Genomic DNA, 72,089 nt, shown 5'->3' with positions numbered 1-72,089 from the left:
CCGGACACAATGGGTCTGCCAGGGGGGTTTGTCAGGGACTTGTGCACTTTAGGTAAATGATAAAAAATGGGTGTACGTGGATGTGAATTAAATAAAAACTTAAACTCTGTTTTAGAAATAATATCCATAGTGAGTGCTGAAAAAAGAAGCTCTTTGAGACTGTCCTGATACCCTATGACTGGATCAGATTCCAGGGTGATATAGGAGGCCTGGTCACCCAGGAGTCTGCGAGCCTCCTGGAGGTAGGCAGAAGTGTCCTGGATGACCACTCCCCCCCCCCTTGTCTGCCTGTCTAATTACAATTGAGGGATTATCCTTAAGTTGTTTTAGTGCGTCCAGTTCACCCTGGCTTAGATTTTTATTGATCTTAGGTTTTTTAGAGCATAATGCTTCAAAGTCCTGCAGTACCAAACTGTAGAAGGCCTCAATGAATCCTCCCTTAGACTGGTAGGGAAAGAATATGGATTTGGGCTTAAAAGGTGAGTATATGATATTTAACTCTTCTTCTATTGTGCTATCAATTGGAGTGGGATGTATGGATAGCTCCAAAGGATCCATACACTCCTGTGATGCATTCAAAATACCTTCTGATTCCCCTAACAGTGAAGTTAGATCCTCTAGATGGGCCAGATCCTGTACATTAATTCGATCAGTCTCCATATTATGTTTGATGTTAGTTTCCTGTATATTAAAGTGTCTTTTTAAGGTTAGTTTCCTAATAAAACTATTAAGGTCCATAAACAACTGGAAGGCATTAGGGCCTGTATTCGGAGCGAATGACAGTCCCCTCTCCAACAGAGATATATCATAAATGGATAATAATTTTGTAGATAGGTTGAATATTGAACTATTACCCTCACTGGGGATCACTAGTCGTCTTCTGTTCTCCTTCTTCCTCTGTTGGACTCTCCCCGCTCTAACTCCTCTGCTCCTCTTTTTCCCAGACTCTGGGATTTGTTGGGAGCCTCGCGGTCCCATAACGGATACTGTTTTTCCTTGTCTCTTTCTCTCTCCTTCTCTCTGGACTTCTTTTCTTGTCTCGGTGCTTTGTCTAAAAAATGATGAGGAGATGTATTAATTATTTTGACTTCTTTAGGTCTAATATCCTTTCCTATGTCAGGGTTTGGAGGGAGATGGGATTGTCCATTTGATGGTACACTGTTAGCCTCCTCTGCCGGCAGTGGCTCTACCTCAAGGGCCGAAAAGCGACTGCCGGGAGCTGAGGCCATCCTGGAACCCTCTGTGGTGTAGGGGGAATTGGTCCTATTGTCCCTAGGGGCATGATGCTGCCCCTCCCTGCCTCTAGGGGTATGGGGGTGATAACCCCCCCCCTCCACCACGTCTGGAGCCTGAATGGAATCGCCCACCTCGCCTATTGTGGCTGTAATTACGTTTCCAGACCCTGACTTTGTCTGTCGCATAATCCTCTTTATCTCTACTCAATTTAAGATCCTTCCTTTCCGTAACTTCCTTCTCAAAAGTGAGAACTCTTTTCTCAGTGATTTCATTAAACTCTTTGAAGTCCCTCGTATCTGCAAATGGTTTCAAGACCTCTTGGATGCTATCAATTTCTAATTCGAGTTCTTTCACTTTATTATCCCTAAATTGTATCAAGAGTCTCATTAAGGAGAAGGAACAATTGTCCATAGTGTCATTCCATTCCTTAGTGAATTCTATATTAGTCTCGAAAGTGGGAGCTTTTGTTATTCTCAGTCCCCTAGGAATTATTTTCCTATCTATGTAGTCCTGAAGGGAATATGCGTCCCACCAGTGGCGCATCTCATCCTTCATGAGTTTTTCTAGTTTATAAAAATTCTCCTTTATATTAACATCATTGTCTACAATCATCTCATTTGTTACCTCTGGACATGAGACTAAACCACTACGCCTCATATTCCTCTCTTTTGCAGTTTGCGTCATGGTTCTAACTATAGTCCTAGGTTCTGGCCCTAGATTTCAAAATAAACTCTTTAAATTACTGTGCAATACAATATAATTATTTTAGGCTGCCACTAAACGGTTTGAGTCAAAAGACCACATACAAAAAACAAAAAAGTGTGGCGCCAAAAAATAATATTACTGTGATAGAATGAATAAATGAAACTATAATTATTAAATGAAGAATTGTGTAAAGTGACAAATATATTAAAATTGTGTATATCTCTTAAACTAGTGTGACCTTAATAAATTCTATTATAACACAACCAATAAAAATATCATAACAGTGCATAAACGTGCTAAAAAAAAAGAAACAGAAAAATCAATAAAAATCCAACCAGTCCTTCAATAATTAGTCCATAATGATGAGGTTTCCGATAATGATGAAAGGGGTCTTTAGGCTGCTCTCACACAGGGTAAACCAACTCCACAGATATCTATAGACAGAAAAAGAGAGAGAGCGCACGCCCCATAGCATAATACTGCATAAAATTTATTAAAACAGGGGAAGGGGGTGGGGGGTGGGGGGGGTAGGAATCGCACTCACAAGATGCAAATAGTTAAAAGGCAGTTTGTGAATATATCACCACCATCCGGTTCTGGATACTGGAACACGTCTCCGTGGACTCCTTCAGGGCTGCCAGACACGATCACCAGGAACCAGATGTATAAGGCTCCGTTCGCTGTCTGTGTGTAGTCCAAAATCCAGCTCTCACTTCCAATGGCCGCCGATTGTATTCCCGCGCTTGGTGTAGGCTTCTGCGCGTGCGCGGCGTCGTCGTGATGACGTAATCGCGCTCTCAGTACCCTGACGCGTTTCGTCACCTGACCGGTAACTTTCTCAAAGGGCTGATGCTGAATGGAATCAAGTCCTGCCCTTATATAACCAGTCCGTTGCCAGGCAACCCGTAATCGGGTGATTGATTCAACCTGAATAACACTAATGGGGCTAATACATGTCATAGGTGCTAATAACATAGAGGACTAGTTTTCTAAGGGCTGATAAGGACTAATGCACTTAAGGAATGAACATGAAGTGGATATATATATATATATATATATGAAAATCCTTATGGACGATGATATAGGAACAAGAAGGATATCATAACATTAATACTAACACTAACAATAAAATTCAAGCGATTTGATACCATATAAATTATTCAATCATTGTACTGCAATGTATAATTTCAAACTCTATTCTTAAACTGTACTTAATGATTTCCCAATAGGAAAATCCACCAAATAAATGTATCTGCAAAATATATACAAAATTTATTTTCACACTCTCCATAAGTGTGGATAACTATGCCATACATTGCACTACATGATCAACACATAAAAACAAGATCATATTAATCTAAACAATAAATTCAGATCTAGAACAACAGATCTCAATCATGATTAAAACAGCATTATCCATAAATTCCAATTCCATATCCATACAGTATATAGAAAAAGATTTAGAACCCATATGCAATATAAAGCATGAGTGTACACAGAGAAAAAGATGTATGTGGAGAAGTTCATAGATTCCCTTTTGGGTTAATAAATTGTATCTATATATCTTCTTGATGTGTCTGAATACTGAAAATACATACAGATTATATATATTTTCCTCGGTGTTCAATTTATTACACTCTATACCTCAAATACTATAGGATATAGGAATTGGATTCACTTGTTACCACAGAAACAAGAAAAGAGTGACCTGTAATAGTCACACTCAAACCCCTGTATTAATACAATGGGTTAACAGAGAAAAGAAGAGAGGAAGGGCAAGGTATAGAATTGTAATGGTTTTGGACTAAACTTGTATTTTATACATAGTGACGCCTACAATAAAGGGAATTTCTAAATATAAATGATTAAAATTGTAATATTGGATAAAAGAACCAAAAAAAATATTAAAAATAAAATAAGAAGGGAATAATAAATACCTCTTCAAATATTGTAGGAGGTGAAAATGGGATAAGTGGGGATAAAAATGGAAGAAAATTTCTGGGAATGGGGGAATGTGGAGTGATTGGGGAGATTGGAGAGGAAAGGAGGCTTGAGGAAAGGGAATAGTGGGATAGGAAGGGAGGGAGGGAAGATGTACTAAATGAGGGAGTGTGGAAAAAAGAGGACCGCAGGCGAGAACTATTTCTAAGTTCCCTTTGAGGAGAGCGAGGAGAGTCCAAGAGGTCAGGAGATCAGACCAGTGTACTAGCATCCAGACACTCATTGAGTCCACCGGGGGTAAGAGTCCCCAACTGGTGGATCCAATAAGTCTCCTGTCTGCACAAGATCTTATACCGATCGCCCCCCAGAGCACAGGGAGATATAAATTCCAGGCCCATGATTGACATACATTTTGGGTCCTGGTTGTGTGTGATTTTGTAGTGTCGGGAAATACTATTGGTGTTTAGTCCCTTAATGACACTCCTTCTGTGCTCTAGGAAACGGGTGCAGAGGGATCTGGTGGTGCGTCCCACATAACGTAGGCCGCAACCACACTGGATGCAGTACACCACAAATGAACTAAGACAATTGATGTGGTTCCTGACCTGATAGATAATATCTCTGTTGGAGGAGCTGAAACTGGACCGGGCTTTCAAATGCCTACAGGTGATACACCTGCCTCGTCCACATTTATGGTTACCTAGGGGGCCTTTTAAAGTTGTTTTTTCAGAGTTATTTACTGTTTTTAATTTAGATGGAGCTATAATACTCTTCATGCTTCTGGCCTTCCTGTAGACAATTGATGCACGATCCGAAAGAATGCCTTTCAAATGGGGGTCACATCTGAGAACTCCCCAGTGATTGCTCATGATTTTTTGAATTGCTTTATGAGACTGATTGTAGGTAGTAATAAACCTTACACTGGATGTAACAGTTTCGTCTCTAATCACTGGTGAGTTATAGCTCAGACGAGAAGTGACCTGTCTATTATTGGATGTTTTTAACATAGTTGATCTATCCATGGAGCTGACTTTCTTAAAGGACTCATTAATTAGTTGGTCATCATAACCCTTCTGTTTAAATTTCAAACTGAGTTCTCTTGACTGCTGAACAAAATCAATCTCTCTTGAACAGTTTCTCCTGATACGGTGAAACTGTCCAAGAGGAATATTATGTAGCCACTGTTTGTGATGATTGCTGGACGCATGTACATAGTTGTTAACTGAGACTTCTTTGAAATGTGTGGCTGTAATAATATCTAAATTATCATCAAATGTGAGTAATAAATCCAAAAAGACTATGGAAGTGGCATCTATATTAAATGTGAATTTTAATCCTAAAGGGTTTTCATCAAATGATTTAAGAATATCCTGTAGTTCTGCCTCCTCTCCGTCCCATATAAAAATCATATCATCTATGAAACGGCCACAGTACACGAGGCCCGCTCCAAGTTTGGAATTTTGCCACACAAATCTCTCCTCCCAATAACCCATGAAGAGATTTGCGTAGCTAGGAGCGAACCTCGTGCCCATAGCCGTTCCACAGATTTGTAGATGAAAAATCTCTTCAAACAGAAAATAGTTGTGATTCAAAATAAATTTCACACACTCCAAAATAAATAACTTGTGTTTTTTAGGCATGCACAAGTCCCTGTCAAACCAATACGTCAATGCTTCAATACCCCTGGCATGGTCAATACAGGTATATAAAGAGGCCACATCACATGTGGCCCATAGATAGGTGGACTTCCATTTGATGCCAGAGGTGGCCTCGATGACATGGAGCGTGTCCCTAATATGTGACCTAAGTTTAATAACAAAAGGTTGAAGATGGTAATCCACATACTGGGACAGGCTCGACGTCATCGACTCCACCCCGGACACAATGGGTCTGCCAGGGGGGTTTGTCAGGGACTTGTGCACTTTAGGTAAATGATAAAAAATGGGTGTACGTGGATGTGAATTAAATAAAAACTTAAACTCTGTTTTAGAAATAATATCCATAGTGAGTGCTGAAAAAAGAAGCTCTTTGAGACTGTCCTGATACCCTATGACTGGATCAGATTCCAGGGTGATATAGGAGGCCTGGTCACCCAGGAGTCTGCGAGCCTCCTGGAGGTAGGCAGAAGTGTCCTGGATGACCACTCCCCCCCCCCTTGTCTGCCTGTCTAATTACAATTGAGGGATTATCCTTAAGTTGTTTTAGTGCGTCCAGTTCACCCTGGCTTAGATTTTTATTGATCTTAGGTTTTTTAGAGCATAATGCTTCAAAGTCCTGCAGTACCAAACTGTAGAAGGCCTCAATGAATCCTCCCTTAGACTGGTAGGGAAAGAATATGGATTTGGGCTTAAAAGGTGAGTATATGATATTTAACTCTTCTTCTATTGTGCTATCAATTGGAGTGGGATGTATGGATAGCTCCAAAGGATCCATACACTCCTGTGATGCATTCAAAATACCTTCTGATTCCCCTAACAGTGAAGTTAGATCCTCTAGATGGGCCAGATCCTGTACATTAATTCGATCAGTCTCCATATTATGTTTGATGTTAGTTTCCTGTATATTAAAGTGTCTTTTTAAGGTTAGTTTCCTAATAAAACTATTAAGGTCCATAAACAACTGGAAGGCATTAGGGCCTGTATTCGGAGCGAATGACAGTCCCCTCTCCAACAGAGATATATCATAAATGGATAATAATTTTGTAGATAGGTTGAATATTGAACTATTACCCTCACTGGGGATCACTAGTCGTCTTCTGTTCTCCTTCTTCCTCTGTTGGACTCTCCCCGCTCTAACTCCTCTGCTCCTCTTTTTCCCAGACTCTGGGATTTGTTGGGAGCCTCGCGGTCCCATAACGGATACTGTTTTTCCTTGTCTCTTTCTCTCTCCTTCTCTCTGGACTTCTTTTCTTGTCTCGGTGCTTTGTCTAAAAAATGATGAGGAGATGTATTAATTATTTTGACTTCTTTAGGTCTAATATCCTTTCCTATGTCAGGGTTTGGAGGGAGATGGGATTGTCCATTTGATGGTACACTGTTAGCCTCCTCTGCCGGCAGTGGCTCTACCTCAAGGGCCGAAAAGCGACTGCCGGGAGCTGAGGCCATCCTGGAACCCTCTGTGGTGTAGGGGGAATTGGTCCTATTGTCCCTAGGGGCATGATGCTGCCCCTCCCTGCCTCTAGGGGTATGGGGGTGATAACCCCCCCCTCCACCACGTCTGGAGCCTGAATGGAATCGCCCACCTCGCCTATTGTGGCTGTAATTACGTTTCCAGACCCTGACTTTGTCTGTCGCATAATCCTCTTTATCTCTACTCAATTTAAGATCCTTCCTTTCCGTAACTTCCTTCTCAAAAGTGAGAACTCTTTTCTCAGTGATTTCATTAAACTCTTTGAAGTCCCTCGTATCTGCAAATGGTTTCAAGACCTCTTGGATGCTATCAATTTCTAATTCGAGTTCTTTCACTTTATTATCCCTAAATTGTATCAAGAGTCTCATTAAGGAGAAGGAACAATTGTCCATAGTGTCATTCCATTCCTTAGTGAATTCTATATTAGTCTCGAAAGTGGGAGCTTTTGTTATTCTCAGTCCCCTAGGAATTATTTTCCTATCTATGTAGTCCTGAAGGGAATATGCGTCCCACCAGTGGCGCATCTCATCCTTCATGAGTTTTTCTAGTTTATAAAAATTCTCCTTTATATTAACATCATTGTCTACAATCATCTCATTTGTTACCTCTGGACATGAGACTAAACCACTACGCCTCATATTCCTCTCTTTTGCAGTTTGCGTCATGGTTCTAACTATAGTCCTAGGTTCTGGCCCTAGATTTCAAAATAAACTCTTTAAATTACTGTGCAATACAATATAATTATTTTAGGCTGCCACTAAACGGTTTGAGTCAAAAGACCACATACAAAAAACAAAAAAGTGTGGCGCCAAAAAATAATATTACTGTGATAGAATGAATAAATGAAACTATAATTATTAAATGAAGAATTGTGTAAAGTGACAAATATATTAAAATTGTGTATATCTCTTAAACTAGTGTGACCTTAATAAATTCTATTATAACACAACCAATAAAAATATCATAACAGTGCATAAACGTGCTAAAAAAAAGAAACAGAAAAATCAATAAAAATCCAACCAGTCCTTCAATAATTAGTCCATAATGATGAGGTTTCCGATAATGATGAAAGGGGTCTTTAGGCTGCTCTCACACAGGGTAAACCAACTCCACAGATATCTATAGACAGAAAAAGAGAGAGAGCGCACGCCCCATAGCATAATACTGCATAAAATTTATTAAAACAGGGGAAGGGGGTGGGGGGTGGGGGGGGTAGGAATCGCACTCACAAGATGCAAATAGTTAAAAGGCAGTTTGTGAATATATCACCACCATCCGGTTCTGGATACTGGAACACGTCTCCGTGGACTCCTTCAGGGCTGCCAGACACGATCACCAGGAACCAGATGTATAATGCTCCGTTCGCTGTCTGTGTGTAGTCCAAAATCCAGCTCTCACTTCCAATGGCCGCCGATTGTATTCCCGCAGACAAGCCCTCCTCCTTCTGTCTGTTACCCGCCCTTTTCAGCAGCACATGGGGGGACCTGAGCAGGCTTACTTACTCCCTCCCCCCACCGTGTGTGTGTGTGTGTGTATATATGTGTGTGTGTATGTATGTGTGTGTGTGTGTGTGTATATATATATGTATGTGTGTGTGTGTGTGTGTGTGTGTATATATATGTGTGTGTGTGTATATATATGTGTGTGAATATATATATATATATATATGTGTGTGTGTGTGTGTATGTGTGTGTATATGTGTGTGTATATGTGTGTGTGTGTGTGTGTGTGTGTGTGTGTGTGTGTGTGTGTGTGTGTGTGTGTGTGTGTGTGTGTGTGTGTATAGGGACTGCAGTGTGTGTGTGTTGGTTGTGATTGTGTGTGGGTGTTGTGATTGTGTTGTGTGTGTTGGTTGTGATTATGTGAGTGTTGGTTGTGTGTGTTGTGACTGCGACTGTGTGTGTGTTGTGATTGAGTGTGTGCTGTGTTGGTTGTGATTGAGTGGGTATTGTGTGTGTGTGTGCTGTGCCTATTGGTTGTCTGTCTGTGTGTGTGTTGTGATTGAGTGTGTGTTGGTTGTGATTGAGTTTTGGTTGTGTGTGTTGTGATTGTGTGTGTGGGTGTTGTGATTGAATGCTGCGGTGCACAAACTAAGGCAGGGGTGGGGGGGCCGGGCGCATGATTATTTAGGCAGGGCGCTTGCGGCAAAACCAGGGTGCGCAGGCAAAAAAGATGTGCGCGGGCGGCCAAACAGAATAGTGCAGGTGGCGGCCACGTGATACGGAGGTATGGGGGAGGAGCACGCCCCAGCGCTGTGATGTCAAACGCCCCTCCCTCCGGTGTCTGCCCTACAATAGCGCTGTGTTCCTGCTCTCCTCTGCTGGCAACCTGCTTTGCTGCGATCCTCTGCAAGTGAAAGGGTAGGCTGCCACTATATCAATCATACTATGAATGTACAGAAATAATTTTAAAAAAGTGTAAACACTTCCCCGCTCGTGCTTGCAAAATTATGCGTGGACGCAGCCTAATTTTGCAACAGCGAGCTGTTGAAGTATGTAAGTATTTAGGCTGCGCTTATAGTGCCGGCGACGCAACGTCGCCCGAAAACAAATGCATTGTCGTCGACACGTGTGCTTATAGTAAGCGTGACGTGGCGACGCGATTTTTTTAAGCCGGCAATATTTGATTTTTCAGGGGCGGTCGCCTCATGTGACAGCCCCTGAACAAATCAATGGCCTGGTCGCCCACTTCGCCGCAAAGCGAAATACATCTTTCACTAGCGTTGCCGTCACGGGCACTATATGCGCGGCCTTCGACATATTTGTATTTACATTGTATACTCTTTAATAAACTCTTTATGCCAATGCCCAGTCGCGGACTCTTTGATTACATCAGGCACGGGGGCCCAAGAAATGTCATGGATAAAAAGGGGGGCTCGGCATAAAAAGTTTGCTCACCCCTGAACTAGGCCATGAGCTCATCCTCATCGGCTTCTCTCGTGTAGGACTGGGTTAGCAGTTCCACCAACTCGCGAGCAGAGACTTCTGTGTCCCGATGCGTTCGTTCCAATTGGGCAGCCGGGGGTCGGAGACACTCAACCAGCCTCTGTCGCTTAACGGCTTCCGAACACGACCACTCGTCTAGTACTTGGAGAGCATGTTCCCTCCAAGTATCAAACCCTTCTTCTCGTAAGGGCGTTGGCACAATCCCGGAGAAGGTCTTGAGCTTTCGGTAATTCTGAGCCTGAGAGGACATTGTTAGGCGTCAACTAGTTGGGGTAGCGTTACACCCAAGCCGGAGCCGCCTGTTGATAGTTGACTGTGATAGTCTTTCCTCAGGGTGGAAGTACAGGGTGGTTGTGGAGTTTCGGTTCTGGGGGGTATCTCTAGTGAGGCACTGGAAGTAAATGCCACCCGGGGTATGGGTGAATTTACTACCGAAGTATTGCTCCTCCACGGGGTGTAAGAGTTACTTAAGAGCTCGGCCCGGTAGGGTATCCAGCGACGGGTCCGGGAGTAGAGGTCAAGGGTAGGGTGGCCAGAGCTGAGTATATTACTGGGCAGCCCGTGGCTGGAGCGTCTGGTAAATACAGAGCCTTTGGAGCCCCTTCTTCACAAAGGTCATGGTTGGCAACCACTAGAAATATGGTCCGCCGATGCGTAGTGTCATACTTGCTCCCCAAAACCCGTGCTTTGGCTAGACCAAGGAGTTGGCGGAGGTATTGGCAAAGTTTGTGCACGGGGGTAGTGCTGGGAATATCTCCCACTGCGAGCACGTGGCGGGAGCTCACGTGCAGTCCCAATGCCCAGTCGCGGACCTCTTGTTTACAAACATGGCGTTCAGGTCTCAATAATTTAACTGCTGCATAGGGCACCCCATGTCTGAGAATCTCAGCAGCGCCTCCAAATGTAGCGCACTTTCCCCCACCCCCTTGGAGAATGTGTGGCTACGGTGTGTGTGGTGCAATACCTGTGGCTCACAATATCCGTGGCTTGCAGCCATGCTTTTAAGTAGACATGTTAAAAGTAGAATGTTAGAGATTAAGTTTAAAAAGGAAGTTGGGACTCTATTGAATTGCTGATCATCTTTTTCTTCTCTTCTCAGGTAAAACCATATTTCAAATTGTCTCTGTCTTCAAATCATCCCCTGCTGTGTCTACTTAAGTTCTATTTAGGTAAAACCATATTTCGAATTGTCTCTGTCTTCAAATCATCCCCTGCTGTGTCTTAATTCAATTCAACTTCCACACTTGTGCAAGACAACACCCATCTTAGAAAAACCATCTGCTTTAACGTCCCTCACATGTGCTTATTAAGTTGCTTGGGCTAGCCAGGTGACTTTTTAAAAGTATATGCAAACACACAGCAGCCTTTGCTGTTTGCAGCCATGCTTTAAAGTAGACATGTTTAAAGTAGAATGTTAGAGATGAAGTTAAAAAAGGAAATTCAAAAAGAAGTGGAAAAGTGGACAACACCTACTGGTTCTGATTCCTGCATTTGACCTACGCAGGAAAGGAGGATATCATCTATCCCAGACTGCACATCTCAGCACTTAACTATTGCTGTGATGCCGCCTTTACTTTTTATATTTGCTGTAACCTCACTTATTTTCAAATTATGCACTTCCTTCCACCAGCCCCATCATGTCTCTAACTCTATTCATATATCTCCATCTCTCCTTTCTTCCCCACTTCTTAGTTCACATGAACTCCTTTCTTACCTGCGCCCTCTGACACCCCACAGCTATACACCCTGCTCTAAAACACACCCCTACAAATCTTCCTCACACATTCTCTTTCTATCCGTGCTTCTCCTCCTTGCTTCAGGGGATATCTCACCCAATCCTGGTCCCTGCCTTATTTCTACATGCTCTCGTCCTCGCCTCCCACATGCAACTTCTACTCCTTCTGGTGTCAACCCCTCCAACCTCATACCCATCCCCTGCCACCCTCCCTCCTCTCTCCCTTTCTCCTGTGCCCTTTGGAATGCTCACTCCCTTTCTAACAAGTTCCTCTCTGTGCTTAACTTCTTTCTCTCTCAGTCTCTGCTCCTATTTGCTAGAACTGAGACCTGGCTCACTCAGTCTGACTTTGCTCTGGAAGCTGCCCTCTCCTATGGTGGACTTTCCTTCTCCCACACTCTGCTCCCCTGATGGCAGGGGTGGAGCCGTGGGGCTCCTGCTCTTTTCTCTCTGCCATTACCGAACCCTTCCTATTTCCCCCTCTCTTGCTTTTCCCTCCTTTGAGGTTCACACAGTCCAGATCTTCTCTCCTCTCTCTGTCCATGTGGCGGTCATCTTTCGCCCACCTACTTCTACTCATCCCCCTTCTGCCTTTCTCTCTCACTTTGAATCCTGGCTCTCTTTATTTCTCTCCTCAGACTCCCCTGTTCTTCAATGTGACTTCAATTGCCACATTGATGACCCCTCTCTTCCTTGGGCCTCCCGCTTTCTCTCTCTAATCTCTTCTTTTGGCCTTCAACAGTGGACTGAAGCCAGCACCCACAAGGATGGCCACTACCTAAACCTGGATTTCACTAAAAACTTTTCTCTCACTGATTTCTCCATTTCTCATTTTCTCTCTCTCGCTTCTCCCCCTCTCCATCTAGCCCTCGTTTTTGCAGAAACCTGCGCTCTATTAACCTACCATCTTTTGATTCCACTTTACGCTCCTCCCTCTCCTCTCAATCTCATACGCTAGCAGACTTCCTTGACTACAAATTTATACTGTCCTGTTTCAACTCTGCCCTCTCTCAGGCTAAACAACCCTACTTTTCCTCACTAATCAACACAGACAAGTCTAACCCATGCCGACTCTTTTCTGTCTTTGACTCTCTACTCAGACCACCCTCGGCTTCCTCCTCTTTTCCTCCATCTCACTTCAGGACTTTGCTGACTTTTTTAAGGAAAAGGTGGAATCCATATGTCAGAACACCCCTCCTGTTGCTTCCTGCTGTCTCGGAGGATGTGTCACTGCTGATCTTCTCTTCTCCCTCTACCACCTGCCATCTTGATCCCATTCCCTCCCATCTCCTAAAACCTCTTGCTACATCTATAATCCCTACGCTCACACAGATTTTTAACTTTTCCGTCTACTCGGGTACCTTTCCATCCTCCTTCAAGCATGCAACCGTTATACCAGGCCTGCACAACACGCGGTCCGCGGCGGCTTTCTGCTCTCCCCCTCCCTCTCGAGTCCGCTCTCCCGTGCCCCCCCGCGAGCCCGCTGTCACCCTCCCCCGCGAGCCCGCTGTCACCCTCCCCCGCGAGCCCGCTCTCCCCCTTGCAGGGTAGCAGCGTGCTCTAGCATTGAGGCACTTCCTGCCTGCTGCTCGCTAGAGCGTGCAGTCCTGCCTGCTCTGCCGCTACCTCCTCCACCGCAAGGTAAGGTAGGGAATGGAAGGGGGGGGGGTGAGATGATGTGATTTGAAGTGCAGGGGGGGGCTTTTTGAAGTGCAGTGGGGGGGCGATTTGAAGTGCAGGGGGGCGATTTGAAGTGCAGTGGGAGGGGCGATTTGAAATGCAGGGGGGCGATTTGAAGTGCAGGGGGGGGGCGATTTGAAGTGCAATGGGGGGGGGGCGATTTGAAGTGCAGGGGGGGGTGATTTGAAGTGCAGGGGGGGGCGATTTGAAGTGCAGAGGAGGGTGATTTGAGGTGCAGGGGGGGTGATTGGAGGTGCAGGGGAGGGTCATTGGAGGTGCAGGGGAGGGTAATTGGAGGTGCAGGGGAGGGTCATTGGAGGTGCAGGGGAGGGTCATTGGAGGTGCAGGGGAGGGTCATTGGAGGTGCAGGGGGGGGTCATTGGAGGTGCAGGGGAGGATGATTGGAGGTGCAAGGGGGGAGAATGATGTGAGGTGCAGGGGGGAGAGTGATGTGAGGTGCAGGGGGGGAGAGTGATGTGAGGTGCAGGGGGGAGAATAATGTGAGGTGCACGGGGGGAGAATGATGTGAGGTGCAGGGGGGAGAAGGATGTGAGGTGCAGGGGGGGTGGGATGTGTGTGGTGTGCAGGGGGTATTGTGTGTTTGATGTGGAGGGGGAGTATTATGTGTGTGGGTGAGGGGGAGAGATGGGGGTATGAGAGATAGATGGAGAGTATCGAAAAGGTTGATAGTGAGGGGTCCTGGGGGAGATATGAGGATGATGATGAGAGGTTCTGGAGGAGAGATGATGATGATGATTTTACCCGTGCGGCCCAAATTTTTTTTCCTTGCAGCAGTTCGGCCCTTCTCGCTTTACGAGTTATACAGGCCTGCGTTATACCATTACTGAAAAACAGCAAGCTTGACCCTACCTGTCCTAACTATCGACCTGTCTCCCTCCTGCCTTTTGCCTCCAAACTCCTTGAAAGTCTTGTATTCTCTCGATTGCTACACTTTCTCAACACCTATTCTCTTCTAGACCCTCTACATCTGGCTTCCGCACTGCTCACTCGACTGAAACAGCCCTCACTAAAATAACTGATGACCTCCATGCTGCCAAAGACAGAGGTCATTACACTGCTCATATTACTCGACCTCTCTGCAGCATTTGACACCGTGGACCACCCACTTCTGAGGTCTGAGACTCCGCTGCAGGGAGCCTGGGGTGTAAACTGGTACGTTGTTCTTCGGAGCCTCCACCTGTAACGGATTCTCCTGTGTGGAATTACCTGTTACAGGACCTATATACATATACTTATACAATAACTACACACAATGGGTAAAACATAAAATAACAACTTCACTACAGAACGATAGTATGGCTACTGGTTACAGCCTACCCGCCAGGCCTCGCACGGCCGTAACCACCCACCTAGTGTCCAACACACTTGTTCACAGTCCCCACAGTACCTGACGGGGACCCAACCACTCTAGTGTCCACAAGGATATAACCCCTCACCCTTATATGTGGTCAGCGCTGCCACTATAGTGTATGTTGGTGCACTTGTGCGTGAGGTACCTGCCGGGTGCGTCCGCACCCAGGCGCGCTGCAATCTGAGAGGGGGAACACAGACCCAATGATGATCCGCGACTCCGGTGCTTACGCGTGGGATGTCCACCTCAAGGACAGTCTCTTCTGTGGGGGTGGTCTGGTCCCAGACCATCAAGAGCCAGGATGCCGCAGTGCGCTGGCTGTGTCTCCCACTACAAACTACAGGGGCAGTTTCCCTATCTATGGGCCTGTCCCTGTAGCAGCCACAAACTGAGGAGAGCTGAGCCTAGCTGGGGCCTATCAGGGGTCTCTGGCTAGTGCAGATGCCACAAGAACCTGCACACTAACACCTACCCGTTCGGTGTCCAGCTTCCAACTCCACAACTCACTAACTGACTACTTGAAGAACTGCCTAACTCCTAACAATCAGCTCGAGCTCCCCTTACCACAAATGCAGCAGCCTTATTGGCTGCTTGTGTTCCACCTGACTGCAGCCCCTGGGGCTGCTGGGGGTTGTAGTCCCTAACGGATCTATTCCCCTAATTGCCGCCGCTCCTAAGGTGCTCGCTCTGTCATGGCTGCCGCAACTCTTGGCACCTACCCGACGCTGCAACCACCCCACCCCACTCCACATGAGGTAAGGGTAACCGGAGGAAAGCAAAGGGGCTGAAGGGGAGCCTATAACGAGACCTGGCCACATTTATAATTAATATAAATAACACATAAAAGGGGAGAAGTGCTACAGAAATAAAAGTAACATTTAGGAAAAGGAGTCCCTGCTCCGAAGAGCTTACAATCTAATCTGTTGGTAGGAAGAACGTACAGAGACAGTAGGAGGGTGTTCTGGTAAGCGAGTCTGCAAGGAGCCAAGGTTAATGTATGAGGTGTTAATTATCAGCCACAGTGCTATTCGTATGCTTCTTTAAGCAAGTGTGTCTTAAGGTGAGTCTTAAAGGTGGATAGAGAGGGTGCTAGTCGGGTACTGAGGGTAAGGGCATTCCAGAGGTGTGGGGCAGTCAGTGAAAAAGGTTTAAGGCGGGAGAGGGCTTTAGATACAAAAGGGGTAGAAAGAAGACATCCTTGAGAAGAATGCAAGAGTCTGGATGGTGCATAACGAGAAATTAGGGATGAGATGTAAGGAGGGGCAGAAGAATGTAAAGCTTTAAAAGTGAGGAGAAGAATGGAGTGTGAGATGCGGGATTTGATCGGAAGCCAGGAGAGGGATTTCATGAGGAGAGATGCTGAGACAGATCTAGGAAAGAGTAGAGTGATTCTGGCCGCAGCATTTAGGATAGATTGTAGGGGAGACAGGTGAGAGGCAGGATGGCCAGACAGCAGGAGGTTACAGTAGTCGAGACGGGAGAGAATGAGGCCTCGTTCAGGGTGCTGGCTTCGGAGGGAGGGCGTGCTTCCGTGCGAGCTGCCGTGGGACACAAAGTATTCAAATTGAATACTGGTTGTCAGGGTAGCAGCTGCCCTGTCTCCGAAGCCAGGAGTTGACGCTGGCTACAGTTTCAATAAACGAAAAAAACGATTTTTGAAGCTGCAGCAGCGTCACTGGGACCTCGGCAGCCAATGAAATCATTCTTGAGAATGATTTCATGACTGCAGCCTCGATCCCTAACCTGCCGTCTGTAGCCCCGCCCCCTCCTCAACTCCTGAAACAGTCTGCTGGGGATGAACACACATCGCCCAGCAGACTGCCGCCCTCCCTTCCTCCCTCCCGCCAACTCCTGCCTCCGGCACCCTGAACGAGGCCTGAGGGTCTATATCAGAGTTTTTGCAGTCGAGCAACAGGAAAGAGGGTCTTTGTAATATTGCGGAGGAAAAAAACGATAGTTTTTTACTATCTTTTGAATGTGAGAGGAGTCGAGAGTGACCCCAGGCAGCATGCTTGGGCTACTGGGTGAATGATAGTACTTCCAAAAGTAATGGGGGTCAAGGATAATTGATGCGAATATAGAGCCTCTCATTATCAATTGACAACCCTGCCTGCACGTGGTGCCCCTCGTTTCTAACAAAATGGTCTCTGTCGACCCTTGGGCCTAGCGTCCTCTTGGATATATCCAGCTAAACAACGTCCATGGATCTTTTTAAAGTGAAGTTTTCCGTGGAAGTCGCCTATACCCATCCGTGAGTGAATAGGCAGAAACCCGAACCAACAGTAATGTGGAAGGAGTTAGTAGGGCCAGGTTTGGAAGCAAGTATAAGGAGCTCTGTTTTTGCCATGTTAAGTTTAAGTCAGCGGAGGGCCATCCAGGATGATATCGCAGAGACATTCAGAAACTTTAGTCTGTACAGCAGATGCAAGGTCAGGGGTAGAAAAGTACATTTGTGTGTCATCAGCATAGAGGTGATATTTGAACCCAAGAGATCTGATTATGTCACCTAGAGCAGCGGTGCGCAAACTGGGGAGCGCAGATTTTGCTGGGGGGGTGCAGGCTGTTGCAGAGGCCCCGTGCTCTTCCCCCAGGCATTTAAATTAATGCCGGGGGATCACGTTAGGCCCCTGCTATTTACTTACCTTGCTTCAGCCGGTTTGTGTTGCGTCGCCATGGCAAATGACGGCGCGGCGCCATGTGACGTGACGCGTCAAATGACGCCGCGGGTCACGTGACATGACGTCACATGACCCTGCAGCGTCATCTGACACAGATGAAAGTAGGCAGGGGGGGCGGGAGCCGGGGGGCGCAGCACTAAAAGTTTGCGCTCCCCTGACTGAGCCCTGTGGTACCCCCACAGAGATCGATAGAGGTGTTTGCAAAAGAGACACTTAAAATATGATGGGAGAGGTAAGAGATCCAGGATTGAGCTGTTACGAATGCCAAGAGCATGGAGAATGCAAAGAGGGTGGTCCACAGTATCAAATGCTGCAGAGGTCGAGTAATATGAGCAGTGTGTAATGACCTCTGTCTATGGCAGCATGGAGGTCATTAGTTATTTTACTGAGGGCTGTTTCAGTGGAGTGAGCAGTGCGGACGCCAGATTGTAGAGGGTCTAGGAGAGAATAGGTGGTGAAAAAATAGAGCAAGCAAGAGAATACATGACATTCAAGGAGTTTAGAGGCAAAAGGCAGGAGGGAGACAGGTCGATAGTTAGAAAGACAGGTAGGGTCAAGCTTGCTTTTTTGAGTAATGGTATAACTGTTGCATGTTTGAAGGAATAAAGGTACCACAGTAGATTGAGTTAAAAATGTGTGTGAGCGTAGGGATTATAGTATGAGCAAGAGGTTTTAGGAGATAGGAGGGAATGGGGTCAAGAGGGCAGGTGGTAGAGGGGGATCAGCAACAACACATCCTCCTCCGTGACAGCGGATAGTCAAGGAATGCAGGAGTTAGGAAGAGGTGTAGGATGGGAGGATAGAGAGGGGATGCCTGACATATGGATTCCACCTTTTCCTTGAAATAGTCGGCAAAGTCCCAAGGTGTGATGGAGGAAGAACAGGCAGCAGAGGGTGGTCTGAATAGGGAGTAAAAGTCTGAGTCGGCGTGGATTAGACTTGTGCGTGTTGATTAGTGAAGAAAAGTAGGTTTGTTTAGCCTGAGAGGGCAGAGTTGAAACAGGCTAGCATAAGTTTGTAGTGAAGGAGGTCTGCGAGCGTGAGATTTCCTTGAGGCGTTCAGAGGAACGATTGCACGAATGCAGCATGCGGATTATACGATGAAAATTATGGTAAACAAAATGGTTAATATGGTAAAATTATTAATATAATAAGACTGACAATGAGCATGGACATGCTATTATTTTTATTAATAATAATATTAACACGTTACTATCAGTCATCTAATAATACTGACACTGCAGGGATATGCTGCGTTATATTTATTACATAAACAAATGTACTATCATTAATATATACTGACATGTGAACAGGGAGGGACATGCTGTTATTTTTTAACACTATAAGCAAAGCTACCATTAAGATAATAGAGGTAAAAAAATAATGATGCACGCTATTTTTAATATTGTACAATTGGAACACCCCAGACTGACTAAAGAATATATATGGACTTGATTGGGATACCTTTTCATTCAAGTTTGGGATATAATCATTGAGACTACATAGTTTTGTCCCACTACTGGACAACACGGGCCCCAGGACAGGTCTTTTGACCTTTTTTGCTGTATTAAGATAATAGTAGTGACACTGAACAGGAATATGCTGTTATTTTTAATAAAAAATATATTTTAAAAATTTCTACTATCAATATAAATATAAAATTCCTGATAAAGGATGTTTTAATAATTATTAATGAGAATACAACTACTAATACTATTGTTATCAGTATGGGTCTGAGCAGGTATGTAATGTTTTAGTGTTATCAATATTTTATTTAAAAAAAAAAAAGTATTGTTAAGTTTCCATGGGCAGGAATTTTTGTATTTTATTGGGGAAACAGGTGTTATGAATGTAATGTTAGGGACAAGTAATACCTTACTTGCATTATTAAATCTCCAAGCAGGAGTATGTCGATATTTAGAGGTCACACAAAAGTATTGAGTAACATCAAATGGTATTTTTAACCGTATTTGTGGTTGGTTTTCTTTATTTTAGTCCAGTACCTTAGAAATACTGTTCAATCCAGATATCATAAGAAATACCAGTCAACATAAACATTTTTTGTATTATTGTTTGGGGGACCAACAAGAGGGGGGGGGGGTGTGTGTGTGTGTATATATATATATATATATATAATAAACAAAACATTAATGCTTTCATCTGGCAGAAAACAAATATTGGTGGGGACCCTGCAGACATATGACCAGGAATGACATTAGGGGCATGTTGAGATGCACCTCTCCAAGCAAGTACTGTATTATACCCTTCAACTTTACCTAGAAAGCTGATTTGCAATATGTTTAAGAATTTAAACCTTGTGAACCACCCAAATCTGACAAACATGAAAATATTTTTTAACGTAGTTAAGACATGGTGGAGCAGGTGTGTTTGACAGGCTGTCTACTCATGTCTAATGCCACTGTTCGGCACAAACCTACACCGCTAAACCTATTCGATCTCCATTAACTTGATTGGATCCCCTGAAGGGTACAGTGGGCAAGGGGGAGAGAGAAAAAAAAAGAAAAAAAACCACACCCCCTACCCATTCAGAGAACAATTTGCAGTTGGTCTCCCCACCCCAAAACAAGTAAAAGCCATGTCGTTTGCTTGCTCTTCCACTCAAATATTGACAAAATAATTAGCTAGCTAGCTATACAGGATTGTACCTATAACCAGTCAATTCACTTGTTTTAAGTGCTTGGCCCCATTGAAAGATAAAGAGAATGCCAGCCGAGTGACTGTTACTTATGAGTGGGAGCTGTTTTATGTGGGACCTATGTTAGACAATTGTGCAGCAGATACCTGGATGATTCAAGGTAAGGAAATGCATAAAAATAAAAAAAAATTCAATAAAAGTGAACAGCAGGCTGGTGGCAAGTCTTTTACACGGATGCAAAGTTAAGGTTTTTTTGTTTTTATTACAAACTTCGTACATGGAACATGAATGCACTGATCAAGTCACAAATTACGGAATTTAACATTTAATTCACAAATAAAATTGGAGAACACAGGACCATTGTTATTACACAGATGGCCAAAAAAGTAAAATGATATTAAAAAAAACAAAAAAACAGTTGCTATATACAGCAAGACACTTGTGCCTTGTACTCAAAATAAGTCATTTCAGACCAAGGAGCAATTCAAAAACGGCCTCCTGCATGGATGAGATTCTTGTAGACTCCTTAGCCATCTCCGCCTGCGAGGAAAAAATGGAAAAAAAAAAGACTTATTTCAGAACTATTCAATGTAGAAAGGACCACTTGCAAAATAGGATTAAGTCCTGTGTCCTCTATTGAAAAAAAATTATTTAAATCATATGCACATTTTCTTTGTTTTGAAAACCTCACAAGCTTTATTTAAGCAATGCTGCAATATACTATCTACACAACTGTGCTTTGTTGTTGAAGCCATGACCAAGAGTCACAGAAGCAGTCAACAATACAACATTTATATAGGTATACATACGCAAGACAATTACTCCTGTGCATATGATCTTTTAAACCTTATACCCCTCAGTTTAAAAAGCTCCTGATTGTCTGGAGTTCACTATTGGCTATAAAGAAAAAAAGCAAGCATTAAATCCTAAAACGCATACATTTGGGATACAACAGTAAAAAACTGAAGAGCAAAAACATTTAAGCTGTAAAAAAATAAATAAAACCATCTACTTTTTTAACTCCTGTAAAAAACAATTTTCCGAACGTTAACAAAAAGACTTTTCACAAAAGATTAAGAAGCCAAAGTCTGAAGTTGTTTTTTCCCCAGATTAATCTTTACGCTGGTACATGGAAGTTGGAAGAGACCATACCACAGGACAGCGGTTTCTGGTGTATGCCTTGCGCTCTGCCCACAACGTGCGACCCCAGAGATAGACGTGGTCAGGGTGACACACGGCCTGCAATGAAGTTCCCGCTGGCGGGTACAAACAAGGTATAATGTCAGAGTTAGACGACAACATTCTTCTTCTTTACCTTTAGTTGTACCCATTTCAGTACGTTACCTGTTATTACTTTAAAAAATTGCCCATTTATTCCTTAGATCATCTGGCATAAAAAGACCAGAAAACCTCATTTAAAAAAAGTCTTTCTGCAGTAATTAGATGGGGAAAAAATTATGGCCGCGTCTTTAAGTTAAAGCTCTATAAAACATCTTAACCAAATGTTTTACAAAAGGGTTGCTGGAAAAGTTAACCAAGAGATTTTAAAAAAGTCAGTCCACACAGTTTAAGTTATCTTTATTAAAATGTACCTAAAAAAATTACATGTTACAAGTACATCTGTGTTTTTATACACACCTTATCTTAAAGAGGACAACCAATTAGTATGGCTGATAATTGTTTTGATGATTTCCACCACCTCGTGATGCCTTGCCGTATGTGCTCTGCTGACCTGCATATAGGATAAAAAAAGTTGCCCATTTGAAGTTCCCACAGGAGATACGCAACAACCAACAGCCTTTTAAAGCTGGCAGTGCACAAAGATTTGAATCCGACAGATAACTAGTTACATGTGTTGAAAGTTCGCTAGTTGCAAGCTCAAAGACTTGCATGGTATGCTTTTTGGCCATAGTGACATTATAAATCTCTAAGGACTGTATACAAGGAAATTGGTTATGATCCACTGGTATGTACAAAATGTCACTCAATAGTGACTAAGTCTAAGTACACCAAGTCATCTTTTTGGAAATATGCAGACTAGTATACACCTAAAATATCAAGAACTTACCACTGTAGTCTGGGTATCCTTGATTGTATCCTCCACCACCACCTCCGCCACCACCACCATAGTTTCCATAATTGTAGCCAGTGTAATCATATCCACCACTATAATTGTTGTAGCCTGGATCATTATAGGAATTGTTGTAACTTCCATATCCTTGATCATAGTAATTATTGTAGCTTTGATTCCAATTTTGGCCTTGACCTAAAAAACAAACCAATTGTTTAGTACAGCCGGAAAAGCTTTCCAACCAACACTCAAGACAAGTGGAATCTAGTCAATGTTACATTGATTGTGTTCTCCACATCAATGCAGTGCAGAAATGAGATGGAGAAATCGCCAACAGTCCAGTCATGTAACAGTCAAAGTAAATATGCTTTTACGTCGTAACATAAGGCTGCGTCACCCCACGCTTGGAGTGATCTCCAAGCATGAGCGCACTCAGCGCCAGCGCTACGCTCAGGACCAGTTGTCATCAATACACATTATGGTGTTCTGATTTGTGGTTGTACAACGGTTTCTATAGTTGGCATTTTATATAATCATACCTCTGCCTCTACCCCGGGAACCACCTCTTCCAGAAGATGCTCCCCCTCTGCCTCCTTTCTGTTGCTGCTGCTGTTGCTGCCTGTAAACTTCCTTGGGCTGTGCAACTTTTATCTCACACTGCAAGAGTAAAAGAGGGAACTTTAAAAACGGTCTCATTACATGGGACAACGTTGGCGAACCAGGGCTAGTGACCAAAAACTTACCTTTCCTGAACCAATCTGATGGAACCTGCTCTCCAGAAGTTTCTTAACCGGGTCTTCGTCTGTGTAGGTGATAAAGCAAAATCCCCTCCTTTCATTTGTCTTTGTGTCCATCGGGAGCTCAATATTTTCAATCTGTAGAGAACGAGGGAAAAAAAATATCCAGTTAACCTCCAGCACCAAAATCAAGAATCTAGGAACCAAAATTCTTGTTACTATCGAAAAAGACAACCAGCATGTTTAAAGTTCAAATACTTAAGAGTACACGACAAATGATTGCAAACAGGCTTTGTCTCAATCTACCACTCCCAAATATACATTGCTCCCATATTTACTGGGCACATCAAGAATGTGATCAGGAATTAAGAGATTAGCATCTTAAAAATAGACTTACATCTCCAAACCCTCCAAAGTATTCCTTGATCTGCTCCTCTGAAGTATCTGGGCTTAGACCACCAACAAAAACCTTTTTGGGAGGCTCTTTACCCTTTAATGCTTTTGCTCGCTTTGGATCAATGAGCTTGCCATCAAGTTTGTGCTCTTTTGCTTCCAATACCTAAGGGGAGGAGAAAGGTTGTTTTTTTACAATATCAAACCACACTACCATACAATCACGTCAGAGTGATGACCGGCAAATTACTTACTTTGTCAACACTTATTGCTTCTTTAAACAGGACAAATCCAAACCCTCTTGAACGTCCAGTGACCGGGTCTGTTTTAATTGTGCAGTCGACTACCTCGCCAAATCGAGACAAGTACTCCGTCAGGTCTTTCTTGCTTGTGTCCCAACTGAGACCACCAATGAACATTTTGCTGCAACAGAAAAAAAACCCGGACCGTCTCAGCACCGCAAACGCATAAAGCGCACACATTCAGCCGCATGGTGTTCTACACCGGCACTGCGGCTCAGAGCAAGACACAGGGAGCACCCACCAGGCGGGATTCTAATTTGACGTCACAAAGGACCCAGCCAATGACAGAGCGTCCACTTGGTTCTGTACCATCCCCCACTCGCCTATTGGCTGCCGGTGACGACATGCAATCATGATTGACGGTGGTGGCGGGGAGTTGTAATGGCGACAATGCACAGCGGCCCAGCACATACAATGCAAGCGGTGACGCACGGCGCGAAAATCAACCTCTGCACCGTAGCCGTGCGCAGCGATTATCGCTTTAAATCAGCGGAGCAAAAATTTAACCGGGTATATTCATAATTCAATTTAAAGAGCAGTGATTCCTGTGCAAGACTACATTTGCCGCCCTCTGCAACACACGCGCGACGCCTCCTTCCCAGCACACACGGCTTTGCTCATTGCGGCGCGGGTTAATTTTTTTTTTGATCCCTTTCTATATAAAAAAAAATATATAATAATAATTAACCCGCGCCACACCAAGTCAGAAACGCGGAACAGGAACGGTTTAAAAATGGAGGTACGAGCTGGCGGCGCAAAGGTGAAGCGGGACCCGCGCGCAACACTCACCCCTCATCCTGCTGGTTTTTGCTGGCGTTGATCTTCGAGCCCTCTGAGTATTCATCCATGCTGCCGTATCCGCTCATTACTGTCGTGCTGAGTGTGAGGGAAACGCGGTGGATGGGCCTGGGGGGGAGGGGGTCACACGGAGCAGGAGGAGTGCGTTGTCCTTCAACCACACACAGCGACGGAAGAGATCCCACAGCCGCCCGCCTTCCGCTTATATATGCGCCGAGGCAGCCAATCGGATCAGACGTCCTTTGTGGCGTCACACAATGGGGCTCGTCTACTATTGGCTGGAACGGCGAGGCCGTGTGGGAGGTGCTGCAGCGCCTCCTCGCCGGATGTTCGCTCGGTTCTGTGTTGCGCCACAATGGACGCAGACAATAGCCGCACGTGAGCCTCGCCGAGGAGGCGAATGTTGCCCGGATTTCGTGGGCACACAATAACCCAGCGCGCGGTGATTCAACAAGATAACAAGGGAGCGGGCGGGTTTATCTAGTTTCTTCTGGCTGCAAATTGCAAACTCGAAATAAATAAAATTGCGCGGTCGTTTCCGTTTTATTTTTCTGCTGGTTCCTAACCCCGGATGTGCACCAATTATACAACCGATAAGCTTTGATAAATAAACTCTCTTTCAAACTTGTAACGTTTTCACACAACACAATTCCATTCACGATCATTTGCCAGAGGCCCGGACTCTGGCGCCAGAGCGGCTCTTCAATGCGTTTGCTGTCCTCTTACACTGCGTGGGCTACATTATTAATATAGGGCGGCGGAACCTCACAGGTAGTTACTGTAGGGTATGTACGTGGCGCAGTAATTCAGTCGTTTATGTTTGAGCTGCAACACCTCAGTTTCCTACATACAATAGCCGCGCGCCGCGCCACCAGGCCTGGGTTGCGCGCGCACGCACGCACATCTCCGTTCCGAGTGCCCGCAGGAGGCCGGGCTCGCTGTGACGTCACGGAGGGAGGGCGGGGGCGTGCTACAGCAGCAGCGAGGTATACTGGGTGTGTTCGGAGGCTCCCCGCCCGGAGCTGCATAGAGATGGTGCTGCCGGTGCCGCCGCACGTCACGGTCATCCTGTTAGATATTGAGGGCACCACCACCCCCATCACTTTTGTGAAGGTGAGGTAAGTGGGTGGGGTGGGGGTGCTGTCACACCTCTCAGTCCCATGCCAGGAGGGGTTGTGATCCATTGGATTACAAGAGTGGCCCATATTCAGTATTTTATTTATTTATAAAATAAAATATTTTAGCAGGAAGTAATTAATACATTGAGAGTTACCTCTCGTTTTCAAGTATGTCCTGGGTACAGAGTTAAGACATGGTTAATACATGGTTACAAATACAGTTACATAAATGAACAGGGTATACATTATATACAAGACATTGCATGCACAGTTAAAGAAAATATATGTTATGGGCGTATGTAACAGTTAGAGAGATGGGAGGGGGGGGGCCGGGACAGGGATGGGAGGGGGGGGGGGCGGGACAGGGATGGGAGGGGGGGGGGCGGGACAGGGATGGGAGGGGGGGGGGGGCGGGACAGGGATGGGAGGGGGGGGGGGGCGGGACAGGGATGGGAGGGGGGGGGGGGGCGCGGGACAGGGATGGGAGGGGGGGGGGGGGCGCGGGACAGGGATGGGAGGGGGGGGGGGGGGGCGCGGGACAGGGATGGGAGGGGTGGGGGGGGGAGGATGGGAGGGGGTCTCTGGTCTCTCTCTCCCCCCCCACATGCAGTCCTGTTCAACAAATATGTAAATAGAAACATTAAAAAAAACATAAATATAATACATAAACACAAAACATCTCACCCGTCTGTCTCTCACCCCCCCCCCCCCCCTGGCGCTCTCTCTCTAGACCCCCCTCCCTGTTTCCCCCCCCTGGTGAGAGATAATCTGTTACTAACATTTTTGAATCCCACCACTTTGCTTGATGATGGGGGAGATTAAGGGTGCTGGGGGGGAGATGATGATGAGGAGGGTGGTGGTGGTGGCATCAGAGGAGGATGAAGAGGGTGGTGAGAGGATGAGGGGGATTGCGGTCTGAGGGCCGTTCTATAGAGGGCGTACTTGCTGCGCCATGCGTGCGCGTGGCAGTTATAGGTGGCTGAGGTTAGCAGCCTTTCTATAATGGTGCCACGCGCGCGCACGGCAGTGAGCGTGGAAACAGCCGACAGGGGGGAAGATGAGGAAAATAAAGATTTGACGCTGCTACCACCACTGGTGTGTGTGTACAATGTTAATAAATAATTTATTAAAGCATTTCTTTATTTATTTCAAACGTATTTATAACATGCACTTACTAGAATTCCCTCCTACTGTCTCTATTTGTTCCCCTACCTACCAATTAGACTGTAAGCTCCTCGGAGCAGGGACTCCTCTTGTTACTTTTATGTCTGAAGCACTTATTCCCATGACCTGTTATTTATATTATTTGTTATTTATATGATTACAACATGTATTACTACTGTGAAGCGCTATGTACATTTATGGCGCTATATAAATAAAGACATACAATACACACACACATACATATACACACACATACACACAGTGCCTCACTCGCTCACAGCATACACACAAAAAGCATGTGTCACGTGCACGCGCGTTCGTGCAGGCACGCACGTGCGCACACACTATGGAACGGGCCTGAGAATTTATAAACTTGTTCAAACAGTGTGTGTTTAAAATTTTCGCATGCGCAACACAATACCTCAATTTTTACATTGTGTGGCTATTTTCACTTCTAATTTGCCACACCTGTGGCTACATTGAAAAATAGGTTGCCCACCCCTGCACTAGAACATCTTTAATGATATGAATGAAAGTATTGTTTATTTCAGAATTCACCTCTATTTCACTCTTAGTATAAATCCTAATTGTTTTCCAAATAATCTGCCTCCGTTTCTGGCCACTGTTAGGTCACTGTTAATTGCAGTGTATACTACGTAGGCTAATCTGTTTTTGTTTGTTTTTTACCTCCCTAGAACATATTGTTTCTTTATATAGAAGACAATGTTAAGGAATATCTTCAGAAACACTGGGAAGAGGAAAAGTGTCAGGAGGATGTCGACCACCTTAGAAAACAGGTTGGATGTTGTCTATTATGGCAGGACACACAAATCTACAGGAATTTACAATACATCTGATCTCAGACGCGCTATTAGAGAGGGTTGGGGTTCCTTACAATGTATCCGATCTCAGACGCGCTATTAGAGAGGGTCGGGGTCCCTTACAATGTATCCGATCTCAGGCGCGCTTTTAGACAGGGTTGGGGTTCCTTACAATGCATCTGATCTCAGACGCGCTATTAGAGAGGGTTGGGGTTCCTTACAATGTATCCGATCTCAGACGCGCTATTAGAGAGGGTTGGGGTTCCTTACAATGTATCTGATCTCAGACGCGCTATTAGAGAGGGTGGGGGCCCTTACAATGTATCCGATCTCAGGCGCGCTTTTAGACAGGGTTGGGGTTCCTTACAATGCATCTGATCTCAGACGCGCTATTAGAGAGGGTTGGGGTTCCTTACAATGCATCTGATCTCAGACGCGCTATTAGAGAGGGTTGGGGTTCCTTACAATGCATCTGATCTCAGACGCGCTATTAGAAAGGGTTTGGGTTCTGCAGAATTTCACAATATAATTATTGGTTTCCTTATCCAAAAAAAGGTTGGAAACCACTGTCTTAGATCCTTTTTTCTGTTTGCTTCTAAGGCAGGGAAGGACTCCTACCTCGATGGATTTGTGCCCATTCCTTGCCTCTCAGAGAATAATGCAAACTTGGACCAAGTAATTCAAGGAGTGGTAGATAATGTTATTTGGCAGATGTCTACAGACCGGAAGACCACGGCTCTAAAACAGCTGCAGGGCCACATGTGGCGGTCAGCTTATGTTACTGGACAAGTGAAGGGAGAGTAAGTATGAAAACTTGTCTCCGTATGTATGGCTCTCCACTTGACATTCCACATTCGTGGGTTTAAAAACAAAATCAAGTCTGAAATATTCTAGGAGATTTTAGCTCCGCTGCGGCCATCGCTACTGGTAGGGAAGACCTTGTGCAAGACGGCATTCAGTGGTGCTTTCCACATTGATTTATATAGGGGGTTATGAGAAGCAACTACAGTTTGATCTAAACAGGAGCTTATTATCACTTGCATAAACTGCTATATTTGAGACTTGCTAATGTAACCTTGTTCCATTTGACTTCATCTACTGATTTCCCTCTCACAAAGTTGCAAGCACTACTCGACATACCTAAACATGCCAGATTTGCTATAAAAACATTTAAACTGGTGGTATCACTCCATGCTTTGTTCCCCTTATACCCAATCCTGCAAAGCACTGATGGAATGATGACTCTGGCCTGCTTGTTGACTTTAAGGAAGGACTCCGTGACAATGATGGCATCTAATTTAGAAATTAGTGGGGATTCTTGGTATACAGCAGAAAGACAGGTTTTGCAAGCATTAGATTTTTTCTGTGGGTGCAGGATCTAAGTTAGTGTTTCTCAAGATGGGTGCCGGGGAACCCTGGTGTGCTGGAATACTGCCAAATCTGCCGCGGCTCTAGGGCTAAAACTTGGCTGACTGCTCTGTGGGCACCTCCCGCTCTTCCTGGAGACGTTGAAGCAGCAATCAGCCTTTCCACTCTGAGCCCGACAGAGGAGTGAGGAGCCTCTCCAGTTCCAGACAGAGCAGGCTTTATAAGGTAGGGTGGAGGTGGAGTGATGGCATTGTGTGGGGAGGGTGAGGGAGGCTAGTGATTTTTGCAGAGTGGGGGAAAGTATATGGCGTAAGTAAGATACACATATATACAGTGTTCGACAAACCTATACATCTGCACGCCCCAGGCGAGTGGATTTAACACCGTGGCAAGCTCCTATTGGCACAAGCAGCACACGTGTTTTTGTTTTTTTAATTTTTCCCTACTCGCGCTGCTGTTTAATTTCCCCTGCTCGCGCTGGAGAGAAGAAAAAAAAGCCGGAGGCTGGTTCATGTTGTTGGGGAGATTACCCCGCCTCCGGATCTCTGAGCAGTGCCTTCCCGCCTCTCAGCAATACTGTCCCTCATCAGCGCTTTCACTCCTCCTCCTTCTGGCAGCCAGCCCCTTCCGCGCTCTGTCTGCTGCAGGGCCATCTGTCACCCCCCCCTCCCATATGTATGTGGTTTTGTGGTTGTGTGGTTGTGTGTGTGTGTGGTTGTTTGTGTGGTATCTTTTTTTTTTTTTTTTTTATAAAGCACTGGGATTCCTTTTCTGAGAGGTGTTATCTTTTATAGTAGGGATGGATTGCACCTCAACAAAGCGGGATCTTCTGTGCTAGGAGGGAGGATGTTAAAAAGGTTTGAGAGTTTCAACTAGGAAGGAGGGGGAGGGACAGGAAAGAAGTAATGGAGTAGACAGAATGGATAGAAATCTGAAATAGCTAGTGGCCACTTGGCGTTGAAAGGCAGGAGCAGGTAAGATGACAATATCAGAGACTGGAAAAAAACTCTGTTTTGTTGCCGGTCGTTTGATCTTACGAGTGAATGCAAATTTTGTAGTTACCCTCTCTCCAGTTTATTTTTTGTTCTGGTGGTGCGTTGAGGAGGTCGGTAGGATTTTAGACCAGGGTAATTCAGTTGATTTTGCAAAGGCTTTTGATACGGGCCCACACAAGGTTATGTACAAAATAATCAAGGATAATAAAGGAAAATCAGTCTGGGTAAAAATATTTTCAGTGAAAGAGAAACTCGGGCGCTAACTCTGTTTGAGAATATATAATTGGTAAAAAAAAATGATATGGCAATATTACCGTAATGGGTCAATTCTTACGACCCCGGAGTGTGGGGGCACGTGCTGGAATGCAGACTCCTACTGCTCAAACCCCACAAGGATCTATCCAAGATCCTTGAATCATGTGGACAAGAAGAAAAATAAGGGAGCAAAGGATAAATCGACAAACTCTAAGGCTAAGGCCCCGCTGCACGCCCCGCACGGCCGCCTTGCTTGCCGACGGCGCGTGCAATTCACTGCACCGCGATCTGCGGTCTGCAGTGATTTTTTTCCGCCGCGGGGGGACGTGGCCAAAACGGGTGGGGGGGGGCGCGGCCATGACGTGATGGGGCGGGACTATCACACAGCCCCACAGCGCAGCCCCTCAGCCCCTCACACACACACAAATACACGGGGGCAGGGGTGAATCGGAGCAGGGGGGAATCGGAAGGGGGATTGGAGCAAAGGGGGGGAAATCTGAGCAGGGGGGATTCGGAACGGGGGTGGGGGGGATCGGATGGGGGAATCGGAGCAGGGGGGGAAATCGGATTGGCTGCCTTGCGTTGTCACGTGACGCGGCACTCGCCGAAACCACAAGCTCCTTGTAGCTCCGGCTGGCTGACGTGTCACAGCACGCAGTCAGCCACGCCGGAAGGAGCCAGCGGGAACATTCAGACCGGAGGCAAGCAGCTGGTGGACCGCGGCCGCGCGCGACACCGGCCGCCGCGGGACCAAAGCCTAAAGGGAGTAATAAAAAAACACTATTTTGGGATGGGATCAAGAGCTCAGTTCATAAGCATAGAATAATGAAATAGGAATAAATAACAGTCAAATCACTCATGAGACAATGGCCAGAGTGGGGGGGCGGGGGGGTATAGAGTAGCTAAATAGCTAATATAAGCACTACTTACACGGCTATGTGTAAGTAAAGATGTCTAGAAAGTTTTCTTTGCTGTAGCCTTCACTCTGCTCTGCAGGTCTGTGCTTGATGTCTATCAGTGGCACTTTGTTTTCAGACAGAATGGTGCAAATTGCACCTAACTGTCACATGGTCCTCCCGTGGTTAAATTGAGTATATGGAGAGCATGTTAGATAAAATACAAAGCATTTATTTGCACATTAAAAATACAAACTCACATATACTTAAGTCCGGTTCAGCAACAGAGGAGTCCGTATGTACTTCCACATCCGTCAATCCCTGCTACTGCGTCCGGTGTGCAGAGCTAGAACGCAAGTGGCAACGGATGCCTATGGAAGCCTCCACTGGACAGGATTAGAACAGATCGAGCTACGTGTTTCGCCGTCAAAACGGCTTTGTCAGGCTCAGTGATGCATCTTGGGGAATTGTCCATGGTTTATATAGACCATTAGTAATCAATTGAATTCAGTTCATATGATGAAATCTGTTCATTGTTGGAAGTGCAGAGTTCAACTCCATTGGTTGATGTACTCGTCGTCATCACTGTAAGGCAATGAGATACATCAGTCCACCACATATATAATTTAAAGCACAGACTATGTTAATCTGTGCATTGCGTTTTGTGCATTAAACGATAAAAATGCTTAATTCAATAATTAAGTATTATTCCCCGAAGAACAAGGCATTACTGACAAATAATGCCCTGGCTGGAAGAGTTGAAGGCCCGAGGCAAAGCCGAGGGACTTCAACCCAGTCAGGGTATTATTGGCCAGAAATGCCGTGTTCTGAGGGGATTATTACTATTATAGGTTGAATGTAGGCTTATTTTTATTTATTTTTAATTTTTCATAAAGATACATTTTTGTAGTCATTTTGATTTTTTTAACAGCATGATTGTCTACATTCTTATGCTTTTACTGCAAGTTTATTAAAAGGAAATTGTACATACACACCCCCCCCTCTATATACACACACACAAACACACACTGCAAACCCCCCTTTATATACATAAACACACTCTGCAGTCCCTACAAACTGTGCAGCCCCCCTCCTCTACAGCCACAAAACAACTGCAGCCCTCCTCCACCCTCACAAAACACACAAGCAGGCCCCCCTCTACACCCACAAACACACAAAACACAAACGCTGCAGACACACACACACACACACACACTCTGCAGCATTCCTCCACCATCTACATCCACTGACACACACACACACACACAAACACTGCAGCCCCCCCTCAACACCCACAAAACACACTGCCGACACACACTAACAAAACAGACTGCTGCCCTCTCTACATCCATAAAACACCCACCAGCAGCCCCCCTCTACACCCACTGCAGCCCCATGTAAACCCACACACTGAGGGACGCGGGTGAGTACAGAGCCAGGCAACCACCATCGCCAGCGCTATATACCACCACACCATGTACCACCACACCATGTACCACCACACCATGTACCACCACACCATGTACCACCACACCATGTACCACCACACCATGTACATATCCTGCCAACTGGGATACTGTGTGTCCGTACCGTGGGGGATTTTCAGCTCTCGCTGTTGAACCAGTGTGTGATTTGTGTACTCTGTGGTGATTTTAGCTGGCCCTGTTATCTGCTTGTTCTGTTTTGGCGGCGCTTTTAGTGCCGGCGACGTCAGGCTGCGGTCGCTGGAAAAATCAAATAGAGATTACTTCCAGCGATCGCGACCAAGCCGCCGCTCCGCGCTTACTATTATCGCACGCGGCGGTGCTATAAGCGCAGCCTTGGGCCTCAGAGCACCACAGCTATTACACTATACTACGTCCCCCTCCTGTAGCGGACACAATAAAAGCTTGGCCCCCTGCAGACGCACTTACCAGAACTGGCTCCTACTGTCTCTGTACGTTCTCCCTACCTACCAATTAGACTGTAAGCTCCTCGGAGCAGGGACTCCTCTTCCTTAATGTTACTTTTATGTCTAAATCACTTATTCCCATGATCTGTTATTTATATTATCTGTTATTTATTTGATTACCACGTGTATTACTACTGTGAAGCGCTATGTACATTAATGGCGCTATATAAATAAAGACATACAATACAATACACTGCAGACACACACACACACTCTGCACCCCTCCTCCACCCACAACACACACACACTGCAGCCCCCCCTCTACACCCACAAAACACAAGCTACAGACACACACAAACCAACAGACTGCCAGCTCTACATCTACAAAACACACACTGCAGCCCCCCTCTGCACCTACAAAATACACACTGCAGACACACACACAAATCAACAAAACAGACTCTGCCACCTCTACATCCACAAACACACACCAGCAGCCCCCTCCCCACACCTACTGCAGCCCCCTGTAAACCCACACACTGCAGACACACACCAACAAAATACTCTGCATCCCTCCTCCATCCACAAAACACACACTGAAGACACACCCACTGCAAACCCCTCTACACCAACAAAACACACACCAACAAGACTCTGCTGCCCCCTCTACACCCACAAACACACACCAACAGAAGACACACACACTAATAAAACACTCTGCTGGCCCTTTACACCCACAAAACACACACAGACACACAAACATTCCCCCTCACTCTCCTGTGCTTAGCTCTCTGCAGGCAGGGTGGGGAACGAGTCAGTTCCTTGCTACTGCCTCCTGTACAATAATCTCCCATTTCTATGAGCAAAGTTCACTCTTTGTGAATGAGAACTGAAAGCTGATTGGCTGAAATCCCTGCTCTCTGATTGGTTAAAATTATCCAATCAGAGAGCAGGGATTTTAATAATGTCCGGAATTTACCAGCTTTAGCCTATAATGGAGTATAAATGCTACTGAGCCTAATTGCCAACAAAGCCATTAATTAGTAATAGATACAGAAATACATATAGGATTCCACATGAATCCATACTCAGACTCATGAATATTATGCACCACTATCTGCCAACATCAGCTAAGAATAACATATACATATAGCAGACCCATAACATTAATATGATGGGGTCTCTGGAGTGATCATAATGAATAGATTCGCATAACAATTGGGATCATCCATGTACAATATGTATCCTGGTACAGTGCTTTAAACAGAAGGAACACACACAAAAAGGTAAACCAATAATTCGACCACATTGCTGATAGAATATTAGAATATAATATTAGTGATGAAGACCATTTAATTAAAATTTAAAATTTCTAATTAGTAGATGGTGGTGACCTTTTTAGTTGAAATCTTAAAATCCGTAATAAACAGAGCCGTGGCCAGCAAGCCAATAAATATAGGCCACTAGGCAAGCCTGATCAACTTGCAACAAGAAATAAAAATACATGCACAAAAAAAAAAACTTATAATAGACACTAGAAAATACAGTATGAACCATAAACAAAACCTGCAAGGTTTATAGACCTTACAATATAAAGTGCCACTGATAGACATCAAGCACAGACCTGCAGACCAGAGTGAAGGCTACAGCAAAGAAAACTTTGTAGACCTCTTCACTTACTCATGGCCGTGTAAGTAGTGCTTATATTTGCTTATTAGCTATCTAGCTACTCTATGCCCCAACCCCCTCCCCCCCCCCCTCTGGTCATTGTCTCTTGAGTCATTTGACGTTTGACTGTTATTAATTCCTATTTCATTATTCTATGCTTATGAACTGAGCTGTTGATCCCATCCCAAAATAGTGTTCTTTTTTATTACTCCTTTTAGAGTTTGTTGATTTATCCTTTGCTCCCCTATTTTTCTTCTTGTCCACATGTAAAAATATACTTGATTGAAGGATAGACAACATAGAGTGGTCATAAATGGAACCTTTTCAGGTTGGGCTACAGTTGTGAATGGAGTACCTATGGGATGGATCGGTACTGGGACCCGTGTTTATTAATGACATTGAGGTTGGCATAGAGAGCAAAGTCTCCATCTTTGCTGATGACACTAAATTGTGTAATGTAGTGAATTCAGAGCAGAATGTAATTTCTCTCCAGAAGGACTTGGCCAGGTTAATGGCAGATGAGGCTTAATACAGATATATGTAATGTTATTCATTTGGGAAACAAGAATAAACTGACGACTTGCACATTAAATAGGGCAAAATTAGGCGAATCTGTGTTGGAGATGGATTTAAGAGTGCTTGCTTGTAGACAGCAGGCTTGGCAATAGTGCCCAATGCCGGGCGGTAGCTGCAAATGGAGGGAACTAAGCATAATTATGCTACTGTATAAAGCATTATTAAGGCCACACCTTGAATATGGAATACAGTTTTGGACACCACTCCATAAAAAATACATTATGAAACTATAAAAATTGCAGAAAAGAGCCACCAAATTAATAAAGGGGGTGGCGAATCTAACTTCTGTGGAGAGACTAGATAAATTAGATTCTTTGATATTAGGAAAGAGGCATCTATGAGGGAACATGGTAACTGTATACAAATATATTTTGGTATCAATACAAGGAGTTTTCAGAAGATCTCAAGGGCAGTACAAACGACACAGGACTCCGGGTCATCCCTTAGGCTAAGGCCCCGCTCCCTCAGTCAGCGCGCCCGCACTGCAGACAGGCGGGGCGCTGACAGACACAGACCGCGATATGCGGTCTGTAGGGAGCGGGAGCCGGGGCTGGAGTGGGAGGGATGGGCGTGGTTTAAGCGGAGGGGGGCGTGGTTTAAGCGGAGGGACCCGCTACACCCCCTCCCCTCCACGGGCTCCCGGGCTGCAGGAGGGAGCTGCTGCGGGCTGCCCTACTCACACGCTGACACTCAGGCACACACACACACACTCAGGCAGGCACTCACGCACTCAGGCACACACATACACACAGACAGGCACTCACGCTGCTTTCCCTCCACACTCTCCTCCCCGCTCCCCGAAGCCTCCCCTCCTCCCGAAGCCTCCCCTCCTCATTGGCTCACAGCCACACCACGTGACGCGTCGACGCTTGGGATTACAATTCTCTTGAATCCCCTAGCGGCTGACGCGTCACAGCGTGTAGTGAGCTGTGCCGTGAGGGGGGACTGGGACCGGCTCGGGAGGATTCCCCTGCTGGTGGGGAACGCTCGTGTGGCCGCCCGCGCCGCCGGGCGCAGCGGGTCCCAGGCCTTAAGGTTGGAGGGAAAGATTTCACCAGCAACAAAGGAAAGAGTTCTTTACAGTAAGGGCAGTTACAATGTGGAATTCATTACCCATGGAGACTGTGATGGCAGATACAATGGATATCTTAAAATAAAGTTAGATATCTTTATAGAAAGGAAAGGTATACAGGGATATATCAAATAAGTAAACATGGGAAGGATGTTGATAGAATGAAAAATCTTATTGCCATTTTTTGGACTCAGGGAGGGGGGGAATTGGTGCTTCAACCTCAGTCAATAATTCCACAAATAGGTTCTTGATCCAATTTATTCAGAGACTATAGCCATCTGCATCATGTATACATCTTTACAGGCATTCTTGGTTATGAGCGGAGAGCTGCATTTTCTGTTGGTATCACTTCATGGTTCTAGGCAGCTCTGATTTCAATACACATAGATAAAACATTTATACCTCACTCCCGGAATTCCGGACCTACCCAAATATGGGCCTGCCCCAATTACTCTGACAAACCCCACTGACATTGCAAATGCATTCAATGATTACTTTGTAGGGTGCGCCACTAACTTATTAGCAAAACGCAGCCAAAACCACAAACCTGAATCTCATCCTGGGAGTACCCCTATAGTCCCACCCCCTCCCAACACTGCCCACAATTTTCAATTTGGCCCAGTATCTGAAGAGGAGATTACACAAGCGCTCCTCAAATTAAAACTAAGCAGCCAATGTGGACCTGACTTACTACAATCTAGGTTCCTACGACTTGGTGCCCCAGCCATTGCCAAACCAATTGCGTCCATAGTCAACTCTATCCTGTCTGCAGGCCATATCCCTAAGACCTGGAAAACTGCCAGAGTTGTCCCAATCTTCAAAAGTGGGGACAAAAACACTGTCTCAAACTACAGGCCAATCTCACTTCTCCCAATTCTATCCAAAGTCATGGAAAAATGTGTCCACTCCCAATTAAGCGATTTCTATACCAAGACAAATTTCCCTAGACAATTCCAATCTGGGTTTCGTCCCAAACACTCCACCGTAACTACCTGCTAAAAGTTTGCAATGAAATCCAGTGTGGAATGGAACGGGGACAACTCACTGGTGCAGTATTCCTAGATTTTGCAAAGGCTTTTGATACTGTTGATCATGCTATCCTGCTTAACAAACTCCAGAGCTCTGGAATAGGGAAGCATGCTTTAAACTGGTTTCAGTCCTACCTATCAGGAAGATCCCAACATGTGTCCATCTCAGGCTCTAACTCCAACCCCCTGGATATCACCTGTGGCGTCCCGCAAGGCTCTGTTCTGGGGCCCCTACTCTTCTCAGTGTTCATTAATGATCTTCCCACAGCTTGTAAGGAAGCCTCAATACACATGAATGCAGACGACACAATCCTATATGCACACAGCCATAGCCTCTCTGACCTTCAACACATACTTCAGTCTGACTTTTTGAGATTCGAAAACTGGATTTCCCAAACCAACTGTTTTTAAACACTGACAAGACTGTAACAATGGTATTTGGGACCAAGACTACATTTTTAAAGCTTCCAGTGACTGAGCTCCTGATCAGAACCAACGCTAACACCACCCTAACCCCTGTCACTAGTTTTAAATACCTGGGCTTATGGTTTGACTCCCACTTAACATTCGGGATGCACATTGATACCCTGACAACCAAGACCTATGCCAAACTAGGGGTACTTTACAGGAACAAATCCTCCCTAAGTCTCCTGGTCAGAAAGCGTATCGCACAGCAGATGCTAATGCCAATTATTGACTATGGAGACATATTATATGGCTCAGCACCTCAAACCCACCTTAGCAAACTTGACACCCTCTACAAATCAATTTGTCGTTTTGTTCTCCAATGCAACTACAACACACATCACTGCGATATGCTCAAAGAACTAGATTGGTCATCACTAGAGTCTAGGCGCAAAGTTCACCTTTCCTGTCTTGCATTTAAATTCTTCATGGGCAAGCTACCCAGCTATCTGAACAAGCTCATCATCCCTACCACATGCAGCACTTATCACCTGAGATCAGACTCCAAAAGACTGTTCATGGTCCCAAGGCTCAACAAAGTATCCGGACGTTCCTCCTTCTCCTACCGTGCACCCCAAAACTGGAACAACCTACCAGAGACTCTCGCATCCACCACCAGTTTAAGTTCTTTCAAATCTAAGGCTGTCTCACATTTTAATCTGGTCTGTAACTGTTTCATACGCCCATAATATATATTTTCTTTAACTGTGCACGCAATGTCTTGTATATAATGTATACCCTGTTCATTTATGTAACTGTACTTGTAACCATGTATTATTTGTTTTACTCTGTGCCCAGGACATACTTGAAAACGAGAGGTAACTCTCAATGTATTACTTCCTGGTAAAATATTTTATAAATAAAATAAATTACATCAGTCTGTCCCCAGCTGTGCTCTTTATCAGTATGTTTGTTAAAACCTGCTATACCATCCTGTACTTCTACATTCTACTCTTTTAATTCTCATCATATTAACTAAACATAACGCTACGCAGATAACAAATATGCCTCATTTTTGTAAGGCGCCTTTGTCCACTATGACCTTGTTGCATTTCTCTGCCTGTAGATAATGAAGTCTGATTTTCTTACATAAATTCTCGGCCATTTAGATGCTAACTATGCAGTTAGTGTGAATACAAACAATATGGCGTCTGTTTTTCAGATTGAACACACGTTCCAAGTCAAACTTCTTTGTGTTTTGGCACTGAAATTGTGTTGTGTTTTGATTTTTAATTAAAAACATCACCATCACAAATACAATTTCTGTGACACAACAGTGACAAAAGACAAAGTTTCGCTTAAAATGCACTTGCTCGGCGCGCATACTTCTTTTTTTTGTTTGTTTTTTTATTTTTTTTTGAGATATACTAAAAATACAAATATTGGATAAAAGTATCTGTCTAAATTTAGCATAGGTGGAACTTGATGAACATATGTCTTTTTTTCAACCTTCTGTAACTGTATAACATGATCGCTATCACGTGGTCCCAGTTCTGGAAGGCTGGTAGCAGTCGGATGCTGCTGGACATCTGGCAGCGAAAAGGTTATTAAAAATTCCTGTATGTTCCAGTGTTAATTACATCTATTTATATTTAAACAATTTTAGCGTTGGTGTGTCAGCCTGACTTAGCTCATGTCGTAATACTTCTTGTTATAAGCTATTCGTGAAACAATGTGCACCAGCATTATTTTTTGATGTTTGTATTTGAAGCTGAATATGTCCCGTATTAAAACGTTTTCAATTTTGCTTCAGGGTCTACGAGGATGTGGTGCTAGCTTTAAGAAAATGGAGGGAAGCTGGAATAAAGCTGTATATCTACTCATCGGGAAGCGTAGAGGCACAAAAACTCTTGTTTGCATACTCTATGGAAGGTGACTTGCTGGAGGTATATGTTACAGATAGGATAGCAGTACTTCATCCATTGTTCCTAGATTTTGTCACACTTTTTTACCCCTGTATTTTTAATTGTATTTATTGTATATATTAAACATTGTAATTAAAATCTGTATTAGCATTTATTTTATACCTAACTAATTAAAAGTAAATTTTTAACCTACCTCCATTATACTATTCGTTGACCGAGTGCAGCATACAGTGCTTTCCTCTTTAGTTGCATTCGATACATTTTTAAACAATAGGTGCACATTGAGGTACAATTTGATGATTGTGTTTCGATATCAACATTTCTCTATATAAAATGTGAACTCAGACTTCAATGTTCAGGCGCTGGAGTTCTTCGCTCTAAACTGTACTGCTACATTCTTTAGAAGATATAGTCCCGTTGATATTTTTTTTCTCTCTCGCTCTATTGCCACTGTGCTTTTTCCCATTTGTTTGTATTCCCCAAATACATATCATTCGTTAGCCAACTTCATTTTTATACAAGCTTCTTAGCTTGCTTCGATCTGCTCAGTATCCTGTTATCCATTGTGATGGTTTATACATTTGATTTACTACACAATGATTCTGTATTGATTTACTTTTCAGCTGTTTGATGGGCACTTTGATACTACAATTGGACACAAGGTTGAGAGTGAGAGTTACAGAAACATTGCAAAGAGCATTGGGTGCTCCACTGACAGCATTCTTTTTTTGACTGACCTTACTAAAGGTAGGGTGTGTCTGTCTGTGTGTCTGTGTGTCTGTGTGTCTGTGTGTCTGTGTGTCTGTGTGTCTGTGTGTCTGTGTGTCTGTGTGTCTGTGTGTCTGTGTGTCTGTGTGTCTTTCCCAGGCATAATTAGTTTGCCAAAATAAAAATATAACTTGTGAGCACATTCACATGTCTCAGACAGGTCTGCAACCCTGCTTCTCCCCAATACCTCTTGGCATACAGTGCTTCCACTGCAGCAATGGATTCTGGGTGATGACATGCAAATGAGCACAGTGTCACCTTTCTGCTTCAAATTCATTTTAACATGGACCCCTGTGAGCTTATACCTACCATATTATCCAACTTTTCGGCACAGCCAGGGTTATAGCAGTGCATAGCCAGTAAACCTACTCACAGACAAGTGTATCAACCTCTTGGGTCTCATCAGTGCGAGGTTGATAATACTGAAACAAAGTAATTTGAGAAATACTAGAAGAATCCACTGGGTGTCAGCATCACGTTAGTCGTAGGGGGGGAAATTGTTTCTCGTTTAACACATTATGTAAACTGCAATGATATTGGGAATGTTTTTTGCAGTAATATTATGTAGTGCAAGGATATTGCTGTGAAGAGAAAATATTAACAATAAACAACTCCAATATCATCTGCAGAAGGGCGATATATCATTTTTGATGACTTTCCACTGATTAATGGGCACTGCAGTGTCATCTGTGTAACGCTTTCAAGTATTTTTTTCGTGTGTAAATGAGAATATCTAGCATTTCTTAGTATAGATTTGAGGAAGAGACTCATGAGGTCTGTCACAAGTAATGACTGAATTTATGAATTTCTAGATTTACTAAAACTGTAGTAGCTAATTCAAAACTCATAACTTCTAAACTCTTATTTGCGTTTGACCCATAATATTGTGTGTGTTTATCTCTCCTCCCCCTACATTCTCCTCTCTCTCAATTGACTCTGACATATACAGATTATTCTACATCTTTGTGTATGTTTCTGCACATTTATTTTTTATAATCAGTACATACAGTATGTTTTTTTGCAGGTAACTGTTTTGCTTTCTGAATTGTGTTTTCTGTGTCCACAGAGGCGAAGGCTGCAGAGGAGGCAGGAGTCCATGTGGCTGTAGTAGAGAGGCCTGGCAATGCAGCACTCACAGATGAGGAGAAATCCAGTTACTGCCTTATCACATCTTTCAGTCAGATCGTCCTACCTTCTAAACAATAATACACGCCGCAGAATCCCATAAAGCTTTTTTTTTATTATTCAATTCTTGTTAAAAAAGAAAACTTAATTAAGAATAAATGATATCTAAATATTTTTTAAGCCTTCTTTTAATATATTTTAGTGGTTTAGAATGTGCTCAACAAACAATACATTATCAATGAAACATTGCCTGTTGGTCAACCCAAGGTCGTGAACGTGGTATGCAATTTCTGAAGATGCAATGTGGAGTCTTGTTATGTCTAGACCTATCTACGATGAAGACAACCCAACACAATGTGACCTTCTCTTGATCAACCAGGTCCAAAACGAGATTAGACTTTGCCTACAAACTCCAATATTACCTTCTCAACAAGGAGAAACACGAAAGAGTGCTGTGCTTGAAGATATGAAGACTGAAGATACGAATGAGAAATGGAGATCCACCACTCGAAGTTCTGGAGATTTTGCCTACACACTCAAATATTGCTCTCTTACCCAGGAGAGAACACTACCTTTTATAGAAAGGTTGGACATAATTCTGTGGGGCCCAGGGCATAACATAGTCCTGCGCTGTATCTTTCATCATCCCCCAATGCACCATTTTATAGGGGAGCAGGACGTAGCTTAGTCTCCCCAAACTGCGACACTCCCTAACAATGCTGCCAAGCTGTGCTAAATATTCTTTCACTGTCTATAGTGGCCATTATATACGTAGGCAGGCTAAGCCCAACGCCAGCCTGGGGTAGGCGATAAAAACTGATGATATTTTTAGGGGCAGCCTGATATCGGCAGGTATCTTAGCTTAGTGAAAAGCATGTGAATAATGAATTTGGCATTAATTACTCGGTTGCATGCTCTTTTTTTCAGTAGGAGGCCAAGAAGGGAGGGTAGCTGTTTTGGTCCTTCCATGTAGTAACAAAGGACGGAGAGGGAGTAGGCAGTATGATACCTTTTTATTGGACCAACAAGTTGTTGACCTGTTACAAGCTTTCAAACCTCTCATGGTCCTTCATAGAGTATTGCAAAAGCTTGTAAAATATCAACTCCTTGTTGGTCGAATAAAAGGTATCATTCCACCTACTGCCTCTCCCCTTTTTGTACTACTGTATATGCTCTCTCATACACTGCAGTAAAAATATAGTTGACATAATGCCACAGGAAAAAGACATCACTACTGTTCTGCTGGCAACATGGATTTAATGACTGGGCCAATAAATTAAATTGGCGTTACACATTTTTTTTATTGACCTAATGAATCTACTTTAACCTATAGTGGCATAAGCTGATGGTGGTATTACTCGCTGGTAAAACAAATGCTTGACAAGACCAACTTGCTATCATCCTTTTAAGAAGTTACTCAGTGTTCTAATGTGAAATTAAAATGTCAATGATTAAAGCATGCTCTTCCCCAGATATTTGCATGCTGTCTTGGTTTCGTGTAAACGATTGCTTCTTTTTTTACTTTATATTCAGTGTTTCGATTTATCCTATACACAGTAAAACAAATGGGAAGTTAATTATGAAGTAAATAAGAAAGAAAAAAAAACAATTTGCCAATGAAAGCAGATTATTTATGATCAAAATAGTAAAATGATAGGCAAGAAAATTGTTATCAGCAGCAGAAAGTTTTCTGGATCGTGCAAAACTGGAGAGATGGATATTTAGACCACGAAGTACAGAGCTAAGTTTATTTGGTCCTTCAGCACTATAATCCTATTAAAGGAGCAATCCAAGCAATATCCTACATGTGTTTTATTTATTTTTAAATAAAACTGCTGTAATATTAGATAATACTAATAATATACGATCTTTTTTTTTTTTTTTTTTAAATTCTGTCGTTAAAAAAATATTTTTATTCATTATGTGCATTAATACAATCTACACACTGACAAGTGATTAGCTAAGAGAGAGTCTGTCCTGCGCTCTGGCAGTTAGTTCCAGCACCCTAGGGTGTCAATTGGGGTCACAAAGAATGGAGCAGGAGAGTATATAGCAGACCTAAAGATAGGTCAGAGCTGGGAAGGGAAACCTTACCTATGTAAGCTCACAGACCTCGGACCCGCTCTCCTCTGAGCTCCGGTTCTTGACGTGCAGCCTTCTGAAGATAGGACATAGAAGGAAAAAGTTCCGGCGCCACAGCCCGTGACAAACTTCAAGGCACTTCCGGGTTAGTAGAAAAAACTTTATTGGAGCCTCACAGACACACGGCTACACCATGATCTCCCCCTCAACGCGTTTCACGCTAGGAACAGCGCTTCGTCTTGGAGTGGGGAGACGTGGTCTGAGCCTGCACATTTAAAATAAAAAAGCCCGCGAAAACAGGCTAACATATTAACCCCTGATATACATAACTGATTACTAAAAACAAATGCTAGATGGCGCTCTACTAAACCCAATGAAACTGAAGTGATTAAATAAAAGAATAAAGTGAATAAATCGAAAGTGATAAACATTCAGTGAGTGTAAATCGTGAATACAAAGGTAAAAACCACTTCTCACTCGACCCTGCAGAAAAGACTGTTTCAAGAGTCTGAAGGTGCACTGTTGATCGAATTCCAGGGGAGCGTCGCGGATACCCCTTATACATAACTAATTAACTATATCCAGCTAACATCAAATCTTATTCAAAGACTAAATATATCTTTAGGCATAAGTTCACACATAATTGTATTAATCAAAATGCCAGATGTGCTGTATTATAGTAAAGTATTATCAGGGATATCTTAAAAACCACCTATGCAACATTTAACCAAAGGAACTGACATCTAGGACTATTTTAGAAAAAAATATAATAAACTATAAACACAGTTTATTAAATAACTGTATTGGCTAAATCTCAATGTAATATTCAAATAGCACATAGAGAATAATTAAACTGATTCAAATATAAATATATATATATATATATATATATTAGTTTGTCCAAGAAGAATAACAGGGGAACAGAGAAAGGGGAGGGGGGTGAGGAAAGGGGAAGGACAACAGTGAAGAAGCAAAATTTACATTAAAACTAAATCATTGGGAGGCGCATGCGCGACAAATCAGGAGATGGCGGCTTAATTTGAAGGCTCCGCCAGTCCCCGGCGCAATTAAATAAATAAATACCATAAACACCTGATCAAACACGGCGCAAAATACACCCGTCGAAGCGGCGGATATGCCAATAACTCGGGCCACCACAAAAAGCACGAAGCGAAAATCCCTAGACCTGAGATCCTACTTCTGGCATACTGACCAGGGACGAGACAGCCATGTCAGCGGGCGGGAGTTCCGATACGGACTCCACGCAAGAAAGGGGAGACCCAGAGGAAGAAGCGGAGATGCAGCCTGTCCTACGGAAGGACATGACAAAATTTTTAAAAGAAATAATAGACTTTTTTCGCAATGAAATGGATGAGCTGCGCAAAGATATACAGGGGATTGGAGAACGCACCCACGAATTGGAGCAGCAGATGGACATCTCTATGGAGTGTCACCAGCACACAGGGCAAGAACTAGCCCAAATAAAAGAAAGGTTGTTGGAACTAGAAGAGATGCAGGAAGATGGAGAAAATCGTGACAGAAGAAACAATATACGGCTGAGAGGCATACCTGAGGAGGTCCTGGACGTCGAGGACTTCATGGGGAGGTGGATGGAGTCCCTGCTGCCAGATAAATCCCCTTCAGAGCTCCAGTTGGACAGATGCCACCGTGCCTTGCGGGCGAAGCCTCTTCCCAACAACCCCCCGCGGGATGTCATCATGCGCATACACTACTTTAAAATAAAAGAGGAGATATGCAAAATCACCAGGGCATCCCCTGTATTCAATTCGACGGAGTGAGACTGTCAGTATACCAAGACATATCCCCCACTACACTCAATAAAAGACGTTCCCTACAACCCCTAACAAAGGTGCTGAGGGATAGGGGCATACGTTATAGATGGGTCTTCCCCTTTGGCCTCCTAGTTATTAAAGACGGCAAGGCTCACTGCCTGCGGCATCTGGAAGAAGGGGCAGCGCTCCTAAAAACCTTAGGAGTAAAGGACACGCTCCCGCCGCAAACAGAGCAGCGCCCGACAGCAGAGACAACCTGGACAAGAGTGAACAGGGCAGCCGAGAACAAGAAGGCCAGAAATAAAAATAAACCCTGAGTTCTGGATGGAGAATCTGCTTGGTTAATGCCCCCCGGTTGTACTCCCGGCGCTCCTGGCTGGTCAGGCGGCACGTTGCCCCCTGGGATGCCACGGTTACTGGGTGCAGGAAAAAGTTCACGATTAAATTCTGTTACCACAGTTTGAAGTTGTTTGCTGCGCTGTTTCCATGAAAGTTAACCTCCGGAAAAACAAAAAAATGCCTGGTTTAAATCCAGAGACAATGGACAAAAGATGGCGCCTCTTGGACCTGCCTGAGGAGACATCGTAGTGCTGAAGAAGAAGTGGGGACTCTTCGCGGACTAACATGGCGCCTCTGCAAAAGGCGCGAATGGATTGCTGCGGAGACTAGTGGGCGGTAAGGGAGGATGCAGAGGAGGAGCCACGGGAGAAGAGGAGGAAGAGGGAGGTCCCACTTACCCGGTCCGATGACACGAGGAACTGACGTCAGAGTCAGGGGCCGGGCGCCCGGAAATGACGCAACCGGCAGATCCACCAGGAAGTCGAGAGGGGGAGCGGTGAGGTCTCGAGGCAGAGGTACGCGAATTCCTCGGCCGAGAGACCTGACCTCTCGAAATGGGGGGGGGGGGGCAGCAAGAGGCCGATCGGGTGGGGGGGGACCCAGGAGAACTGAATGGAGGGGGCAGGTACAAGGCTCAGACAAGGATATGGCACAGAGCACCTAGTAACATAATTAGCGGGCGGGGAACGGATAGAGGAGCGGGGGGGGATAGGAATGAGGGGGGAAGAGGAGAATGAGGGAGGGAGGGGAAACGGCAAGAGGGGATAGCAGAGGGTAGAGAGGGAAAGGAAGAGGGGGGGAGAGAATGAGGGGTGGGAGGGTAAGGCGGGGTGCGAGTAGAAGGGGGAGGAAGAGTAAGGGATCAGGGGGAACAAAGGAAGGTTAACGATAAAAAGGGGGGGGAAGAATGGAAAAAAAAGAAACAAAAATATAAAAAAGGAGAATAGATAGTCAAACATTAGAATCACAAATGGTTAGCGCAGCAGGTTAGTTAACCCACACAAGGTTATAAGTTTGGGAATAGGGCATAAAGTTACAAAATAGGGTTTTCCAAAGCTGGGTGTAAGGACTACACAAATGCATACATTATAGGAGTATTTCGTTTTGAACACTATAATGATTCATAGCGCAGGGGGTTGGGCGGCAGCCCAGCTCTCCTGGCAGTAGGCATGGGCCTAGACCACACTGATCAGGGAACTTCAAGGTCAGTGGGGAAAGGCCCGGGAAATGTGGACCTCCTACAGAACTGGAGCCTTGCATGGAGGAACTGTGCGTTGGATGCAAGGGCACGGGGTCCCCGGGCGCATGAGCTCAGACCTGCAAGGTCTAGCAAGAGCTCAAAACAGTTGTTGTTTATGCTGTTTATGATGATGTCTATACTATATGTTGTGCCGTCTCCCTGGTATGTATTTGTGAGTGTCCCCCCCCCCCCCCTCCTGTCCCGACCCCCCACATGGACCGATCATTGGATCAACTGGAGCTACACGGACCAGCGGCAACTCAGCCACCGACCGGCAAGGTCACTCGTACCAGTGCACAGAATGGGGTAAGCAGACCTATCCACACACCACAATGTCTGTAAACTGGTTATCTCAAAATGTGAAAGGCTTTAACAGTTCGCAGAAGCGGAGAGTTGCCTTTTCTGAATACAAGAAAAAAAAGATAGATGTTTTGTTTCTGCAGGAAACCCACTTTAGAGCCAGACACAACCCCAGGTTTTTAGACGCCCAGTACCAACAGTTTTATCTAGCATCAGCAAGAGAGAGAAAAAAAGGGCTAGCTATACTTCTACATAATAGTTTCCCATTCAAAATAGATAAAATTAAGAGATGTGGAAGGCAGATATCTTATTCTGATAGGGACAATACAAAATAGTAGTCTGACCTTGGCTTCGGTCTATGCCCCATGCGAGAATGACCCACAGTTCTTTCGATCTTCGCACTCCTAAATAGGGTCTCAGAGGGCAGCATAGTGCTAGCAGGGGACCTTAATAAATGACTAGACCCGCACATGGACAGAACACAGACGAAACATAGAGACAGAGCAGAGGGGGTCACAGCACTCCGACAGGGGATCAGAGAGAATCAATTGGTGGACATTTGGAGGGAACAACACCCTTGGGAGCGGAGTTACACATTCTACTCAAACCCACACGACAGCTACAGCAGGATCGATTATTTTTTGGTGTCAGCTAGATTGGTCCCCCAGATCACCTACTCAGGAATCAATGATATTTCATGGTCAGATCACGCACCAATTGAGCTGAGGTGCTCCCAGATCAAACTGGCTAGCCCGGGAGCAAATTGGAAACTAAATGAGTCTTTACTCAAGATCCCAGAGACCGCGCAACAAATTAAAGATGAGATCTCACAATTCTTTAAAACTAACACCGGCAGTGTGGAGTTCCACGTCACCTTGTGGGAGGCTCACAAAGCCACAATGCGAGGGGTCCTGATTAATATAGCAGCGGGTAAGAAAAAGGCAAGGGAAGCTAAAACAAAGCTACTAAGGGAGAGGCTCCATGAGCTCTCTATCCAGCATACCCAATCCGGCAGAGCCGATCCATTGAAGGAGATGAAGGACGTAAGAATAGAACTTAACCTCCTGCTCACTTCCCAGGCTGAGAAAGCACTGAGTTGGACAAAGAGGACATTTTTTGAAAAATCGAACAGGCCAGATACCATGCTAGCTAGGAAAATTTGCAATAAACAACACAACTACACAATCCATGCGATTAAGACTAGAACGGGAGAGTTAACAGCCAATCCCAAGCACATAGCTGAGGAATTTAGAGCCTACTACGCGGGGTTATACGATGGCCAGAAGGTAAGACACAACGCTAAAACAAGTAAGGCTTTAGGCGAATTTTTAGCCAAAGCAGAACTACCAAAATTAACAAGGTTGGAGCGGGAGTTCCTTGGATCGGAGTTTACAGCGGAGGAACTACAAGAAGTAGTTGCTAACCTTAAACCTGCAAAAGCTCCAGGCCCCGATGGATTTTCTAACTTGTACTATAAAAAATATATAGGAATCCTGTCCCCGCACTTACTGAGGATGTTCAACCATATTCTAACAGGGGGCTCCTTCTCAGACATGATGTTGCAGGCGTCCATCTCAGTGATTCATAAGCAGGGCAAAGATCCCACCAATTGTCCAAGCTATCGGCCGATATCTTTGATTAACTCAGATATTAAAATTTACTCCAAATTACTGGCCAATAGATTGAGTTCAATTCTACCTAGGCTGATTCACCCAGATCAAGTTGGCTTTATCGCAGGTAGGCAAGCGGCCGATAACACTAGAAGGATAATTGACACTATAGACTATATAAATGCCAACCAGATCCCGGGAATAATTGTAAGCTTAGACGCAGAAAAAGCCTTTGACAGAATTGACTGGCCCTACCTGGATGCTACGCCTGCAGCATTTGGAATGGGGGACACGGTAGCATGGGCAATCAAAGCGCTGTACACTAATCCAACAGCGCGGGTAATCCATCAGGGGTACCCGTCAGACTCGCTGCAAATTAAAAGTGGTACAAGACAGGGCTGCCCACTTTCGCCTCTGTTGTTCGCCCTATGCATGGAACCACTAGCAAACCATATTCGAAGTAATAAAGACATCACAGGAATCCAAATCCAATCTCAGGAGTACAAAACCGCGTTATACGCGGACGATGTTATCCTGACATTGTCAAAGCCCCTGGTCTCCCTACCCAACCTCTTTGACCTCCTGGATAAATTCAATTCGGTCTCAGGGTTCAAGATCAATCAAACAAAATCGGAGGCGCTGAACCTGAACCTCCCTAAAACTACCGAAAAACTAATAGAGATTAACTTCAATCTAAATTGGCAACCCAAGATGATTAAATATCTGGGAGTTAATCTCACAAAGGAGGTTAAATGACTATATAAAGCAAACTACCCCAAACTCTTACAATCCTTGAGAAGGGAGCTGAAGGAATGGGCGACATACGGTATCTCCTGGATTGAAAGAATTTATAGCGTTAAAATGAACCTTCTGCCTAGACTCTTATACCTTTTTCAGACACTCCCCATACCCATAGATAGAGCGGACATAAGGGACTTACAGGCCCAGATCTTTAAATTTATCTGGAACAACAAGAAAGCTAGGATCCCAGGTACAACACTGATAAAACCCAAAACAGCAGGCGGACTGGCGGTACCTTGCTTGTTCTCGTATTGTAGAGCGGCACAATTGAACCAAATTATCCAATGGCACACAGTCTCAAAACGGCATAGATGGGTGGAGCTGTAGAGTGAGCTGTGTGCCCCATTGGACATTCAGAACCTGATTTGGTATCCAAAACTTAGACTAAAGAAAATCTCGAGACCGCTATCCTCAATGACTACCTCACTCTCGGTTTGGGAAGCCACCAAATTTAAATGTGCCTTAACCAAGCGGAACTTGCTGATGACACCACTATTCGGCAACCCTGATTTTGCTCCGGGGCTGGACGACGGACACTTTATACTCTGGAAACAGAGTGGGTACGGGAGCCTGAAGGATCTGGAAGGCATAAGCACTAATCAAACATTCACGCAAATTCAGGCCGACAAAGGCATCCCCAACACAGAATTTTTTAGATACCTCCAGATCCGGGCATTTTACACCAAATACAAGAAATGTCCTAAAGTGACGAATTTCGAATCGCTCTGTGCATGTGGGCTCAACACATCTGGACTTAAATCTAGACTGTATAGAGAAGTAATAGATCCTGGGGTTGGACCCAAGCCACATCTTGACTACATGACCCAATGGGAGAGGGACTTGGGGGAGACATTAGAGGACAAGGACTGGACAGACATACTTGAGGCGACAGCAAAAACCTCGATCTTTATGACGTTGAAGGAGAACTCATATAAGGTGTTGATGAGATGGTATCTCACTCCAGTTAGGTTATCGAAATTTGTCACGGGTTACTCCCCCTTGTGCCCTAGACAATGTGGAGAGCCCGGAGACCTGCTGCACATGCTGTGATCTTGCCCTCGACTGCGCCCAACATGGGAACAGGTTCAGAGTTGGCTGGAGAGGATTTTGGGCCTCGAAATTCCTCTAGATCCTTGGCTATTTCTCCTAAATAGGTCACTAGAGGGCCTGTCGAGAGCAGGAAACAAATTGGTCGCTCATTTTGCGACAGCAGTGAGGTGTGAGACGGCAGCATTGTGGAAGCAAAATACAACTCCATCGTTAGAAAAGATTCGAAACAGAATTTGGTTCGTCTGCCAGATGGAGAAATTGACAAGTTTGGTCAATGACACTGGCTCAAATTTTCAAAAAGTCTGGTTCCCCTGGCTGGCACAGACTGACATTGTAGGGGTGAGCAATGCCACCATTTGGCTGTAATAGTGGAAGGTGAGTTCTCCTATAACGCGTACTAGAAGCTAGTGCAGGGAATGTGGGGATCTGTCCTGCGCTTCCGTGTGCACTGTGGCAAACTGTATTGCTGTCAGTCAGTGGGGTAGCGCATGAGGGAGCTCCGCTGGGCCACTGAATTGACTGGTGCAGGGGGTTGTTGGTTGCTTACCTTACCTGCATCTCCAGTCTGGGGCCTGCTCTCCTCGGCTACTCCTGCGTGCCACCGTCAGAAGGAAATCGGGTAAAGATGGCGGGTTCCGGCGCAACTGCAGATGACTGACTCAGAGAGGCTGCTGGGATACTTCAACAGCTTTATTGTTCCAAAACACACAAGGGCTAACACCGCATTCTCCCCCGAGGGAGAATGCGGTGTTAGCCCTTGTGTGTTTTGGAACAATAAAGCTGTTGAAGTATCCCAGCAGCCTCTCTGAGTCAGTCATCTGCAGTTGCGCCGGAACCCGCCATCTTTACTAGAAGCTAGTGCAGTAGGTAAGAGCCCCATATACAAAACATAGAGTTGACATGGATGGAAACGCCCAACACAGGGTTGCACAGTACGAGCCGAACGGTCCTACGCGATGCCAGAGGATGTGGAATAAGGGTCAAACCCCCTACCCACCCCCTCTACCCCACCTCTGCTCCCCCTCTGTGTTACCCCCCCTTCCACATGTGTCTCCCCTAGTGTGCCACTCCCCTCCCCCCACAACCCCCTGAGTCTATGTTCAATGTATATTAGTATGAGTAAGTAAATGTGGCAGCTTCAGCTAATAAGGGTCAAAAAATGTCTTCACAGTGCTGTATGCTTGAAAAAGGAAGAAAATAAAAAGTTGAAAAAAAAAAAAACTGTAAATCATTAATAAATAATCAATCATATGATCTAATTACATAATATTGAACAATAAAGCAGAGTCATACAATGTACAGATGTCAAAGGAAACAACGCAGGTCCCATTCAACATTCAGTCCATTGGGCTGCAGTGTTTGAAGCGTAAAGATCCAGTGTGCTTCTCACTGGTGCAAGAGTTTGATACGATCCCCTCCCCGTGGGGGTAATGGGATATGTTCAAGTGCTATACACTGTAATGATCCCACTAAACCCAATGGACAGGTATTGAAGTGGATTGATACTGGATGCAGCATATCCTTATTCCGTACTAGCTGATATACCCGGCGTTGCCCGGGCGTGGAAGGGCAGGGGGCATGGAGTGGAAGGGGGGGGGCAAAGGGCAGGGAGGGGGGGGCAAAGGGCAGGGAGGGGAAAGGGCAGGGAAGGGGTCAAAGGGCAGGGAAGGGGGCAAAGGGCAGGGGGGGTCAAAGGGCAGGGAGGGGGGGGCAAAGGGCAGGGAGGGGGGGACTCAATCCCCCCCCCACACACACACAATCCCCCCCCACACACACAATCCCCCACACACAATCCCCCCCCCACACACAATCACACAATCCCCACACTCAATCCCCCCCCACACACACACACAATCCCCCCCCACACACAATTCCCCCCACACACACACACTCAATCCCCCCCACCCCCCCCACACACACACACTCAATCCCCCCACCCCCCCCACACACACACTCAATCCCCCCCACCCCCCACACACACACACTCAATCCCCTCCACCCCCCACACACACACACTCAATCACTCCCCCCCCCACTACCACCACCACCAACACACACACACTTAATCAGTCCACAATTTCACCTGGGGGGGCGACATGCTCCGATCCCCCAACCCCCCATGCTGCTGAAAACAGGAAGCAGACAGGAAGAGAAGGAGGGCTTGTCTGTGTGCAGAGAGAAGCCCCGCCCCCTCTGCAAGACACAGACATAGAAGCAGCAGCACGGATCTTCTGGCCCCGCCCCCTCTGCAAGACACAGACATAGAAGCAGCAGCACGGATCTTCTGGCCCCGCCCCCTCTGCAAGACACAGACATAGAAGCAGCAGCACGGATCTTCTGGCCCCGCCCCCTCTGCAAGACACAGACATAGAAGCAGCAGCACGGATCTTCTGGCCCCGCCCCCTCTGCAAGACACAGACATAGAAGCAGCAGCACGGAGCGCCCGTGCACAGCTCTGGCCGCCACCTGGTTTCCCTGCAAGCTGCTCGCGCCCCCCCTACATAATCGTGCGCCCCCCAAGGGGGTGCCCCCCTACCTTGAGTGTGTGTGTGTGTGTGTTTGGCCCATCACTCCGCCTCAGGCCAATGAGAGGTGTGCGGGGGCGGGCGGCCCAAGGGACCAATGAGATTTCCCCTAGGGACACCGGACATCCAGACAGGCATACAGTGCTTTCACTAATATAGTATAAGATAAGGCTTAAATGCTCAAGAATTCGAATCTTAAGGATTCTACTAGTGAGGCCTACATACTGTTTGCTGCATTAACATATCAATAGATACACGACACATTCTGTTTGACGTGATGAATGATTTAATTTTGTACCTGCGTGTCTCATCTCGGTTGGAAAAATGTGTGGATTTAGTCATGTTAGGACAAATTTTACATCGTCCATACTTGTATGAGCCTAATAATTTAGGAAACAGAGAAAACATGTTACCAGTTGACTTCTTTGGCCTTAACATACTGGGTGATAATGTATTCCCTAACGTAGCTGCTTTGCGGAATACCACGCAAGGGTATCATATTATGGATCAGGGGATCAAGAGATAATGTACCCCAATGTTTCCAAATAATGGATTTAATTGCCCCTGCTTGCTCACTGTATCCCGTGATGAAGTAGGGTGCATCTGTGTTCTCCACAGGACATTTTTGTCTGGATTGGCTCTTATCCATGTTGATCAGAGACTCTCTATCAGTAGAGAGAGCTAGATCAAAGGCCTGATCAAGATCCTTGGCTGTATATCCTCTTGACAGAAATCTCCCCTCCATCTCATCCGCCCTACGAACAAAGTCCTCCGTCGAGGAACAGTTCCGGCGTAAACGCAGGAACTGTCCCCTTGGGATTCCCCTGATCAGAGGGTGGGAATGACAGCTTTTAGCATGTAACAATGAGTTTCTGGCATTCTCTTTTCTAAAAATGTCAGATTGTATTTTATTCTCGATATCTATATAGAGATCAAGATCCAGAAATTGTATATGTTGCATATCATAAGTAAGCGTGAATCTGCGATTAAGTTGATTGTCTGCCAGATACTCAAAGAATTTAATGAGATCATCTTCCTCACCACTCCAGATCATCAGAAGGTCATCAATATAGCGCTTATAAAACGCTATATGATGCCTAAAGGGGTTAGAATCTCCAAACACGTGGGACATCTCCCACCAACCCATAAAAAGGTTGGCGTAGGAGGGGGAAAACAAAGTCCCCATAGCGGTGCCACGTGTTTGGAGATAATACTGGTGATCAAAAAGAAAATAATTATGTGTTAGTGAGAACCTAATGCTATCTAGTAGGAAGGCTATGTGTGCAGGGGAAAGGGAAGAGTGCAAGTTGAAGAAGAATTCAACTGCTGTGAGGCCGTGACCGTGATCAATAATATTGTAGAGAGAAGCTATATCTAGGGTGACCCAGATGTAGGATGTGTGCCAAGTGAAAGGTGCCAAAAGTGATAAAACGTGTTTGGTGTCAATAAGGTGTGAAGGTAAATGGTGTACTAAGGGTTGCAAGAAGTGATCTATATATTGAGAAAGATGTTCACCCAGGGAACCAATACTAGAAATAATGGGTCTACCCGGGGGTGCAGTGAGTGTTTTGTGAATTTTGGGATGGTGATGAAATATGGGTGTGATGGGATCTGGAGTGATGAGGAAATCTCGTTCGGAAGGTGTAAGTACTTGTAAAATCTCACCTTCATCCATCAAGTCGATGAATTCCCTACGGAACTGAGGGGTCGGATCTCCATCTAGGACTTCATAGGCCTCTGGATCTTCAAGTTGCTTCCGAGCCTTCAGCACATAATCTCTGTCGAGGATCACGGTAGCCCCCCCTTTATCTACATTTCTAATGAGAATAGAATCATTATCTGAGAGAGATCGGATAGCTGCCCTCTGATCCAAGGTCAAATTGTCTCGCTGGAATCCATGTGATCTAGTTCCCTTATCTCTTATCCCCTTAGCAAGGAGTGACAGATCTCTTTCAACTTGTTTTTGAAAGGTATCTATATATTGCCCTTTCATGTATGTAGGGCAAAATATAGATTTTTTCTTTAATCCTGAGATAATGCTCCACCAGTACTTGGCAACCTACTGCCCCGGTGTCCAGCACTCCTAACAGGCTAGACCTTCTCCCTCCCAAGGTCTCCTTCACCCCAAGCGCTCTCGCCGGAGCTACCAGTTGGGCCGAAAGTCCGCCCCTTACGCCAGCTCCATTTCACTGTGGGGCAAGCCTCCGGCCTATCAGTGACAGTCACTTAACTAATGAAGGCTCTGTAATGGGGTGAACCTCCCGCAATTCGTGGAGGCCATAGCCATGGCATCCCAGTCACAAAATTACCGTAAACTCAAAGCCTTCTCTGGAGTGCTTCCGACACCCCAGGGGGAAGAAGGGATAGACTCTTGGAAGGAGAATACATTAAAAGTAGTGGAGGAATGGTCATGCACTGACGCAGTAAAAAGACAGCGCATCATGGAATGCCTTAGGCCACCAGCTTCTACAATCGTAGCCATCCACAGGGAGCAATACCCAGATTTGGCACCGCAGATGTTGGTGGAATTTTTGCTGGAAGCATACGGGTTGGTGGAAGAAGAAGGGGCAATCTGGACGAGGGAATACACTCTCTACCAGAAAGAGGGGGAAGATTTGTCGGCATTCATCCACCGCCTTCAGCTGGTCTTAGGGATCCTACTCAATCGCAAGTTGATCCCCACCTCTGGGATGGATGAAGCTCTTCGTAAACAGTATCTGCGGAGCTCAAGCCCAACTCGCCCCATAGCCAACATGATCCGCAGAAGCCTCATGCAAGGGAGCCCTCCTACATTCACCGGATTGTTGCGGCAGGTGAAGGTCCATGAAGCACATGCCCTGTTACACTCTCCCCCAAAACCCAAAGGGTCATCCACCCAAAAAGTAAGGGGTCTACTGAGAAGGAGGAATTCGCCACCACGTCAAAGGTATACAGACCAAAAGCCTCAGGAAGAGCATCTCCCACGTACAAGGCTCGTCCTAAACGCAGTAACATCATCTGCTATGACTGTGGTAAGAAGGACCACTTCTCCAGTGACTGACCAGAGAGGGAAGACCCAGAGGAAAAACCTCCCAGTACAAGAAATTCAGCCCAGTCAATGGTCTGCCACATACAGGCGGGAGAGTCTGAAACTTCAGGAACCCCTCCTGGGCCGCCGAGGCCCCTCCTAAATCCAGCCCCAGTGATGAAGCCTCACCATTGGATGCTTACAGTCGGGTGGGCCCGTCCGCCATCGTGCGAGTTGTATTGGAGAGAGTCTACGCACCGGCACTGGATCACAAGTGACCATCATATACCAAAAGTTCTAAGATCAGCACCTCAACCACTGCCCCTTACAGTCAGCCGAGCACATGAAGGTGAGGGGGCTGAGCAACGAAGATTACCCCATTAATGGGATCGTACAGGTTCAACCGGAAAGAAACACCCCATGAAGGTGGAAGCAATGGTATGTCCTGAGCCGCAAGAACAGTCTAAGTACTTGATCATCCTAGGAACGAATACCGATATAGTGCGAGTTGTAATCAGGGCGTATTTACAAGAAACCAATTAATTGCCCATGGCCAATCCACTCCTCAATTCCGTCCTACGAGAAGAGTGCAACAAGATATATGTTTTAGAACGTCATGGAGACCTCTACAACCGTCAAGCCGGACTGACGACCATTTTACCAGGGGGAGTGCAACGCATGGCCGTCTGGTGCAGCTATCATGATCGAGATGAGACCGACCATATTTTCTCTCTGGAAAGTACCCCTGAGGAAGACGTCCAGAGAGGGTATAGAGTAATACCCGAAGTAAGAGAATGGGCGACTAAAATTCCTCTCCGAACCTATGTATATGTTCAAAATATTTCCCCATTCCCTTCCGGACGGTTTGGGCCGCATATAACTGGTCAGCCCTGTGGACACAATGCCAAGGGTGAACGCCGCTGCCATGGGCAAGCAGTTAACCGACGACCTGGACTTCAACTTTGGAGATTTGACACTGCCAGCAGGATGGAGAGACCGAGTGACCGCCAAGTTGAATGAACGATGGGCTGTGTTTTCCATGAGTGAGATGGATGTGGGTTGCAGTCGCAGCGCCCAACACACCATTAGACTGAGGGACGCTACTCCATTCCGTGAACGCTCTCGTCGCATTGCCCCTAGGGACGTGGATGATGTAAGCAACGTCCTGCAAGAGATGGAGACCGCGAGGATTGTGACGGAGTCTCTGAGTCCTTACACCTCACCCATAGTGGTGGTAAGGAAGAAGAACGGATCCGTAAGACTGTGTGTCGAGTACCGAACCCTTAACAATCGTACGGTACCCGACCAATACAACCTTCCTCGCATTGAAGAGATTCTAAATACTCTAACCGGGAGCCTATGGTTTAGTGTTCTCGACCTACGATCTGGTTATTACCAGGTATCCATGAGTGAAGAAGACCAGGAAAAGACAGCCTTCGTCTGCCCCCTGGGTTTCTACAAATTTACGCACATGCCCCAAGGCATATGTGGGGCCCCTGCTACCTTCCAGCGCCTGATGGAGAAAACTATTGGAGACATGAACCCTCGAGAGTGTCTGGTCTACCTGGACGACATTATTGTCTTCGAGAAGACCCTGGAAGAGCATGAAGAGTGGCTGCTTAAGGTGCTGGACTGACTTGGTAAAGAAGGAATTAAGTGGTCACCCGACAAGTGTCGTTTTTGTCACACCTCGATGACATATGTGGGACTCATCGTGTCTGCCCTAGGAATTACCACCGATCCGGCCAAAGTAGAAGTGGTAGTGAACTGGCCTCATCCCGAGAATGTCACGGAGCTACGATCATTCCTGGGTTTTTGTGGATATTACCGTCGCTTCGTGGAGGGGTACTCTAGTCGAGCTAAACCTCTCAACAATCTTTTGATATATCCCGAAGATACGGGGCGAAAGGCCACCTCAGCCCGTCAATTGTTCGGCGACAGGTGGACGCTCGAGTGTGAACGGGCCTTCCAGAATTTGAAGAAAAGCTTGACGGAAGCACCAGTGCTTGCATACGCTGATCCAGAGCAGCCTTACGTTCTGCATGTGGATGCCAGCCTCAATGGGCTAGGCGCAGTCCTACATCATAAATACCCGGAGGTTCTTCGGCCAGTGGCCTATGTCAGTCGCAGTCTGACCCCAAGTGAACAAAAATACCCCGTACACAAATTAGAGTTCCTGGCTCTCAATGGGCAATTGTGGACAAACTCCACGATTACCTCTATGGTGTTATGTTCGAGGTAAGGACGGATAACAATCCCCTCACGTACATTCAGACCTTCACTAAATGGATGTATCAGGTCACCGATGGCTGGCAGCACTATCCAATTACACCTTCTCTCTGAAGTATAAACCGGGTCCTTTGAACATCGGAGCTGACGCTCTATCCCGACGACCTGGACTGAGTGCTACTCCAGATGATAATGAGTGGGAATAGATTCCGGGACCAGGGATACAAGCAATGTGTAGCACAGCTGCCATTGTCGATGATCACGGTGCTTTTTCGGAACTACGGTTTGCAGACTTCTTAGGATGCCAGTCGCAGGCTATCCCAGCCGCCTTCTGCGATCCCAAGGGGATGAATATAACTCATGACAAGGTAATACGATGGAAAGACCTGGTAGACTACCAAGTGAGAGATCCGGTAATCAGCATCATTCGGCAAGCTGTTCAAAGAAAGAATCCGGCTCTCTTAAAACGGGCCTCTAAAGACATAGTTGCTTTGCTGATGCGGGAGGCAGTCAAATTCGAAATCGACAATTGCTTACTTTATCAGGTGGTGCAATGTCACAACCATCCGGATAGACGATAATTGGTCCTACCTCGGAACTTACAGTATATGGTGTTGAAGTCCCTACATGATGAACATGGACACCTCAGGGTAGAGAAAACCTTTGGGTTGGTCCGAGATCATTTCTTCTGGCCCAAGATGCGAGAAGAAGTAGAGCAACATTGCTGCCGATGTTCCCGGTGTATACAATGCAAGACCCTGCCTACCAGACCCGCGCCCATGGGCCATCTGAAAAGTTCTGGCCCAATGGATCTAGTGTGTATGGACTTTCTGTGCATTGAGCCCGACACCAGAGGAATAAGCAACATGTTGGTCATCACGGACCATTATACACGATATGCTCAAGCTTTCCCCACTAAAGGCCAGAAAGCCATCACTGTGCCAAAATTCTATGGGAGAAGTACTTCGTACACTACGGTATCCCAAATCGCCTTCACTCCGATCAAAGTCGGGATTTCGAGAGCACTCTGATTTGGGAATTATTCAAGATGCTGAACATTGCTAAATCCCGGACGACTCCATACCATACCGAAGGAGACGCTCTGCCAGAACGATTTAATCGGACCTTATTGGACATGCTCGGAACCCTGAAGGGTGCTCAGAAGACTGAATGGAGTCGACACGTGGAGGCCTTAGTACACGCGTACAACTGTACCCGCCACGAGTCAACTGGATTCTCCCCATACTTCCTTATGTTTGGGCGAATACTGCCAGTAGATGTACGCCTGCGGGTCTCGACGGATGGGATACATAATGCTACTCATTTCAAATATGTGCAAAGACTTAAGGACAATCTGCAACAGGCTTACCAACAGGCCGAGAGGGCTGCTGATAAACTTAATGCCGACAACAAAAGGCGATATGACCATAAGGTCAAGTATCGAGAAATTGTCCTGTGGTCGCTGGGCTGCTCCGCAACTTGGGAGTCCCTGGAAAACATAAACTTGCTGACCGATGGCGCGATGGTGTCTATGAGGTAGAAAGTATGCAGATGGGAAAAAGCAGGCACCAGCAGCCACACAGGATCAACAAATAAGGATTGCTAAAGAGAGCTAGTTCCCATACAAAAAGATTTAATGAATTCTACAAAAAGATTACAACAACATTGTGGGGTACTAGACCCCCCACCAACGCGTTTCGAGCGCTAGCTCTTTGTCAAGGTGACTTACAGTACTCACCCTGCGTTTTTGTAATCCCCAGAAGCGCGCCAAAATTCATTGCCAAACACTTCCTGAAACTCTCAGGAGCGACGTCGGCATGATGACGTCAGCGCGCGACAAATGGAATACAAAAAAAAAAATAAAAACTTTCAAAATTTCAAAACTTTATTCAACAAATATTTTTAACATTAAAAATCGACACGAGTACCAGGCATGTCTTCTAGTGGTAAAAAAACACTAAAAAAGCAAGTGCTAATGCAAAAATATAAGAGTTAATGCAAAAATATAAGAGAAAATAGTTAGATGAGACATACATGTATACATTTATGTTAAAAACTTTTCCAGAAGACGTACCTATAAAGCGAATGGATCCAGATTGTAAAGTACATATATTCTAAGTCATAGATCGATTTGACTACACACTATATTATTATATACTTAGATTCCAAACCGTTTACTTAATGAGAAAGTACAATATTATTGCACTTGGAAGCGTTTTCAATTGACTTGGTCAGTATTAAAACTATATATGATATAAGATGTACTAATTATATCTTTACCTCAGATGATAATCTTATCAATAACAATAATACAAATATTAAATTGTCAATTAACCTTAGGACATGGTGAGTACCTGTAAAACATAATATGCACAGAGTGAAATATATTCAAAATCTATTTAACACATTTGCTTGACATATTAGATGTAGATGTGGACAATTGAATTGGGGAAACAATTTCCTTAGAACCTCAGTATAATATGTATGTATAACTCAATCCAACTCAATTATAAACTCAATACGGGGATGGGACACAACCTATCATCTTAAAGTTTGATTTAATGTAAGAAAGGTGTTAGGTCCCAGTCAGAGTTAAGGCCGTTGGGAACTCTGGTGTTTAGCGTAAAAATCCAGAAAAGCTCTCGCTTATCCAGAAGCTCTACTCTATTGCCTCCCCTGACTGGCATGGGAACATGTTCTATTCCCATATACGTAAGGGCGTATCAAACAGAGACTTTTCAGAGATAATTCTCCCCTTAAGGGAAGAGGCTGAGCCTCAGGACTGTACCTATTACTCCCCCGAGGGAGTTGCTGAAGAACAGCTCCGAAGGAGCCAAAGAGTTAGGTACCTTCCAAACCGGGTAACCTATGATCAAATTGGGGCACCCCACTATGAGGCTCAGCAGTGGTCTCGTAGCAAAATACAATCTGTAATTGTGTAAGATTGTATTTAAATATGTTATGCATTTTCATTATATAATTACGTATGTATAGTTGTATGTCATGTTGTCCCAGCGAGGGTGTGGGGATTTTACCAGGGGGAGTGTGTAGCCACAGACCCCTTGGGCTCTTAGGACTCCCTTACCTCTGTGGCGGCTGCGGGTGCTGCCGGAGGTGTGCGGCGGTGATCGGCTGGTGCCGGGAGTTCTAGGGGAAAGCCAGTGGTTGTGCAGGGCGAGCACATCGCCGGAGACTCCCGGTGGCTCCCGTGCAGGGCGCCACCATCTTGCGCAAGTTCGTGCATGCACAGTTGGAGCTCCAGCGGCCATTACAATTTGTGCATGCGTAAGGACAAGTGCGCAAAGCACTAGCCAACCAGGGAAGGCTCTTGGAAGGGACTACAAGTCCCATGAGCCTCAAGAGCGCCCGACATGACGCCAGGGAGCCAATAGGAGGGTAGGGATCTCGGCAGGCTAGAGAAGATACTTTTCGCGCTCTGCAGACCAACCAGTCGGCGCCAGGAGAGACTAAGGGAAGGTGGTGAGGGTGCAGGGGTCAGTGACCCACTGCATTAGGCCAGCAGCCCCCAGACCAACCAGTCGGCGCCAGGAGAGACTAAGGGAAGGTGGTGAGGGTGCAGGGGTCAGTGACCCACTGCATTAGGCCAGCAGCCCCCAGGCCCCAGTTAGGCCCTGAGCCATATTCAGGTTGTGGTGCTTCAGGAACAGCCCCTAGGTTAGGGACCCTGCCCCTTAATGTATACACAGTACAGTAAGGGACACAGCGGACGTTTCGCTTCCCACCAAGAGGCTTGGGATCAGTTCTACTCCGCAGAGGGAGAGGGACTATACTCAGGGTGAACTGCTCTGACAGATCATCACGCTGGTGAAACTGGATGTCGCCCAGGAGGTCATCGGGTCCTTTGTGAAGATCTTTGAACGCCCAGGTGCCGCCGCACTAGTCAAGTATTGTTACACATGTGCACCAACTACTGAGTACTCACACATAGTGGCAGCGCTGACCACAGGACAAGGGTTATACTGTGGACACGGTGTGGGGGTACACGGTGGTGGGCAATGGGTACACACTCACAAGGGGGAGTGTTTTGCTGTTGGGAACTTATAAAGTATAAGAGTTATATATGTACAGTAAAGGTCATTCTTGCTTTATCATACCAATTGTGCGTTATTGGGTTGTGTCCTGTGAGGGGCCCCTCCCGCTCTGTCGGGATCCCTCTCAGGTGGAGGCGTTGCACCACAAGATCGCGAATATACATATATACCCCAGGCTCTCAGTGCGGAGGCTTAGGCTCCTGCAAGCCATACAGGTACATACAGCAGTAGAAGCTTCTGTGTTCAGAGTGAAACAGTGCTACAGTAATATAGGAATACATTGTAGCTGCTGACTTACACTGACTGAAGGATTGATTTGAAACTGAAATGCAACCATTTAGTGAACCCTGGGAAGCAGGATTTTGCTGATTGGTCATGGGAGAACTAATCGATCTGCTACTTGGGTCGTTTTCACCCAGTTCACCTTGGGTCGTTTCTAAAAGGTAATCAAAGGCTGCATATATAAAAACAAAAAATGTAAGATGCTTGGATTGCCTCTTTAATTAACTCAAGTAGCTTTTTATTGTACTGCCCATGCAACATGTGACAAAGCTGATAAATTCAGCCACTAACAAAAAAAAAAAAAAAACAATGTGTGCACTACATTAAAAATAATACAAGTACTTCTTCATTAGTGAAATTATTTGGGAATAGGTCAATGGATGTTCACATCTGTTAAACAGCCTAATTTTCTTAAAGATTTTTTTTAGTCAACTCCAGCAAACACTACAGGGAGATTGAAAACTGCTGTCTTCAGAAAACTAATCACAAGCTGAGTGCTTTTATGGTACAGGGAAACATGATGTCCTTTCGCCAAAAAGCTCTTCCCAGTTGTCATTTGCTCTATTACTATAATGGCCTCTCAAAAGCATTTTGCTGTAGGCTTTTTATGTGTGTGTGTGATACATTAGAACCTCAAAGTAGAGTTGTGATGGTAACAAGTCACCTTGTAAAATTGAGACCTTCAAGTATGTTTATATATCCTACATACCTCTTCCATCACTTCTATTTATGCCACATTTATTCTTTGCCCAATAAAAATGCAATGCCAAGCTCGGTTGAAAAGTGTCCTGTGGAGTGATGACATCCGTTTCAGAAATGACTGATCCTGACCTTGCGAAATAGGGAGTCCATACCGAGCGGACATGTCCTGCAGTTTCTAACACACACGCATGCAACACTTCAAAAGCATCTCACATTTACAGCACACGTTAATCTCTCATGCTTCCCTTTTTTGTTACCTGTGAGCTGATAACTTACATTATTTGAAATAATATTTTTGGATGTGAAGATTAGACCTGTTAAACACATTGCAGCGGGACTTTTCATTGTGAATGTGTTCTTCCCATTTGTTCAGGGTTTTTTTTTGTGTGTAGGCTAAACCTTTTGATCTGTGTCACTGGTTGATTTGAAGTGATGGTTGTATTAAGTGTGCAGTTAGACCCAGAAGGAAAGGGAAGTGCTGTGTATACTAGTGTATAATAGCAGGGGAGGCTGAATTTGGGGAGTGTGCAGTGGGTTAATTTATTTTCAAAGTGTGTGGTAATTGAAAGCCTGTAACTTTTTTTTTCTTCTCCTGCTTGAGCCATCAGTGGGTGTGGTTAGTTAATTCCTAACCTAACTCACCTGGTGGGTGTCCCTATTTAAACTGAGGATTCTAACTAATTCTGAGCTTGCATGTACTGATCTGTGTGACTGGTTGATTTCTGGTTTGACCTCTATGGCGCCTGGATTAGTGTGAGACTGGATCTGTTCCTGTGTGGACACTTCTGGATCCACTCCTATCCTGATGGTATCTTTAAACCTCAGAAAGAAGAGACAAAAAAAACAGGAAGCGATAGAATGGTGTATATTAATGATCAGGGATGACTTAGCAGAGAGTATAATGAACAATTTAATAATCCATATGGATGCAAAAAAAATTGTTGTAGCAATTTAAAACATAAAAAGTGCACACGATGAATGATGATCCTCTTTCCTCCGCCGAGTAAAAAATGGAATCCTACTCACGGAAGGTCCTTTGGATATGCGCCTTATTATGTGGATCTCTCTGGCGATTTGGTCCTGGATCTGGAGCTGGATTCCGGTGTCTCTGATCAGCCTCACGGTCACGACTCCTCCGACTTGTCGCCGCTCAGCGTCTCATGATGATGTCACTTCTGGCTTTTCCTGGCTACAGGGTCCTCGCTGTACCACAAAGCACCCTTCGCGTTTCAAGACTAAATGTGGGTCTCTTCATAAGGGGTATTGTCCAAGGCTAGTTGTAAGGCTATTTACGACTCCTTAATCACCAATTGGTAACACGTTACAAAATTCGTAATCGTATATCTTCAATCCTCCGTTATCATCTGGCAGTCCATGAACGTCTCTACACATATTTAGCACATAGGAAAACTGATTACTGTCAATAAATACATTCTTTACATCTGTGATATAACTTAGACCACCTTTTGTTGTCAATATTATTTCTATTGCCACATGTAAGGAATCCGCTCCTCGGTTTACTGTTTGCCTTACCTTGCAGACAAGTGCAGTCCTGGAACACTTCCCCTGATATTTACTGCAGCCTGGATTCACTCACCAAAGCAATACTGCCACACGCCCCTTCTGCCATTGGTTCTCTGACCTTTAAGTACTGCTTTCCCACAATGCTCCCTGCCGAGCATAGTCCTTGCTGGATGTCTCTGTGTTCTGCCATAAGCCTTGTCTTGTCTGTCTCCTTGGTTCCTGAGACCGGCTGCTAGTGTCACGCAGCGGTCTGTTCCTGTGCTGAAGCGGAGTACTCTCCTTGTTGTCTTCAGCTCCCTGGTTCCTGTGACCGGCTGCTAGTCTCATGCAGCGGTCAGTTCCTGTTTCCTGTGCTGAAGCTGAGTACTTTCCTTGTTACTTCAGCTCCTTGTTCCCTGTGACCGGCTGCTATATTCACGCAGCGGTCTGTTCCTGTCGCCTGTGCTGAAGCGGAGGTTTCCCCTGTGTTTCTTCAGCTTCCTCGTTCCTGGGGCCTGCTGCTCTTTCCCTATTGCAGAGGCCGTGTCCTGGTTCCTGCGCTGAAACGGAGGATTTCCCAGCCCGCTCAGGACTCTTGCGCTGAAGCACTGGTTTACCAGTGCAGCTAGGCGGTGTGCTACTCTGGTCTGTCTACCATCTCCTGAGACCAGTACCATGGGCCATGGTCGCCGCACGTGCAGAGGCCACTCCCGCGCTCCTAAGCTGAAGCAGGGCTCTCCTGACTACCTGTTGCCGAACTCCTGCTTGAACAACGTTTACCCTGATGTCTCCAGTCCTGACCCTGGCGTGTCCACCGACGATGCTGTCTTCTCCTATCCTGATCCTGCTACGTACGACTACAAACTGCGCAATCCGGATCAGCTTGCGCGGTCTAAGGTTGGTGCTTTTACAACCCCACCTCAGCCACGCGGTCCGACCCAGGTTTGTGGCGAGCACAGCCGTGACAGTATGCTTTACCCCACAAACTCGGACCGCCCTGTGGTGAGGGTTGGTAAGTTTCTGTCTGAAATCCTGTCCCGGCCTGTAGACCAGTCCCAGTTTGAAAACCAGTATCTGTGTGAAATACTACCCCTGATTGAAGAACAGATTATGTATGAAGGTTTAACCCCGTTGCAAAGACAATGCCGTAACGATCTGATTATTAAGGCTTACTGCCTCAAGGACTTGACGGTCTCTTGTCACTTGTGTTTGCTCCCCTGGTTCCCCTTTAACCTGGGATAATGTGAATCCTATCCAACTTGCCAACGCCCAAGATATACTCTTTGCCTTGGCCTTATCATTGGACATTCCCGTAGTACAACAGGACCCTCTCTTCATGTTGGTTCATGCTCAAGACACACTCCGTGTACTTTCCCAGACTTTGGACATTTGCATAAAGGAACAGGACCCTCTCCTTGCCAGCTACGCTGCCGCTTGGCAGTCCACCTGTGCTGCCAGTCCTGTCGCTAAACCTGGGGACGTATCTCCCTCTCCAGGAAATGACCAAACTGACCCACTATCACTGCCCCCTAACGTAGAAGCTGCCACGGTCCCTAGCCCTGATTGTACACCCGGGTACTCTGACACCAATGATACGTCTACGTTAACCCCTGCTGATAAGTCCTGTGATGTTCCCCTGGAATATAGGTATATTTGTCTAGCCAACACTAAGGCTCTAGTATCCGAGAACAAGTCCCTCTGTCCCTCTATTCCTAACTCTGAATCTCCCTTTTCAGCCCTTGAAGTTTTTCCTGCTTTAACCCCTGCTAGGCAGTTCTGTATGCCTTCCCTGTCAGAGAACGAATCCCTCCTACCTCCACGTACTCAGTTTGAATTTCTAAGTTCTGTTCCCAGGGTCATTCCTGTATTAACCCCTGTGGGGCAGCTCTCTGAGTCCCCTTTGGTAACCCCCTGTTCTCCGCCAGCCATGGTCACGTCCCTAGCTCCAGAGGAAAAATCCCTTGTCTCACCTATTACAGAGGAAAAACTCTCTATGTTCTACTCTCTGGTACTGCCTGCATTAACTCCTGTAAATTCTTGCTGCCTCCAAGCTAATGCCTTCGTTCTAGCCTCAGAGAATGTGTCCCCAAGTCCTACAGCAGAGGTTGCATTAAATGACTTCCCCAAGGTTGCTGAATCCTTAGTTAGTTTTTGCTATAAAACCCCTGCTTCAGCTCAAGTCTCAGCTGCTGCGCCCCCTGAAACTTCAGCTAAAGTTCTGATTCCAGTTAAATGTATTCAGTTACCAAGTTTTTCCCTAAGCTTGGTCGCAGATTTCCCATTCCTGGGTACTTCACTGAACCAGTCTGTCACCCAGAGAGCGATGATCCCTGCTTCAGCACATAGTCCCCACGTCGTGGAATCTGCAGTCATTTCTGGTTTCCCAGACACTCCTTACCAAATACCCACGTCAGAGACCAGTATAGTTATGATTACCCCCCGTGTACTGTCTGTGTTCTCCCCTTCTCAAAGCTTAGGGTTAAAACCGTACAGTGGTCAGTATGCCCCTCCTGGGGTTCATGTGGTGTTCCCAGGAAGGTTTGCTGACACACTGTTTTCACTCAAAAGTGATGCTTTTTCATATGTGCTAGCTAGAAGCCTGCACACAGTTTCCCCTCTCTCTGAAATTTGCCTTGCCGGCCCTGATACTCGGAGAGGTAAAAACCTCCCTTCAGATTCAGAATCTCTTTCTATAGAGGTCGTCCTTGCTGTTAGTTCCCCTGATTTCTCTGCCCATGCAAACCCTCCAGGGATCAGCATATCTGTTGTTACCCCCTTAGTACAGTCTGAGACCACCCTGCCTATATTACAAGTCCTGGTGTTTAAATCTGAGCTATTTAGTTTTATTGCCCTTGCTAAACCTCAGTCCCTCAGCACTGCAGTTAAACGTGCTCCAGCAACCGTTGGGTTACTCGGGGAAAAAATTTAAATTCCTGTCTTAAAGGGTACTTTCTCACCCATGTCCAGCAAACCTAGAACCTCAGTGATTGATTCTAAGTCACTTATCACTCTATCTGATTTTCTCACTAGTCAAACCCTGACACCCTCACCACTGGCTAGGAGTCCCGTTATCAGAATTTTTGCACTAGTAAACACGCCTAAATCTGTTTTTGTCATGACAAGCACCCCTGTTGTTAGGGCCCTTGCAGTTTTGGATAAGACTCCTTTTACTTCAAAGGTTTCTGCTATTGTGAGTTTCCACGGTTCCAACTTACCGCTTATTGTCTCTTTAACTCCCATCATTACTCTCCCATTACCAGTCACTGATTCCCAGGCACCAGCTCCTGACGCTAGTTCTCCTATCGGTACCCCTGCTTTGCGAGATGTTTCTGTTATGGATTCCGAGCCTCCAGCTCCGGAGTCAATTCCTTTACTCGCTGCTGTTTTTGTAGTCACTCAGGTCCCTGTCACTGAAGTACAGACTTCAGCTTCTGAGGTTAGCTCCCCTCCCTCCGCTACCCTTGCTCTGCCTGATTCTCAAGTTTCTGATATTAAAGTCCCAAAGCCTATTCCTACTCCCCAGACAATACTATCTCCCACTGAGGGTTCCCCAGTATTTGGGAGCTCCACTGCTGAGTGCTTCTCTGCCTCTGTGAAACCATGGTTTTTCTCCTCGGAACCTTCTGTTGCCCCTGTTATTTCCTTTGAGTTGGAAATACTCTGTACGTATCCCAAGATTTCGGTCTATATGTCTGGTTTACTGCTTGCTCTGTCACCTTCCATACCAATACCGAGAAATGCTCCCACCCTCCCTATACCCTCGCTGACCACTACCTGGGAGACCTCTGGAGGAGAAGTCCCTCTCAAATTCCTACATGCAGAGGTCAGCCAAGACTTTGTTTGTCCTGAAGGTCGTTCTGGTATATTCGATCAACTATCAAGGCCGCGTATCCTATATTCTGGTCCCATTACTATAAACTGGGTTCCCAGTGGGGGTTCTTCTGCCGTTTCTGCTCCGGAACCCTCTGGTTCTTCACAGCCTTGGATTCCCAAGCCATTTCGCGGGGCGAGCCATGTACCAATGATATCTCTACCACCACTCTCATATTCTAGAACAGTACTCACCAAGGAACTACTCGTTTACGGATCCCCTTTCCGCCTAAAAAACTTTAGGAACAACTCGATGTCCCCGAGACCCATGGATGGCCCTGTCTGGCCGCAGTTCTATCCGGGGGGTGGGGTACACAAAGGAGTGACCACGAGTCTCTGGACCATGACTCTAACACCAATCCTAGACGGTTCAGGAACAACTCCTGGTCCCCCAACTCTATGAGTGGTCTTGTTCGCCCGGAGGTCTCACGTGAAGGGGGGGGGGGTACTGTAAGGAATCCGCTCCTCGGTTTACTGTTTGCCTTACCTTGCAGACAAGTGCAGTCCTGGAACACTTCCCCTGATATTTACTGCAGCCTGGATTCACTCACCAAAGCAATACTGCCACACGCCCCTTCTGCCATTGGTTCTCTGACCTTTAAGTACTGCTTTCCCACAATGCTCCCTGCCGAGCATAGTCCTTGCTGGATGTCTCTGTGTTCTGCCATAAGCCTTGTCTTGTCTGTCTCCTTGGTTCCTGAGACCGGCTGCTAGTGTCACGCAGCGGTCTGTTCCTGTGCTGAAGCGGAGTACTCTCCTTGTTGTCTTCAGCTCCCTGGTTCCTGTGACCGGCTGCTAGTCTCATGCAGCGGTCAGTTCCTGTTTCCTGTGCTGAAGCTGAGTACTTTCCTTGTTACTTCAGCTCCTTGTTCCCTGTGACCGGCTGCTATATTCACGCAGCGGTCTGTTCCTGTCGCCTGTGCTGAAGCGGAGGTTTCCCCTGTGTTTCTTCAGCTTCCTCGTTCCTGGGGCCTGCTGCTCTTTCCCTATTGCAGAGGCCGTGTCCTGGTTCCTGCGCTGAAACGGAGGATTTCCCAGCCCGCTCAGGACTCTTGCGCTGAAGCACTGGTTTACCAGTGCAGCTAGGCGGTGTGCTACTCTGGTCTGTCTACCATCTCCTGAGACCAGTACCATGGGCCATGGTCGCCGCACGTGCAGAGGCCACTCCCGCGCTCCTAAGCTGAAGCAGGGCTCTCCTGACTACCTGTTGCCGAACTCCTGCTTGAACAACGTTTACCCTGATGTCTCCAGTCCTGACCCTGGCGTGTCCACCGACGATGCTGTCTTCTCCTATCCTGATCCTGCTACGTACGACTACAAACTGCGCAATCCGGATCAGCTTGCGCGGTCTAAGGTTGGTGCTTTTACAACCCCACCTCAGCCACGCGGTCCGACCCAGGTTTGTGGCGAGCACAGCCGTGACAGTATGCTTTACCCCACAAACTCGGACCGCCCTGTGGTGAGGGTTGGTAAGTTTCTGTCTGAAATCCTGTCCCGGCCTGTAGACCAGTCCCAGTTTGAAAACCAGTATCTGTGCGAAATACTACCCCTGATTGAAGAACAGATTATGTATGAAGGTTTAACCCCGTTGCAAAGACAATGCCGTAACGATCTGATTATTAAGGCTTACTGCCTCAAGGACTTGACGGTCTCTTGTCACTTGTGTTTGCTCCCCTGGTTCCCCTTTAACCTGGGATAATGTGAATCCTATCCAACTTGCCAACGCCCAAGATATACTCTTTGCCTTGGCCTTATCATTGGACATTCCCGTAGTACAACAGGACCCTCTCTTCATGTTGGTTCATGCTCAAGACACACTCCGTGTACTTTCCCAGACTTTGGACATTTGCATAAAGGAACAGGACCCTCTCCTTGCCAGCTACGCTGCCGCTTGGCAGTCCACCTGTGCTGCCAGTCCTGTCGCTAAACCTGGGGACGTATCTCCCTCTCCAGGAAATGACCAAGCTGACCCACTATCACTGCCCCCTAACGTAGAAGCTGCCACGGTCCCTAGCCCTGATTGTACACCCGGGTACTCTGACACCAATGATACGTCTACGTTAACCCCTGCTGATAAGTCCTGTGATGTTCCCCTGGAATATAGGTATATTTGTCTAGCCAACACTAAGGCTCTAGTATCCGAGAACAAGTCCCTCTGTCCCTCTATTCCTAACTCTGAATCTCCCTTTTCAGCCCTTGAAGTTTTTCCTGCTTTAACCCCTGCTAGGCAGTTCTGTATGCCTTCCCTGTCAGAGAACGAATCCCTCCTACCTCCACGTACTCAGTTTGAATTTCTAAGTTCTGTTCCCAGGGTCATTCCTGTATTAACCCCTGTGGGGCAGCTCTCTGAGTCCCCTTTGGTAACCCCCTGTTCTCCGCCAGCCATGGTCACGTCCCTAGCTCCAGAGGAAAAATCCCTTGTCTCACCTATTACAGAGGAAAAACTCTCTATGTTCTACTCTCTGGTACTGCCTGCATTAACTCCTGTAAATTCTTGCTGCCTCCAAGCTAATGCCTTCGTTCTAGCCTCAGAGAATGTGTCCCCAAGTCCTACAGCAGAGGTTGCATTAAATGACTTCCCCAAGGTTGCTGAATCCTTAGTTAGTTTTTGCTATAAAACCCCTGCTTCAGCTCAAGTCTCAGCTGCTGCGCCCCCTGAAACTTCAGCTAAAGTTCTGATTCCAGTTAAATGTATTCAGTTACCAAGTTTTTCCCTAAGCTTGGTCGCAGATTTCCCATTCCTGGGTACTTCACTGAACCAGTCTGTCACCCAGAGAGCGATGATCCCTGCTTCAGCACATAGTCCCCACGTCGTGGAATCTGCAGTCATTTCTGGTTTCCCAGACACTCCTTACCAAATACCCACGTCAGAGACCAGTATAGTTATGATTACCCCCCGTGTACTGTCTGTGTTCTCCCCTTCTCAAAGCTTAGGGTTAAAACCGTACAGTGGTCAGTATGCCCCTCCTGGGGTTCATGTGGTGTTCCCAGGAAGGTTTGCTGACACACTGTTTTCACTCAAAAGTGATGCTTTTTCATATGTGCTAGCTAGAAGCCTGCACACAGTTTCCCCTCTCTCTGAAATTTGCCTTGCCGGCCCTGATACTCGGAGAGGTAAAAACCTCCCTTCAGATTCAGAATCTCTTTCTATAGAGGTCGTCCTTGCTGTTAGTTCCCCTGATTTCTCTGCCCATGCAAACCCTCCAGGGATCAGCATATCTGTTGTTACCCCCTTAGTACAGTCTGAGACC

General features: G+C 45.7%; 2 protein-coding genes and 1 long non-coding RNA gene across 4 annotated transcripts; 1 reads left to right on the top strand and 2 right to left on the bottom strand.

Moving 5' to 3' along the window:
• Positions 1-20,319: 20,319 nt before the first annotated feature.
• Positions 20,320-24,572, bottom strand: HNRNPDL (heterogeneous nuclear ribonucleoprotein D like). 2 transcript variants are annotated; one of them, XR_012802355.1, is made up of 9 exons: positions 24,370-24,572; positions 23,533-23,701; positions 23,283-23,444; positions 22,892-23,023; positions 22,688-22,805; positions 22,146-22,343; positions 21,716-21,809; positions 21,230-21,333; positions 20,320-20,617 (listed from the first exon to the last, which is right to left on the bottom strand). XR_012802355.1 is itself a non-coding variant. In XM_075606407.1 (8 exons), the coding sequence occupies exons 1-7, from the start codon at positions 24,444-24,446 to the stop codon at positions 21,739-21,741; spliced, it is 927 nt and encodes a 308-aa protein (XP_075462522.1). In that variant the 5' UTR covers positions 24,447-24,572; the 3' UTR covers positions 20,320-20,617; positions 21,716-21,738. The 2 variants fall into 2 exon arrangements, 1 of the variants encoding a protein (XP_075462522.1); XM_075606407.1 differs by lacking the exon at positions 21,230-21,333.
• Positions 24,573-25,324: 752 nt separating this feature from the next.
• On the top strand, positions 25,325-41,628 carry ENOPH1 (enolase-phosphatase 1). Its single transcript, XM_075606395.1, has 6 exons — positions 25,325-25,491; positions 27,356-27,457; positions 28,082-28,281; positions 39,449-39,581; positions 40,184-40,307; positions 41,395-41,628. The coding sequence occupies exons 1-6, from the start codon at positions 25,411-25,413 to the stop codon at positions 41,532-41,534; spliced, it is 780 nt and encodes a 259-aa protein (XP_075462510.1). The 5' UTR covers positions 25,325-25,410; the 3' UTR covers positions 41,535-41,628.
• Positions 41,557-45,311, bottom strand: LOC142497947 (uncharacterized). The gene is made up of 3 exons (XR_012802356.1): positions 45,105-45,311; positions 43,548-43,673; positions 41,557-43,000 (listed from the first exon to the last, which is right to left on the bottom strand). It is a non-coding gene; the product is annotated as an uncharacterized LOC142497947 (long non-coding RNA).
• Between the last annotated feature and the right edge of the window lie 26,778 nt (positions 45,312-72,089).

This window comes from Ascaphus truei, chromosome 1 (genome assembly GCF_040206685.1).
Source record: "Ascaphus truei isolate aAscTru1 chromosome 1, aAscTru1.hap1, whole genome shotgun sequence".
In the NCBI taxonomy this organism is placed as follows: Eukaryota; Metazoa; Chordata; class Amphibia; order Anura; family Ascaphidae; genus Ascaphus; species Ascaphus truei.
Note: the sequence above shows the minus strand (reverse complement) of the source record. Positions and strands in the feature narration are given on the sequence as shown.

Bases quoted from the DNA above. Each gene is read 5' to 3' on its own strand.
- HNRNPDL (XM_075606407.1), bottom strand. From the start codon at position 24,446: ATGAGCGGATACGGCAGCATGGATGAATACTCAGAGGGCTCGAAGATC. The intron at 23,445-23,532 runs GTAAGTAATTTG...TCCTCCCCTTAG, and splicing joins AAGCAATAAGTGTTGACAAA to GTATTGGAAGCAAAAGAGCA. The intron at 22,344-22,687 runs GTATGATTATAT...TTTGTTTTTTAG, and splicing joins TTCCCGGGGTAGAGGCAGAG to GTCAAGGCCAAAATTGGAAT.
- ENOPH1 (XM_075606395.1), top strand. From the start codon at position 25,411: ATGGTGCTGCCGGTGCCGCCGCACGTCACGGTCATCCTGTTAGATATT. The intron at 39,582-40,183 runs GTATATGTTACA...TTTACTTTTCAG, and splicing joins TGGAAGGTGACTTGCTGGAG to CTGTTTGATGGGCACTTTGA. The intron at 40,308-41,394 runs GTAGGGTGTGTC...CTGTGTCCACAG, and splicing joins TTTGACTGACCTTACTAAAG to AGGCGAAGGCTGCAGAGGAG.